The 51,092-nt window shown below is 38.2% G+C and overlaps 2 protein-coding genes across 2 annotated transcripts; both read right to left on the bottom strand.

The window, feature by feature from the left end:
• Positions 1-900: 900 nt before the first annotated feature.
• On the bottom strand, positions 901-16,487 carry LOC112542913 (vomeronasal type-2 receptor 26-like). The gene is made up of 6 exons (XM_088144047.1): positions 16,393-16,487; positions 13,461-13,584; positions 6,383-6,778; positions 3,545-3,772; positions 2,812-2,938; positions 901-1,790 (listed from the first exon to the last, which is right to left on the bottom strand). Exons 1-6 carry the CDS (start codon positions 16,485-16,487, stop codon positions 901-903), a joined length of 1,860 nt encoding a protein of 619 aa, XP_088000173.1.
• A 7,299-nt stretch (positions 16,488-23,786) lies between these two features.
• Positions 23,787-36,620, bottom strand: LOC103048287 (vomeronasal type-2 receptor 26-like). The gene is made up of 5 exons (XM_088144093.1): positions 36,357-36,620; positions 31,348-32,202; positions 28,029-28,256; positions 25,673-25,799; positions 23,787-24,682 (listed from the first exon to the last, which is right to left on the bottom strand). Exons 1-5 carry the CDS (start codon positions 36,492-36,494, stop codon positions 23,787-23,789), a joined length of 2,244 nt encoding a protein of 747 aa, XP_088000219.1. The 5' UTR covers positions 36,495-36,620.
• Between the last annotated feature and the right edge of the window lie 14,472 nt (positions 36,621-51,092).

Raw genomic sequence — 51,092 nt, 5'->3', positions numbered from 1 at the left:
TAGCTGAAACCGATATTCTACAGCTTTGAAGTGCTTTCATGAGGCACTTTGGGATATGAAGTCCATGTGATCTATTTTCATCAGCTGCTTCATGTCAATCCAGATTCAGAGCATTTAGGACATCTTTTTTCCAAAATTCTTCCCTCCCCCACAACTATGATGGTTTGTAGATTTATTGAAGGAGGAAAACTTAATAGGTCATTAATGCATAATGCTGGGAGATTCTAACAATGCACACATAGAACTTCTTTAGGTCAGCACAAAAGTTACTTTCTGACTTTTCAGATTTGGAGTTTGAGGCTAGAGATGGGGAAAAAAATAAAACAATACTATCTTCCTGTCCCATCCAAATTGCACAACAAAAACATTAGATACAATCCTTACCAAAACAGATCTGGATTAATGGAAATAGACTCTCAGATATCTTGCCTAAATAACAAGCTTTATTGCAGGCAGGATAAAACCATACAGGAGTGATGATTTTTACAATGCAGGACATAAAATTAAAAGCCTTATATAGGTGCATGCTTAATATTTAAGCATTTTCCGCCAACATTTCTGACTCAATAGAGATTAGAAATCACCTTGAGGAGCTTTTGAGGCACTGTATCTTTGAAGACATAGCAATATGATCTTCAAGGTGCCTTAAACAGCTCCAGTCCTTAAAATATTGAAAAAAAATTGAATACATCAGGCAGCATATATTCCAAAACACATATTATTCACCAGAGATAACAAATTAAGTTCATTAAAATGTGAGAAGCATTTTGATTTGCCTTGAAGAGATACTTTGTACCATGATAACAGGGTGATGGATTTGAGGAAATTTCTCATTCCCTTTCACCCCACTTCCATTTCCACTGGCATTTGTATTTGCTACTATGATTAATGATTTCAACACTACTTCTTCATGAGCAAATGCTTGCTGTTCAGTTCAGGTCTGAACAGGATGATAAAACATTTGGGGGCAAAGATACAACCCAGTAAGCCAGCACTGGAGGATAAGATGGAGAAGATCTCCACAGCCACCATGTATTTTCCTTTGGTACTCAAGTAGCTGGGAACAAAGGACAACCAAACACTGCAGAAGACAAACATGCTGAAGGTGATGAATTTGGCTTCATTGAAACTGTCAGGGAGTTTCCTAGCTAGAAAACCTGCAGAGAAGCTGACAATGGCCAAAAAGCCCATAAAACCCAAGGCACAGTAAAACATGGTCACCGATCCTTCATTGCATTCTAGTACAATTTCTTGAGACACTGAGTGATTATCAAGGTCTGGGTATGGTGGGAATGTCATTAGCCATGAGGCACAAATGGTGGCTTGAACAAGAGAGCAGGAAAGAACGATGGAGCTCACTGTTCTTTTCCCCACCCATCTCCTCATTTTAGACCCAGGCTTGGTGGCCATAAACGCTAGGACCACCACAATGGTTTTGGCCAACAAACAGGAAACTGCTACTGAGAAGATATTGCCAAAAGCTGGTTGTCGAAGAAGACACCCAATTTGATCGGGTTTCCCAATAAATAGTAAAGCACAAAGGAAAGAAAGTAGAAGGGAGATGAGGATAATGTAAGTGAGGTTCCTGTTGTTGGCTTTGACAATGGGAGTGTCCCTGTATTGAATGAAGATCCTAAGTACCAAAGATGTGATGAAAGCCAACAAAAGAGTACAAACAGCCAAACTCGTTCCCAGCGGTTCTTCATACGATAAGAAAGTTATAACTTTTGAAATGCAGGAATCTTTGTTGTGGTTTGGGTATTGATCTTCTGGACACAGAGAACAGTCATCTGTATTTAAAAACAACCAGCCAAAATCTGTTGATAATGTGTTACACTAATCAACACATGGCCCCTGTTTACAGAACATGGCCTTGAGGTGCTTAGTCTGAGATATGAACATGAAAATGAGATCAAAGAAACAAACCAATGAATATGAAGGGAATTTGATTTGTCCAAAGGAGATATGTTGGGACATGGGAAGTAAACTGTCAGCCTGCCAATAATCTTGGCATCATCTGGGAGGAATAAAAAATAGTCATGCTAACTTATCCCATTGTCCCACATTGTATGCAGTTATACCCAGTGGTAGGTCAATTACCAAGGGGTCTATAATATTGAAACACTGTAATGCAGAGACTAATTGGCCAGGGATGGTTGAAAAGGACTGTAGTATTAGAAAGCTTTGATGCAGATACTTACAATGAAGCTCAGATACAAGCTTATTCACTTAATATTTAGGGACCTTTGACTCGACTGCCAGTTTGCTGTAGTGCTTAAAGGTGCTTGTCTAGGAGTGGAGAGAATGTGAGTTCCAGTCCTCTCTTTAGAGATGAAAAAAATAATTGGGTGACTTTGGGCCAATCACGCTTTCTCAGCCCCAGAAAGAAAGTACTTGCAAACTACATCCCAAGATGTTGCCAAAAAATGTATGCACCTGTCCATGTCATCAGCAGGAGTAAAGATTGACTAGAATGTCATTGTTCTTATGAACATATTCTATGCTGGTCAGGGAATAATCCAGGACTTGAAACCTCAACAGGCAACTCAAAGCCTTCACCTGTTTTATGTCTCATTCTCTCCTTGGATGTAGTTTATCAAGACTTTTTCTTGCATCTCCCCTGTCCTTATATCTGAATGTAGTGTATCCTTAACTCATGCAGCTTATGTATTGTAAATAATTTCACAAGAGAATTGCATGCCTGCCCAGACATCTGTTCACATGCTGATTCACTCCCATTGCCTTTTTTCTTTTTTCTTTAAGAAAGCAAAAAACAAACAAAAAAAAACTTCTGTACATGGTATCTCTTACCCTCTTCAATTGAAATCTTCCCTTCTGGACATGGAAGGCAATCATAACAACAAAATGGCTTCCCTTCCTTCTTGGTCTTCCTATATCCTTTCCGGCAATGATCATTACACAAAGAAATAGGGTGTGCCTAATCCAAAAAGAATAAGAATAATACTTTAGCATTCAGATGGATGGATAGATAGATTGATAGATAGATAGAATTGTGATTTACTTCATGCTGGAGAATCAGCATTTCAGAGTGCATAAATGACAAATGCTGACAACACTGACTAGTTTAATAATTAATAATCAAAGAGTACTTAGTTGGTAATTGACTGTTGGAATCTCCAATATTCTTGGAATATTGTTATGTGTGTGATAAATATGTTGGTCAAATGCTAAATATTTGCAGCTTTTGTCCTGAACAAATGTCTCTCAATGTAGCTAACAATGTATGAAAAGTACTATGCAGCCCCTTCATAACAAATCTACCACAAGGAAATAAAAAAGTCTAGTTTCCTGTCAAGGATTCACTGCTTAATATTACTTTCAAACCTGATAATTATCAAGCAGTGGGTGAGAGATCACACTAAGTCATATCCAAGACTATATGTTTCTTACAAGAGGAAACACATGCAACAGAAAGTTGAGTGCCACTCAATAATTAAGCTAACAAACTACTTACAAAAGTTGGGGATTTTATTTTGTTTTAAACTTGCTGAAATGATTTAAGGCAGAAGTCCATGTCTCTAACCTGATTAAAGCTTTCTGGCCATGTGATGAAATCCAGATGAATATTGAAGGTATTCTCTGGAGGAGCAAAAGGGTCTATCTTTCCTACTTTCACCTTAGAAAATGACAGGTTTGGAAAAGTGATCCAGTTTATAATATCAAATCCTCCAATAAATTCTCCATGGCTATCAAAGGAAATCTTTTCACCCACACTATTGTTGAAGGAGATACTTCTCAGAAAAGGGCGAAGCTAAATTGAGGACAGACAGAAAGAGAGAAATCATAAAGGGAGGGTAAATTTATTGTATTTCTGGTAAGACTTAATTTGTTATGGAAGAACTGATATGATTGCTCCATCCTATTTTATCACTAGTTGCTTTAACAGTAACCGCACGACAATGCACATTTCAGCTGGAATGAGTGGTGATATTTCAAACGTGAGAGAATGAGAACATGCATTTTTGCCTGGGTATGAAGTGAATCTCCTCATTGCTCATTCAATGAGTCTTTTCTTCCATGGATGGATTTTCAGTCCTTGTTCAGGAAGTCTGTGTGCTTCTTCTGGTCTTTCTACCGAGGAAATGTTGTCACCTGCTGGTCCTTCTTTTCTTTGCTCACATATTTTAGAAGTGTGCTTGTGAGGAATACCTTGAAATGTGAATCACTGAATGTAGGAATCCTGAAAAACCATCCATAGACATATGTTAATGGCAGTGCTATCCAGTCTAATGTAATGAGAGCATTGGACCCTGATCTTGAATGTTTTTGGTAAGGATACTCATTGACCAGAGGGCACTGGACCTCCTGTTTCCTACCTGGTGGCATATGGGATATCTCTTTCAGCTTGGATTGTTCTTCAGTCTTTGTTCAGGTTTTGTGTCTGTTCCGTGGAGGCATGGTTTGTTCATGCAATGTATGTGGCATTTGTTTTATATATGTGTAGAGAATTTTATTTGTTCATTTGTTTATTTATTAATTTTTCAAATTTATATGGCTGCCCATCTCACAAAAGGTGACTCTGGGCAGCGTACAGCAATGAATTAAAAGAATAGATAAATAAAAACAATCATTATTAAAAATATAAAACAGTCATTATATCTTGTTCCTAGAAAGCATTTGGCAGATTATGGATTGGCAGGTCTGGGACAGGACAGTGAACAACATGTGGGCAATGCAGTGGGACTTTGTGCTGGGCAGGGTATATGCAAGGAATTGTTCTACTCTTCAGCAGGTCCCTGAGAAATGTCTGAATGGGAGGAACAAAGATTATTGGATGTTTCTTGATTCAGAGAAAAGATGTAATGAAATTAGTAGGCCTGAATGAGACATGCAGATAAAAGGTTGAATTTTCATTTCTGAATGTGAAAAGAGAAGGATATGATGAAAGTAAGGGAAGAATGAGAAAAAATGAAGTGATCAGTAATTAGTTAACTGATCTGGGATAAAGACTAAGACTAAACTATTAAGTATTATCGTGTATTGACAGACTCTGTACACAGAATGATTGCAGCTGCATGGAAGGCAAGACAATGCAATAAGGAGTATGGATGTGAAATGTAATAGACCAAGAAACTAGATCAAGTCAATGAATACATGTAACTGAGAAGAATGGGTTCTAAAGAGGAACAAAACATTCAGGACATTAGGATAGAGATAACAGTTAAATGCAAGTGGAATGGGTTATTTAAAAAAAGATACATGGTAGGGTTAAGAATGAATGAGTGCTGAATAAATGTGGATTAAATACAAAAGAGAGGGACAAGTGACAAACAAGTCCTTTGAAATGGTTTGTCACCTACAAAGAATGAATGAGGAGGGAATGAAAGAGAAGCAGAAGGAAGAGTGAATGGCATCAGTAGAAGGGAAAGACTGAGAAAATCATACTCAGATGGACTTGATCAGGTCCACAAAAAAAGTGAGGGGAGAGATTTCAAAGAGCAAATGGCTGTGTAGGGAGAGAGGGATGGATGTAATGGAAGTGACAATGGTTGCCAATAATTTATTGGGTATAGAAAAATATGGAGAGGTATACTTAAAGATCTAAGTGTAAACCAGGCTTGGCTATATCTGCCTTTCTTTAAAATGATTTGGTTTACTAGTGCCTATTTCTGTTTTTATATTTTCATAACAGTGCTTTCCCAGAGAAGGAACAGCATGATGGATATGGGCAAGACTATATGTATGTACCAACATACTTCTGTTTGGATGTATGTGTATGTATGTAATTGTTTATGATGTCTGTTAGGATTGTACTGTCAATACTGAGTGTCTTTTGCAGACAGAATATAAAGAAAAGGACAAGATAGATTTCCTTGGGGAGAATTTTTCAAGATTTAAGTGAAAATTTGCAAATTTAAATACTATAATTTTTCCTGAAGTTCTCTGCTCTAGACATTACCTGCCATGATTTTAGTTCCTGAAACCTCTGTTTCCCCAAATCCATCCAATTTCTTTGCTTGGATTTAGAAGAATGAATTGACTGCAAAGCATGTGCTACAGCATAGACAGCATTGTACATATTGTAGCTGTGGCCAGTCATTCTAATTTCAAAAATAGAAGTAGGAAGAGTCTCTAATTTCTCTTCTCCAGTACAGATGTTCTCAGGCCTTTTAATTTTTTTTTTAGAGTTGGGAAATGAGCAATCAAACACTTGCTCCCAAAAGTCTCTGATAAATCCATCATGTGGTTCTGAGGTTTGATTTCTGCTTTGAAGAAATTCTTGAAATCCAAACACCTCCTTTGAGTTAGCTGAAATGGATATAGCACCATGAATGAAATGCATATCCCAGATTCTATGAAAAGATACTGATGCAAAATCCATCTGTACTGGCATAACCCAGATTTTTTCCCTCAATCTTACATCTTCTACTTCTGAAAAACGGAGAAGTGTTCTTAAAATTATCATGGTCCGAAGTTCACCAAACACAATTATCACATTGGCTGTGCTTTTCATAACAACTTTGTATATTTCAAGTCCTTTATCCATCACTTCCATAAAATCACTGTAAAAGGCTACATTTGGGAACCATTCCAAAAAATCAAGGCAGATTCCATGTTCAGAAAACAAGGGGAGAACATCCTGTAGAAACCTTTCTCCTGCTTCATCTTTCACAGAAAGAACTCCAATCCATGTCCACTTCAAATGTAGCAGTAACTGGAGGATTCCTTTGTGTTGCAAGGCCTCATTGGGGAACATCTGTTGTAAAAAAACATCTTGGATTTCTTTATTCATTACTGGAGCAGAGCCATATGTGAGCTAGAAAATTTGGGGAAAAAAAACAGAACAAAACAAAATATGTTAGTGTGTCCCTCTCTTGGTTTGAAGAAAAGTATATTTTCCAAATTTTACTGCTGCTTTCTAAACATCAACCAAACTCAAACCCAGGTTTCAATTCCAATTTTTTGTAGTATTTATGTGTTAAACTAGAGATAGGACCTGTACATCCATTAGCCAATTAGCAGCTGTTCCGGATGTACTGATGACCTCTGACAGATAAACTTTTGATTTTCTTTCTTCATTCTATTTTTCATTTCTGCTTGGTATGTTAGTTCCAAGTTATTTTTCCTCTTCGGTGAGTCTTTCTCCATGTTTCACCCTCAAACACATTGTGAACTTTCCTCTGTTCAGGAACACATGAACCTTTAGAATTAATTTTTTTTAAAAAAAATGCCTAATCTGTGTGAGAAAAGTGAATCTTTGGGTGAAAAAGACAAGTTTTTAGAGACCTGAGATGAATGGGATCGCCTTAATAAGATTGAAACATAAAGGCATGTGGAAACATCCTTGAAGCTGATGTGAACCAGGCCAGTTGTAAACTCCTTATCACAAACATCCCCATAGCAACCTGGGCATCTGCCCTGAGGGAGGATGCCTTCTTTCTGGCATTTGGCACCTTGAACTAATGTGTGTCTTCTTCTCTGTGACACTATTGTTTTACTAGCAGTTAACAGATAACAGAGGGGCAGAGAGTAACTTGAGAACTATTGCCTATTTAGGTATGCCTGGATCATCATATGAATATGTATGCGTATACGTTCTTTTTCCCTTCCCCTTCTTGTAGAACTGTATAAATATCAGAGCATCCATTTTGCCTGTAGGGGGAGTGCCTCTCACTAACTTCTGGTGGGGTCCCCCTCCAGTACGTAGTGCTCAATAAACACTGCAGTGAAAGCTTGATTATTCTGCATTTGTGCCCTGCGTTTTGATCCCACAGAAACTGGTGTCAGTAGTGGGATTCACAGTTTTTGAGCTGCAACCGGAGATGACAGCAGGGCGCCCTTCAGGGTGAGTGTTATTGTGAGCCTGATTCCATGTCCCTTTCCCGCTGCCAGATAAGGGCACCGTTTAGGTGTGTGTGTAAGGCAACTGTCTTTGTCTAAAAGTCTATTTTGGCTAGGGAGGTTTGTCCGGAAATTTGGGCCATGCCAAATCCTTAGCTGCCCCTGGCTTCCTGCGAGCTTAATTGCGATGACCAGGAGTGTCCAGAAAGCAAGGGAGAATTTGGTCTTGGCAGAGTGAATGTGTTCCTTTTGTGTCGAGCAGAGGCTGACCCCAAGACTCTGCTCAGACTCCCTTTCCCTATTGTTTCTCTTTGAATGAAGTTGCTTTAAGCTGCTGATAGGTAAGGAGGGAAGTGTTAACAGTGTCCAGGCAGGCTGTGAGAGGTTTTTGAGTGAAAGTGTTAAGGATCACATAAAAGCTGATCCTCCCCGGTTGTAACAGCCCATACACGTGAATCAAAGGACCAGAATAATCAACGCAGGAAGGGAAAAGCCGGCAAAAGAGGAACCTCCACATCCCGAATGCGGGCAGAGATTGAAAATTAAAGATAAGTAAATTTAAAGTTTAAAAAGGGTCTCTGGGAGGAAAGGGAAGAAAAAAAAAGAAAAAGAAAAAAATGGGTAATTTGCATACTAAGCATGCTTTGAAGGAAGCTCCACAAGGAGCTCCCATTAGATTTATGCAGCAAAAGTTTGGTTTAGAAGAAATTAAATATATGTAACAATGGCATAATGGTACTAAGAGTTACAGCTGTGCTCAGTGGCCACTTTGGGAAGTTGGGAGAAAAACAGACTTTTTGAGTCTCCCACCCAAAGACAAAGAAAAACAATTAAAGCTATTTGCTATTTGGAATACAGAAATTGTTAGGTGAAAAGCAGAAAGCAGAGCCAGCAGCTGGAAAAATAACTTTCAAAAGCTGCAGTCAGACACACAAGCAGATGGAGAGGAAAAAGTTAACAGGGAAAACAAAGAAGCTGCTAGCAAACCATCAACACAGAGATGGAAAGATTTCAATCTTTAGCACAACTTTATCCCCACTTGTCAAAATTAATTGAGGAGAGAGAGTTAACTTTACTACAATGGGAAGACCCTCTCCTGGAAAACATGCTAACAGCCCCTCCTCTTAATCAACAAAGGGAAACTTTGCAAGACAGGCAATTTGCTCAACCAGCAGTTGAAGCAAGGGTAGGGGAAAGAGCTGCTACAGCCCCCTTTCCCCACTTGGACCAGCAGATTCCACCATTAGCAGCCCCGTGGCAAGTCACACTAGATCTCACACTCAATTATATCCTATGAAATTGTATACCAAGTGGCACAAGGGAAGTCACAGAAGTACACGTTCCTTGGAATCCCTGAGAATCCAACTCGCCAACAGAAGCTCCAAAACTTGATAATGGAGCAGAGAATTTTCAGCAATCATTTGCAAATGCACATTCCTTTGCTGTTGCTATTGCAGTTATTTATCCAACAGTAATGGATTGGACTAAAATCACTGATGTAAAACAAAAAAAACTGATGAAAATCCTGGTGATTTTTATGAGAGACTGATAGATGACTTTAAGAAATATGGGGGAACTCAGGACCCTGAAACAGAAATGCTGAATGCTGTTTGTCAGCACTTTGTTAATCAGCTAGACCATGGCTAGGAAACAGATTTTAAGAATCCATCTCTGAGGATGGGAAAGTGGATCTCTCAATGAGATCAGGGATGAAGCCACCCATCGCTGTTGTCGGCAAATACTTCTGGAGAAAAAGGAAAAGCATAAAGTCAGAATAGCTGCCTTGCAATTACATACGGGTCAAGGGCCCACCAGAAATCCTCAAGATAAATATGTCTATGACAGGAGAAGAGGATCTGGATGGAGAGGAAGCATGAGGCAAGAAAAAGGAAGTTTTCAGAATAACAGAAGGAATTCAGGATGTTTCCTTCCACACAAGGCTACTGGCGAAAGGAGTGTCCCCAGAATCAAGCTCCTGCGGGACTCACTGCTACTGCTCCCGCTGAGGATTAATTTGATTAGGAGTCCCCTGGGAGGGCCACCGTGGCTCCTCTGAGAGTCACAACCACTGGTCAGGGGGAAGTGAATATTAAATTGGGGTCTCAGAATATTAATGCATTGGTGGATACTGGAGCAGACTTGTCAGTGATAAGAGCCCAGGATGCTAAGGGAATACTCCAGCCCACAAAAAGAGGAGTTGTAGTCACAGGAATTTCTGGCATTCCTGTTAAATATGTTTGGTCAGAGCCAACTTTATTTTCACTGGGCCCATTGACTGCTGAACATGCTTTTCTTATTGGCACTGATGGGTCCCCAAACCTATTGGGAAGGGACCTCTTGTGTAAATGGAAGTGCCAGGTTGCTTTTCATCCTAATGGTAAATTGGAATTGTTAATTCCAGAGGAGGATGACGTTAATGTACAAGAGATTCATGAAGCAGTGTTTCAGCTTTTATCTGCTAAAGTTGTCACACCGCCCCTGCCTTCATATCTACTAGCAGCGCAAAGGGGGGTGTGGGCAACTGCAGAAGGGAATTGTGGTTTAATAAAATGGGCCAGTCCGTTTAAATTGGAGCTCCTTCCAGGGAAATCTGGGCCATGTCTGCCCCAGTATCCACTAAAGCCAGAAGCAGAGCAGGGCATAGCGCCTGTGATTGATTCGTTGCTCAGGCAACAGGTACTTAACGAGACCTCCAGCTCATGTAATGTGCCGATATTTCCTGTAAAGAAAACAGGAAGTGATCCCCCCAAGTTTTAACTCAGCAACATGGGGACTCAAAAAGACCAGTAGCTTATTTGTCTTACAAGTTGGATCCAGTAGCCCAAGCATATTCACCTTGTCTACGATTCATGAGGTACAGGCCCTTTTAAACCATGGGCATCTGCTACCTATTTCAGCATCCCACCTCACATCATATGACATGCAACTTTTGCAGAATCCAAGTGTAACACTTTCTAAAGCTCGTCTCCAGAATCCAGCAGACTTTGAAATTTACTGTGATGGTACTAATTTCATCACAGAGAGGGGAGAGCGCAAGGCAGGCTATGCAGTCACCACAGAACATTCTGTTATAGAAGCCGACAGCATTGACAGTAGCAGAACTAGTAGCCTTACATCAAGCCTTGTCTTATGTAAGGACACAATCAGCTAACATCTATATTGATTCAAGATATGCATGGGGAATAACTCAAGATTATGGTCAACTGTGGAAAAATGGGGGATTCCTGACAAGCAGTGGGACAGAGATTAAATATGGCCTGTTAATTCGTGCTATTTTAGATCTCATCCAGAACCCGAAAGCTTTAGCAATAGTCAAGGTTAAAGCACATTCAGGAGTTAAAGGCAATGAGTTGGCTGATGGGGCAGCAAAGCAAGCCACTCTCAAACCACAGCCAGAGCAGAAATTTTTGCAATTGTTATCCTGCACTGTACCTGCAGATGCAGCTTGGGTGCAGGAATATGCCACTAAGAGAAAAAGAAATGGAAACAGAACCAAGCAGCAAAGGAGGAAGAAGGAGTCTGGAAATTAAAAGGGAAAGTAATAATTCCCAGGATGCCAGTTAAGCACATTTTAAAGTTGCTACATGATCAAGGTCATGAAGGAGCAGACGCGTTCGCTCAGAGATTTAAGCAACATTGGGGAAGTGAAGGGATTAATGCAGAAGCACAGAAGATAGTTGGCAAATGTGTAGTTTGCCTGGCCCATTCTAAGGGGAGAGGACTGAGGCCACGTCCTTCCCAACTGCCTAAAGGGCAGTATCCTTTCCAAATGATACAGATTGACTTTGCTGACATGCCTCCATGTAAACAGAAGAAGCACCTATTGATTGTAATATGCACCTTCAGTAACTATGTAGAAACAATTGGTTGGGGATGGGTAGATGTACTCCCCATGGCACTGTTGGCCATCAGAAGTTCACCCCTAAAGGAACTGGAACTGTTTCCCTATGAAATTGTATATGGGCGACCAATGCCTCTGGGCCTTGGCTTGATCCCCATTCCAGAAGGTGTTCACCCTAACCTATGGTCAAATTACTTACATGCTATACAATCTTTTCAACAGGAGCAGCGCCAAACCCAAGAGCGAGTCAGACAACATCGTAATCAGAGCGGGCTACCTGAAACTGAACCATTTGATCAGTTGCAAGCAGGAGACTGGGTGTATTAAAAGTGCATCAAAGGAAAGACTGTTTCTCTCCAAGGTGGAAAGGCCCATACCAAGTGCTGTTAGTAGCCCACAGCAGTGCAAAGTCTGACCTCGTGGGTTCACTTAAGTCATCTCAGGTGCGCTCCAGTTCCAGCCCCATAAGCAAGCAATACCAAGGACTATGTTCAAAGCTCCCGGGAAACAAACAGATTAAAAGAAGAAAGAAGAAGGGTGAAGTTTTGACTACGAAACCCCGAAGAGCTCTGAAGATAAATTTTAAAATGGACTCTTGTTGCTAGTTTAATATTAATACTTGGGCTCCTGCAGTCATTTAAATTGTTTACTGTTTACTGTGTTTCTCTTTCTTTACTTTCTGCCTCACAGCAAAACTATGGCTCTGTTTACTTTTATGTTTATTATAGCCTATCTGCAAATGCCAGCATATAAGATCCAATACCCACTGGAATTGGTTGCCTACTATCAATTCCTATCTGACTTTGGTTCATTCAATAATCCCACCTGGTGAACCCTTCTGTGCTCTCGAGGGAACCAACTGGGATTCTGTGTTTAAAACATGTTTTGTAGGAGTACCTGACCTGTTTCTAAATGTGCTCCATACCATTGCTGCATCACTCCCTACATATAACCCACTTACCCTTGATTACATAGGGAAAACCCTCCTGTACTATCAGTCCACAACCACCAAACACCAGTGGACCAACCAAGCATTATACAGGGTAAAAACCAAGGGCAATTTGCCAGGGACCAACTCTGTGTGAGTAGTTGGTGGTGAAGACAAAAAAGACATGCCTTTCCCTACCAGCTCTTGAAAAATGCTCAGGGGTAATACACCTCAACTCTGTAAGAGTTTCTTGCTACTTATCAAAGGGCTGGTATCTATTGTGTGGAAACTATGCCTTTTCATACTTCCCAGCACAATCCTTGGGAGGCGCCTGCACAGTTGGGCATTTAACTTCATTTTATGTAGTACCACTTGTTCAAAATTACACTCATCATAAGCCCAGGCGATCGCACAGATATCAGATAGAGGGCCCCCTACTTGACAGTACCTGTGATGACCACATAGGGCTGTTGAATACCAAAAATGTTTACGGGCTTGCTGTATCCATAATTGGAACACCAGGTCTAGCAACCTGTGCTTACCTGGATCTCAGAAAATTGGCCTGTTTAGTTATAAAAAGCATCCACAAGTCTTCAAGTGCTATAGCTCTCCTAAATGAAGAGCAAGAACAATTAAGAACAGCAATCTTACAAAATAGATTGGCCATTGACTTTGTGCTATTCAAAATGGCCTATTGGTGCAAGGAATTTCCAGGTATGTGGTGCTTTAACCTGACAGACAATTCCTTGCGTGTGACAGCCACTGTGCAAAATTTAAAGGATCTGGCAAAACATATCACTGAACAAGCCCCCAGTAATCTGTAGAATTGGATCACCTCTTGGTTGCCTGGAACTGGGTGGCTGAGAAATTTACCATTAGGATGCCTACCTCTTCTGGCCCTAGTAATCCTATTACTGTGTACTGGACAATGTTTAATGGGTTTTTCACAATTGCCTCCAGAAGAGTGTAAGGCTCAATCCAGTTCTCCACTCTGACCTGGAATTTGACCTTTCTGAAGGTCAAAAAGGGGGAGAGGACTGTGAGAAAAGTGAATCTTTGAGTGAAAAAGACAAGTTTTTAGAGACCTCAGATGAATGGGATCGCCTTAATAAGATTGAAACATAAAGGCATGTGGAAACATCCTTGAAGCTGATGTGAATCAGGCCAGATGCCCATAGCAACCTGGGCATCTGCCCTGAGGGAGGATGCCTTCTTCCTGGCATTTGGCACCTTGAACTAATTTGTGTCTTCTTCTCTGTGACACTATTGTTTTACTAGCAGTTAACAGATAACAGAGGGGCAGAGAGTAACTTGAGAACTATTGCCTATTTAGATATGCCTGGATCATCATATGAATATGTATGCATATACGTTCTTTTTCCCTTCCCCTTCTTGTAGAACTGTATAAATATCAGAACATCCATTTTGCTTGTAAGGGAGTACCTCCCACTAACTTCTGGTGGGGTCCCCCTCCAGTACGTACTGCTCAATAAACACTGCAGTGAAGCCTTGATTATTCTGCATTTGTGTCCTGCGTTTTGATCCCACATCTGTTTTAGGAATACTAGCCATTGTTTCTCTGGATTAAGATCAACCAGCCATGTTCAAAGCCACTAGAACTGTCTAAGTCCATTTTAGCCATTGTAGCAACTTTCATTACTTGCCATCACTGTCCTGACCAAGATTCTTCTTTTCAAAATACTCTCTGGTGTTATTAAGTCATCCTAGGTATGACTTACCCAGATCTGCTGCCTCTCCCTTCTCCTATCAACACTATATCATAGAAGAATCTATGCTGTCTTCTATTCACAGCTCCTCACCAGGAAGCAAAACACAAGAGGTTAAGGCAGAGCTTGTGTGAGTGTGCTACAGTACGCACATTTTGTGCAGGAGGCTTCAACTTCACATTTGAGCAAAATAAGGGTGACCCAGACAGCAATCAACTGTTACCTTGACATTTTACATGTGTTCTTAATTGATCTTTTGGTAGAGGAACACTATTGGTATTTTCCACTGGCACTTTATCTAAGTTCTGGACCAAACCATACTCTCCAACATGGACTCTTTCATCACCAGACAGACTCTTTCTTATGTTAGGAAACCTTCAGCTTTGGAGATTAATAGCTACAACTTGAAGTGGAAGAACAGCTAACGGATATTATATAAGCTACTGACTGACTCAGAAATGGGTTCATTACATCAAGCATGCAAAATATGCCATAAGAGGGCAAGAAAACCTTTTGTGGTCCCTTCAACTCCTATGATAAGCTAAGATTAAGGATTTGGATACCCTTTTTGCAGAACATGTATTGGGAGAGTAAGGATGAAAAATGAGCACCTTCAGGGTTGCAAATGACTAAGGCCATTTTACTCCAAAGAACCCCTGAACCACCTTTCCCAAATGGGGCCTCTCTGGCACACACAGGCAGACACAGCCATTGATCCAGTGTGTGTTCTTTACCTATGATTTACATTAATGAAATAACTTGGGGAAAATAACAGGTAGTATCCATTTCTGCAAATGCACATTTCTACCAGGAGGCAGGTAGATTCAGGCAGATACTGCCTGGAGCAGTTTCTGCAGAAGCTTTAAGAGCCTGGAAAAAGATGCAGCTGTTTCAATATTCATAAATAGGCACTTTTGTCCTTTATATTATACATTGTGAACCACCTCTTTTAATGGATTCAACAAACCCCTAAAGTCTATCCTCGTATTGAAATATTTCCCTTGGTACTTGAATGAACCTTTTCCTATCTCCAAAACACAGTTCTTCCAATGAATTCCAACAGAATATCACATAAATGAGAGATGCTTCTATGAACCTGGGAATACCTGTGGAATTTTGTAGATAGACAGCATGTTCAACATGTGGAGACAGATGTCAGGTCCTCCAATTGCTGCTATAGGAATGTTCCCCAAGTCACACTTGTAGTTTGGGATGATTGTACTGTTCATGAAAAGAAGTTTCATTGAGGCAAGGAAGGTCCAGCTTGGACTGAAATTACTGTTATAGATGTTGAACCCGAGGGTGAGGTTGGGCAAAAGTTGGAGATTTTCACTGATCTGCTTTACTGCAAACACCAGGGCCAGAACATATTGGTAACTCTGAAATACAACCCTGTCATGAAAATTAAATTCTTTGTTCAAGAGTGTAATACATGTTACATTTTAGTTCTACATTGTGTTATTACATCAAGTGTATTAGAAAATATTATTCAGCTGTCATTGAAAAATAAAATGGAAAAATAAATTTGGCCAACATGACATTGGATTTCTCTGTACTCCTGAAAAACACTGGCTGTCATTTGGAAACTATATTTTATTTAGGATACAGATGGCTTCATGTTCCCCAAGCCAACTTCAAGCAGTGATTGTCATCCAAGGCATAGGAGCTATTTTGGTACCCTTGAACTTAGTGCAAAAACTGATTTCTGACTATGGATGTTCAGATTTCAGTGAGAACTAAACCCAAGTAACAAAATATTGAGCCATATAAAGCCACTCCTGTAAGTCTTGCTTAGGAACAATATATCAGAATTATTTGAAATAGATCTTGGCTTTATTCATTCATGGATTGTTGTGGCATTAGCACATCTCTTAGAATGTTCAGCTTTGGGAACAAGTCACACTGCAAGTCAAATAGCCATAGAAATTGAATAACAAAATCCATGACTAAAATAGAGATTAACTATTCCGTTAATGAAGATGAAGATATATGTGAATACAATGTATTCTAGCACTTCAAAATAAATTGACCTTTGTGTCACACAAATCAATGTTGGTGAAGAAATCTTATGAGGGAAGAAATGAAGAACTTACATCACTTCATCTTGAAGTTCATCAGAAGGGTGACAGTCAAAGAGAATTGGATTGGAAAATGTATAGACCTGAGAAATAATGCTGGCAATGGTCATATCTCCAGGCTGAGAGTATTTGTGAAGAATAGGAAGAGTATCAGCAACATTGCAATTAACATCAGGAACTTTGCACACTGCTTGAGGAATTGATCGTAGTATCAACACAAGAAATAATACTAGCTTGCATAAATTTTTTGCCCGGTGTGCCAGTTGGACATTCTGCATTGGCATTTGGCTGCTTTGGAGCAGCACAGCTGGACATGATTTGTTCAACTGTTTTAAAAGCAGAAATCAACAGTTTGATAAATCAATAATCAAAACGACAAGTTCTTTGCCTGTTTGCCTTCTCTCCTTATCATTAAAAAAATTGGTCCGTAGTTTTGCAACACCTTGCCTAAAGCCACTAGAAATTTACCCTAGAATGCAGGCAACAGAGTTGGATGAGGAATAATTGAGGAAATAATCCTACAGCCAGAATGTGAGCATCCCTGGATACAATGTCCTGGTGAAATCATTCGGCTCTATTAAGGCTTCTTGTCCATTTAACAGTGATCCAGCTGGCAAAGAACTTGGATTGTCATGGGGAAAGGTAATTGCATCTTACTACATTGGTATGTGGGTCCTGTGCGATTTGGAGCAGGTGCATGGGTAATCCTAGCTAATTTCATAATTGTAGAGGAGATAACCATATGCCCAACTTTCTCAAAATTTTCAACTAATAAAATATTCAATATAGTTGTCATTAAAGCTTCTCAGATCAAGAATCAATGATTCACATCAAGCTAATATAAAAACAATTTCTTAAAAAAAGTTAGACACAAATAAGAGAACCATTTGAGTCATGTTGATTTTTGTAAAAGAGATATTGAAAAGTTTTAATTTCTGACATGTTAAAGATAGGTTTTACTAAATTAACTAAAATGTCTTTATTTAACCCTATTAACATAACAAATGACCCTGGGAAAATGTTAAGAATAAAACTACACTAAAACCTAAATGGAAAGGACTTTTTAGGAACAGGGATTGTCTATTCCTTAACAAATCTTAGTTAAATGCAAATTTAAATTGTTTGTGTTTAGCCGTTTTTATGGCCACATAAATTACATTAACAGGCATCATTCTAACAAAAAAGTTTAAATGACAAATCCTTTATTTGATGGATGGTGGACCACTGGTGTTGGAGTTGAATTTTTTTTTTTTTTTTGAAGTCCATTGTATCTGAAATCTATTCAACCATTAATTCCTCACGTGCAGGCTTTATTGTATTCATGTCTAAAAGAAGAATTTATTTGCAACTTGCTTAAGTAATTTGAATGCAGTGAGAATGAGTTACTTAAGAAATACTTATTTTAAATGATGACAGAATGGTCAGGAATGAATAATTATGAATAGAACACCAAAGTGATTGACCAGAATGGAAGAAGGTCATTGACATGATTTAGCTATACAGAGAATGAAACAGGACCAAATTGCTAAACAAATATGTTAGGGAAGAGTAAATGGATCAAGAAGAAAGGAAAGTTGGAGCTAATGAGGTTCTCAAAATGAGAGAGGAAAGAAGTTTGAAGAAGAAAAAGTAATGTATGAAACTGTATGGATGTGGTAGAAGCAATGTCTATGTTGGAAAGGTATACAAAGAAATAGTGAATGGTATCACTGTGAACTCTTTTCTCTTACACTATTTCCATGAAAGATACCCTTGCTTATAGTTCTCTTGTTTTCTGATCAGTTGTAAAACTTTTTTTAAAAAAAATTGTATCTTCAACCACTGTGTATTCCTGTTCAAACTGTTTTGGAGCAACTTACTATATAATATTTGTGTAATGTTGTGGCTTTTGCTCTTGGCATAGAAGAGCACTGCACCTAGAAACCACTGCAACTTTCTAGCCTTGGAATAATCAAGCAATTATTTGGGACCTCTATAGTTTGTTGGTTTGCTTGTTAGGTGATTTTTACCACCTGAGGAGTATGTTGAAAATGCAGAAAATGTGATTTTGACTTAAGTACACAGATAACTGTCATAGCTGAACATCATCCACAAGCTTTTGCAAAGCATCTATTAACCAAGGTTGTGTTTGCTAAGGTGCAAATCAGAACAGCCATTACTGGCCAAAAATATATACTTTAATAACATGTCTGGTATTTTGTAACTATCAGTTTTCTGCATCTCTGTAAGAAGTCATCTCCAAGGTTGGAATCCGGAGACTTTAAAATGGAGCCATTCACATTCTTTGCTGAAGTAAGGCACTATTTCCAGATATGCAATTGAATCGATCAGGTACAGGATGAACTTCAAAGATAATTTTCAGCCTCTCCAAGAGCCCACCAGGGAGAAAGAACAAGCCAATAACATAAGTGGATCATTGTTTTAGAACCAAGAGCTACCTGTGTTGTTGTTGTTGTTTAGTCGTTAAGTCGTGTCCGACTCTTCGTGACCCCATGAACCATATTGCGCCAGGCCTTCCTGTCCTTCACTGCCTCCCTGAGTTTGCTCAGTTTCATGCTCATTGCTTCAGTGATGCTATCTAACCATCTCATCCTCTGCCGTCCTCTTCTCCTTTTGCCTTCAATCTTTCCCAGCATCAGGGTCTTCTCCAAAGAGATCTCTCTTCGCATTAGGTGGCCAAAATATCTGATCTTGAGCTTCATTATCGATCCTTCCAATGAGCAATCAGGGTTGATTTCCTTTAAGATTGACTGGTTTGACCTCCTAGCAGTCCAGGGGACTCTCAAGAGTCTTCTCCAGCACCACAGTTCAAAGGCATCAATTCTTCGGCGCTCAGCCTTCTTTATGGTCCAGCTCTCACAGCCATACATTACTACTGGAAAAACCATAGCTTTGACTATGCGGATCTTTGTCGGCAAGGTGACGTCTCTGCTTTTTAATATGCTATCTAGGCTTGCCATAGCTTTCCTCCCAAGGAGCAAGCGTCTTTTAATTTCATGGCTGCAGTCTCCATCTGCGGTGATCTTGGAGCCCAAATAAATGAAGTCTGTTACTGCTTCCATTTCTACCCCTTCTATTTGTCCGGAATTGATGGGTCCAGATGCCATGATCTTAGTTTTTTTAATGTTGAGTTTCAAGCCAGCTTTTGCACTCTCCTCTTTCACCCTCATCAAGAGGCTCTTTAGTTCTTCTTCACTTTCTGCCATTAGGGTGGTATCATCCGCATATCTGAGGTTGTTGATGATTCTCCCTGCAATCTTAATTCCGGCTTGTGATTCTTCCAGCCTGGCATTTCTCATGATGTACTCTGCATATAGGTTAAATAAGCAGGGTGACAGTATACAGCCTTGTCGTACACCTTTCCCTATTTTGAACCAATCGGTTGTTCCATGACCGGTTCTAACTGTTGCTTCTTGGCCCGCATACAGATTTCTCAGGAGACAGGTAAGGTGGTCTGGTATTCCCATCTCTTTAAGAATTTGCCACAGTTTGTTGTGATCCACACAATCAAAGGCTTTTGCATAGTCAATGAAGCAGAAGTAGATATTTTTCTGGAACTCTCGTGCTTTCTCCATGATCCAGCGAATGTTGGCGATTTGATCTCTAGTTCCTCTGCCTCTTCGAAACCCAGCTTGTACATCCGGTAGTTCTCGGTTCATGTATTGCTGAAGCCTAGGTTGTAGGATTTTGAGCATAACCTTGCTAGCATGTGAAATGAGTGCAATTGTGCGATAGTTTGAGCATTCTTTGGCGTTGCCCTTCTTTGGAATTGGAACGTAAACTGACCTTTTCCAATCCCGTGGCCACTGTTGCGTTTTCCAAACTTGCTGGCATATTGAGTGCAGCACTTTAACACCATCATCTTTTAGTATTTTAAATAACTCAGCTGGAATACTGTCATCTCCACTAGCTTTGTTGTTAGCAATGCTTCCTAAGGCCCACTTGACTTCACTCTCTAGGATGTCTGGCTCAAGGTCAGTGATCACACCAGCGTGGACATCAGGGACATTAAGATCTTTCTTGTATAGTTCTTCTGTGTATTCTTGCCACCTCTTCTTAATCTCTTCTGCTTCTGTTAGGTCCCTGCCTTTTTGTCCTTTATCATGCCCATCTTTGCACTAAACGTTCCTTTCATATCTCCAATTTTCTTGTAGAGATCTCTAGTCTTCCCCATTCTATTGTTTTCCTCAATTTCTTTGCATTGTTCATTTAAGAAGGCCTTCTTATCTCTCCTGGCTATTCTCTGGAAATCTGCATTCAGTTGCTTATATCTTTCCCTTTCACCCTTGCTTTTCGCATTCATCCTTTCCACAGCTATTTGTAAAGCCTCATCAGACAGCCATTTTGCTTTCTTGCATTTCTTTTTCTTTGGGATGGTTTTAGTTGCTGCCTCCTGTACAATGTTACGGACCTCCGTCCATAGTTCTTCAGGCACTCTGTCTACCAAATCTAATCCTCTAAATCTATTCATCACCTTCACTGTGTACTCACAAGGAATATGATCTAAGTCATACCTGAGTGGTCTAGTGGTTTTCCCTACATTCTTCAATTTAAGCCTAAATTTTGCAGTAAGAAGCTCATGATCTGAGCCACAGTCAGCTCCTGGTCTTGTTTTTGCTGTCTGTATAGAGCTTCTCCATCTTTGGCTGCAAAGTATATAATCAATCTGGTTTCGGTATTGACCATCTGGTGATGTCCATGTGTAGAGTCGTCTCTTGTGTTGTTGGAAAAGAGTGTTTGCTATGACTAGCTTGTTCTCTTGACAGAACTCTATTAGCCTTTGCCCTGCTTCATTTTGTACTCCAAGGCCAAATTTGCCTGTTATTCCGATTACTCCTTGACTTCGTACTTTAGCATTCCAATCCCCTATGATGAAAAGGACATCTTTTTTTGGTGCCAGTTCTAGAAGGTGTTGTAGGTCTTCATAGAAGTGGTCAACTTCAGCTTCTTCAGCATCAGTGGTTGGGGCATAGACTTGGATGACTGTGATATTGAATGGTTTGCCTTGGATACGCACTGAGATCATTCTGTCGTTTTTGAGGTTGTACCCCATTACTGCCTTTCCCACTCTCTTATTGACTATGAGTGCAACTCCATTTCTTCTAAGGGTTTCTTGCCCACAGTAGTAGATATAATGGTCACCCGAATTAAATTCACCCATTCCCGTCCATTTCAGTTCGCTGATTCCCAAGATGTCGACGTTCAATCTTGTCATCTCATGTTTGACCACATCCAGCTTGCCTTGGTTCATAGATCTTACATTCCAGGTACCTATACAATATTGTTCTTTACAGCATCGGACCTTCTTTTCGCTTCCAGATACATCCACAGCTGAACGTCCTTTCGGCTTTGGCCCAGCCGCTTCACTCTTTCTGGAGCTACTTGGAATTGCCCTCCGCTCTTCCCCAGTAGCATATTGGACACCTTCCGACCTGAGGGGCTCATCTTCCGGCATCATATCTTTTAGCCTTTTAACATTGTCCATGGGGTTTTCTTGGCAAGGATACTGGAGTGGGTTGCCATTTCCTTCTCCAGTGGACCACATTTTGTCAGAACTCTCTGTCATGACCTGTCCGTCTTGGGTGGCCCTGCATGGTATAGCTCATGGCTTCACTGAGTTACGCAAGCCCCTTCGCCACGACAAGGCAGTGATCCATGAAGGGGGCTACCTGTGTACTGTATGTTAAAAAAACTTCTTACACTCTTTGAGCTGGTAAGGATGCTACTCAAAGATATTGATAAAATTTCCATACATTTTGGACGAGAGTCCTCCAATTATGGAATCTAAATAAAAGGTGATGTGAAACTCTCTCTCCCCTAGGCATTAGCTCATTCAGTGCTGAAATGACAATGCAGGGGAAAAATAAAATTTATGAAGGTAGGGCTGTAAAGATTCACTCATTTATAATTTAAAGGTCAAACTCTAACAGATGGGAAGAGCTACCATAATTGGAATGAGAAGAAGAATGAAAGGGAATATTGTCCATTATTTACAAAGTCCTATCAACTCAAACTGTCCAACTCACCTTCATTGAACTTTTTAACCTATCCAATTGAATCCTTTGGAAATGTTACCCCACATTGAAACAAGTGGGGAAAATGGCACCCAAAGAGTCTACTGGGGGCTACAATTGCATGTCAGAGCCTTCTCTATCTACAGAGTAGCAGGAATGACTAAATATTGATATATTGGTCCCATATCTTGGCTACAGTGAACTTTCAGTTTTTCCAGCATCTGATCTTTTGGGAGCTGGGGCTTTCCTGAAATCCAGATTCATAGCACTTAGGACATCTTTTTTCCAAAATTCTTCCCACTCTCACAGCTATGATGATTGGTTGATTTATTGAAGGAGGAAAACTTAGTAGGTCATTAATGTATAATGAGGAGAGATTCTAATGATGCACGCATAGGACTTATTTAGGTCAGCACAAGAATTAAATTCTGATTTCTCAGATTTGGATTTTGAGGCTGGAAATGGGGAAAAATAAAACAATACTATCTTCCTGTCTCATCCAAATGGCACAACAAAAACATTAGATACAATCCTTACCAAAACAGATCTGGATTAATGGAAATAGACTCACAGATATCTTGGCTAAACAAGTAGTTTTATTGCAGGCAGAATAACACCATACAGGAGTGATGATTTTTACAATGTAGGACATAAAATTAAAAGCCTTATATAGGTGCATGCTTAACATATAAGGTTTTTCCTCCAACATTTCTGACTCAATAGAGATTAGAAATAATTTTAGGGGCTTTTGAGGCACTGGATCTATGAAGTTACAATAGTACTATCTTCAAGCTGCCTTAAAAGGCTCAATTCCTTAAAATATTGGGGGGGGGAATTGAATATGCTGGGCAGTATATATTAGAAAAATTACATTATTCAGCAGAGATAACAAATATAATAGAATTCATCAAAATCATCAAGCATTTTGATTTGCCTTGATGAGGTACTTTGTGCCATTTATTTATTTAGCTATCAAATTTGTCACCACCCATCTCATTAAAAAGTGACTCTAGGCAGTTTACAGAGAAGATAAAATCAATTAAAATACACTTTAGCAGTGTTAAATAGATAATAAATTCCAAGAATTGATGGAATTGATGAGTAGCTCAGGCAGTGTCATCAGGGCACTGATTGATTAGAGTTCTTATTACCCCATGCAAACTGACAGAGCCAAATCTTTAGTCCTTTCCAGAAAGCCAGGAGGGTAGGGGCCCACCACACCTCTGTGGGGAGAATATTCCAAAGGTTGGGGGCAACAGTAGTGAAAGCTCTGCCATGATGACAGAGTGATCAATTTGAGGAGGTATTTCATGATATCTCATTTCCTCACAGCCCACTTCCTTTTCCACTGGCATTTGCATTTGCTATTGGTAGCAACGATTAACTGTTTCAATATTACTTCCTCATAAGCAAATGTTTGCTGTTAAGTTCAGGTCTGAACAGGATGATAAAACATTTGGGGGCAAAGATACAACCCAATAAGCCAGCACTGGAGGATAAGATGGAGAAGATCTCCACAGCCACCATGTATTTTCCTTTGGTACTCAAATAGCTGGGAACAAAGGACAACCAAACACTGCAGAAGACAAACATGCTGAAGGTGATGAATTTGGCTTCATTGAAACTGTCAGGGAGTTTCCTAGCTAAAAAAGCAGCAGAGAAGCTGACAATGGCCAAGAAGCCCATAGAGCCCAAGGCACAGTAAAACATGGTCACCGATCCTTCATTGCATTCTAGTACAATTTCTTGAGACACTGAGTACTTTTCAAGGTCTGGGTATGGTGGGAACGTCATCAGCCATGAGGCACAAATGGTGGCTTGAACAAGAGAGCAGGAAAGAACGATGGAGCTCACCATTCTTTTCCCCACCCATCTCCTCATTTTAGACCCAGGCTTGGTGGCCATAAACGCTAGGACCACCACAATGGTTTTGGCCAACAAACAGGAAACTGCCACTGAGAAGATATTGCTAAAAGCTGGTTGTCGAAGAAGACACACAATTTGATTGGGTCTCCCAATAAATAGTAAAGCACAAAGGAAAGAAAGTAGAAGGGAGATGAGGATAATGTAGGTGAGGTTCCTGTTGTTGGCTTTGACAATGGGAGTGTCCCTGTGTTGAATGAAGATCCTGAGCACCAAAGATGTGATGAAAGCCAACAAAAGAGTACAAACAGCCAAACTTGTTCCCAGTGGTTCTTCATACGATAAGAAAGTTATAACTTTTGGAATGCAGGAATCTTTGTTGTGGTTTGAGTATTGATCTTCTGGACACAGAGAACAGTCATCTGTATCTAAAAACAACCAGCCAAAATCTGATGATAATGTGTTACACTAATCAACACATGGCCCCTATTTACAGAACATGGCCTTGAGGTGCTTCGTCTGAGATATGAACATAAAAACAAAGCCGAAGAAATGAGTTAATTAGCACAAAACAATTTGATTATGCCTGTAATGGATTCTGCTGGGACATGGGAAGTAAACTGTCAACCGCCAACATTCTTTTTATCATGCAGCTGGAATAGATATAGCCATGCCAACTTATCCCATTATCCTAAATTTTGTGCTGGTACTGTAAATGTATATCAGTTAGCCAGGGATGGTTGAACAGGCTGTACTATTAAAAAGCTATGGTGCAAATATCTTACAATGAAGCTCAAGTGCAATCTTATTTGCTTAATACTAAATGGCATTTCACCTGACAACCAGTTTGTGTAGTGGTTGAAGGTCATACGATAAGAAATTTACAGCTTTTGGAATGCAGGAATCTTTCCTGTGGTTTGGAGATTAATCTTTGGGACATTGAGAACAGTCATCTGCATCTAAAGACAACCACCTCAAATCTGTTACACTCATCAACACATGGCCCTATACACAGAACACGACCATGAAGTGCTCAGCCAGAGATATGAAGATGATGTTGCCAGTAAAACTCCATGGATCAGTCCAGGTAGTCATATGGTGTTGAATTTTAATTGAAGAAGCATAACACTAACAACAACAAATGGCATATATATGAAGACATCATTCTGGCCAAAGGAGAATCCATCCTCTCCTTGGACATATTTCCATGAAGACTTTTTTCCTGCAGCTCCCCTGTGGTTTCACTGGAATGTAGTGTATCATTATCAACTCATGCAGCTTTTGTATTATGAATACTTTCACAAGTGAGAGAATTGCATGCCTGCCTACACATCTGTTCACATGCTGATTCACTCCCATTACCTTTCTTTCTTTCTTTCTTTTCTTTTAAAAACCCCTCTGGATGTGGTATCTCTTACCTATTTCATTTGAAATCTTCCCTTCTGGACATGGAAGGCAATCATAACAACAAAATGGCTTCCCTTCCTTCTTGGTCTTCCTATATCCTCTCTGGCAACGATCATTACACAAAGAAAGGGGATGTGCCTATTCCAAAAACAAGGATAATACTTTTAGCACTTGGATGGATGGATGGATGGATGGATGGATGGATGGATGGATGATAGATAGATAGATAGATAGATAGATAGATAGATAGATAGATAGATGATAGATAGATAGATAGATATAGAATTGAAATTTACATTGTGCTAAATAATAATAAGAGTAGCTTAATGACCAAAGCTGACAGCACTTAGTGCCTTCATATTCAAAGAGTACTTGGTTGGCAATAGATTGTTATAATCTCTACTATTCATGGAATCTATTATGTTTATGAAAAAGATTTTGCTCTAATGTTAAATATTTGCAACCTATGTATCCCAATGTAGCTTACAATCAATTGTAAGAACCACTCCGCCTCTCCACAATAAATCCACCACAAACAAAATAAAGAATGAAGTTTCCTCTGAATGGTTCCTACAAGTGGATCATTGCAATATTCAATATTCAGAGGGGAAGATGCCATAAAATAATTTCATCTAAGTGAAAAGGAACAACACAGTTGTATACACTATAGTACATAGTTATGTAGACATCAAGAACTGGCCATCATGGCTTGGAGAAAAAAGGAGTTATAGCAGCAGCCTAGCATTACTGGATTATATCAGATTGTAAAAACAAGGACATACAATTGTATTTTTCATTTCAGATTGATGCCTGATCCATAGCTGATGGAATTCAGTGGATCAAATGAGAACTTATTTTTGATAAGTTTGATAGTTTGCAGATCATATCAAGTTATTTTGCATTTAATTATAAACAAGTGGGTGCAGGCATTCTTACAGATATATGTCTCCCCCATAAGCACCAGGTTTGGTTCAGAGATCAAAATAATATTAATTGATTGAATGATTAGGAGTGAAATGTCTCAGGTAGAGTCCAATCCAATCCAAAAAGAGAATAATCGATCTAGTGAACACAGCTGAAAGATTACTGAAATACAATCACTAACAAGCCTTCCAGGCATCATAAACTAGCCACAACTCTCCAAACATAGACTCGTCATTTCTTTACAGCAAACACATTTCAGACAAATTTGGCAATCTTCCTGGAAAGGTCTATAGACTGGTCTGCTAATGGAAAGAGTTTGTTGTCCTCTACAGAATGACACAACTGGTTCTTTAAAAGAATGGTTATTGAATCAGAATCCTAATAGTCATATGAGCATCATAACAATACCTATGAAACTCCCTCTAATGACCTGTCCAACAATGGACATAGGCAATCCTGAAGTTGAATGTTACTAAACCTCCCTTCCCAAAGCACAGATAGTAAAAGAAACTTACACTTATGAATACCCTCTTCGGTAGAGTGAAAAAAATGTTGTTGCAATTATTAGGCACAGAGTAACATCTACTCAGAGGTCACTGTTATATTTCTGTGCAGCTTTGCTCCTGCCCTTCTGAAAATCTAAATCGGGACTCATGATTAATCTCTAGGGTTGTTTTCTCAAAACTGAGAATTATCAAGCATTGATCTTAGAAGCTACAGTAAGCCATATTGAAGGCTAACCATTCTTGCAACAAGAAACATATGTTTCCAGAAAAATTGAGTGTAATTCAGAGATGAGCTAAGAAATTACCTTTAAATAAGTTTAGCTTTATTTTAATATTCCTTAACTGAATCAAGACAGAAACCCAAATACTGTATCTAACTTGATTAAAACTCATTAAGTTTAAAACTCACTAAAACTCTAGAAATCAAACCTGACTGCTCATTGGAAGGATTGATAATGAAGCTCAAGCTCAGATACTTTGGTCACCTAATGTGAAGAGAGGACTCTTTGGAAAAGACCCTGATGCTGGGAAAGATTGAAGGCAAAAGGAGAAGGGGACGGCAGAGGATGAGATGGCTAAATAGCATCACTGAAGCAATGAGCATGAAACTGAGCAAACTCAGGGAGGCAGTGAAGGACAGGAAGGCCTGGCATGATATGGTTCATGGGGTCACGAAGAATCGGACATGACTTAACAACTGAACAACAACAACAAAACTCTAGGATTGTTTTCCCAAGTCCAAGAATGATCAAGCATTGGACTGAGAGGCAACCATAACCTGCACACAAGGCTATACCATTCTTGTAAAAGGAAACAATTGTATCAAGAGTTGAGTGTAACTTGAGAGGATGAAGCTAAGAAACTACCTGTGACTAAGTTTTTTTCTCTTTTTTTATGTGAGTTACAGTAACTGAATTAAGAAGCACATGCATGTAACCTGATTAAAACCTTCTGGCCAAGTGATGGGACCCAGCTGAATATTGAAGGCCTCGTCTGGAGGAGCAAAGGGATCTATCATTCCCACTTTCACCTTAAGAAATGACTGGTTTGGAAAAGTGATCCAGTTTGTAATATCAAATCCTCCAATAAATTCTCCATTTTTGTCAAAGGAGATCTTTTCACCCACACTATTGTTGAAGGAGACATGTCTCAGAAAAGAGTGCAGCTAAATTGAGGAAAGACAGAGAGAAAGAAATCATAAAGTGAGAGGGAAAACATTCTATTTCTGTTAGATTCAATTTGATATGGATTAACTTATAAAATTGTTCCATTCTAACTTATCAGTAGTTGGTTGATTAGAGGACCACAGAATAATTTACATTTAAGTTAGAAGGTGTTGTATTTATTCAGACACCAGAGGCTGACAGCATAATTTGTGCCTGAGTGGGAAATGAATCTCCTGATTGCTTTTTCAAGAGTCTTCCTTCATGGATGGGTTTTCAGTTCTTTTCCAAGAAGTTCTGGTCTTCCTACCTGGGGAATACTATCACTTGGTGGTCCTTCCTCCCCTTTGTCCATGTGCTTCAAAATATTGCTTGTGAGGAATATGTTGGAATGTGAGTAATGGATTGCAGAAATCGTTGGAAACCATCAGTGGAAGGATGTTAATGTTTGTGCTGCTCAGTCTAATGGAATGGGAGCACTGCAGTGTGATATTGAATGTTGTTTGTAAGGACACTCATTGAGCTGGGGACAGGATTGTATGTATGTCGTAGTTGGTGGAAGACTTTTTCTCTTGGCATGGTTCTTCAGTCCATGTCTAGGAGATGGGTGTGTGCTTTGTGAAAGCCAGCTTTGTTCATGGAGTGGTTGCTCCATCTCTTTCATGTAAGGGTGAAGACTGCATGTATCTCCGATGACTGTTAAAATGTCATCACTGTTCCCCAAAACAAAAGCTAGCAAGAATGAATCGAAAAGCTGCTGGGGAATTATTCTGTAAGATGTACCTGGAAATAATTTGGCAGATTAATGTTTGAAAGGTCTGGAAGAGGACAATGAATAACATATGGGAAATACTGTGTGTCTTTCTGCCAGGTCAGGCATATTCAGACCATCTTTCTGCTCTTCAGCAGATCAATGAGAAATGTCTGAATGGGAAGAAGAAAGATTATTGCATTTTTTTTTAATTTAGAGAAAAGATATCATGGTTAGTAGGCTTAAATTATGAAATCTGACCTACAAAGGTGAGGTTGGATTTTCATTTTGAAATGTGATAAAGGAAAGACATAATGGAGTAAGGTATATATGGGAATCAATGAAATCCTTAGTGTGTGTTTGTTTCTGTGTTTATTTAATCAAAAAAGACCTTTGGTGACTTACATAGACTAGGTCCAAATTAGAACATCTAAGCTAAAAACAAAGCCACTGAAACAGTGCAAAAGCAAAAAGTGTTCAAGATAAAAGTAAATAAAGGCAGAGATGGCAACATTCATATCACATCAAACAAGAGTTTCTGTAATACCAGCAAAGAGGGAGGTGGCCTGACCTCCATGGGGAGGCTGTTCCACAACATCAGCCCTGCTTTAGAAAAGCATCATTGCCTTGTTGTTGCCCCAAGAAACCTATTGAAAGGGTGGGATTGGCGACAGTATCTACCTCAGTTTGTCAAGCCAATACTCACAACAATCAACAGTTATTGGAAATGTGGAGTTACAGTTATTGCTGCCCAAAGGGGCACACCAGTTATTGAAAGCCAATGTTCACATACTTTTGCCAAACACAAATATAGAGCTTTGGATTTTACCCCCAATAAATCAATGAACAGCTATAATGTTTTTGACTCATTGGTTGAATTGGGTTCTCTTTATCTAGTTTTAGGTCTTGTGTGGAGAAGAGATCACATTTTAGGTCATATGCATGCAGAAATATTGAAAATCCAAAAGGGTCCACAAACTTTTAAACATCTCTGCAGGTCTTTACCACCCCCTTAAATTGGACCCAGAAACCAATATCTGGCCTAATATCCCCTTAAGCCTAGAGGAAAGTGGGCTGCTGCGATTTGGACGAACTGTTCTCAAGTACTCTTTAAGAGCAACCCCAAGTCAAGTGTCTTGTGATAATCTAACCAGATGGTGATAAGATCCACCCAGAGTTGTGTTTTAAGATGGGTGGTCACACCATTTTTTAAAATAATAATAAAGTTCCTGTAAGCAGGTCCTCCACTCCCAGGTAAGGCTGCAACTGGCACTTTAGTTGAAACTGGGCCCCAATAGCCATAGCGTCAACTTGCTGATCCCAAAAGAACTCCAGAAGGACCCCCAAATCATGAACCTTCTCCTTGATGGGAAGTGCCTGCCCATCAAGGAGTAACTACTTTGATGGCAACAGAGGACCCTGAACTGCAAACAGAAAGTGATGGAACTAATGGAAAAGTGTCTGTGCATGTTCTTCAGCAAGAACCAATTCTTTAACATTGACCGCTAAAAAGATTGCATGATGCAATAAGGAATATGAATGTCAACTTTAATAGAGCAAGGAACAACAATGAATACAGACTATGTATAAGAATGCATACTAAAGAGGATCCAAAAATGGGTATATTAAGAGAAACAAAAAGGTCAGTTGAATGCAAGGGGGAATGGGTGTTTAAAAAAAAAGATGCATAGTAGGGTTAAGAATGAATGAGTGTGTGTGTGTGTGTGTGTGTGTGTGCGCTAGATAAATGTGGATTAAATACAGACTAGTATTTGAACTAGTAGAAATGAAATGCTTCAAAATGGTTTATCATCTGTAAAAAATAAATGAGGACTGAATTAAAGAAGAGGAGGAGGAGGAGTAAATGGGTGGAGTGGAAGGGAAAATCTGAGAAAATCATAATTGGATGGACTTGATCAGGTTCACAAAAAAGGATCAGGAAGGCATTTCAAAGAGTAAAAGGCAGTATATGAAAAGATGGACGGATGTGGCGGAAGCAAGGATGTTTACCAAAGATAACTCTTTGTAATAATATAATATTTATCAAAATAAAAATATTAAAAAAAAAAAAAAATCGTTTGGTTTACTAATTCCTATTTGTTCTATGCATTTGCATAAGGGTATGTCCCAGAGGTAGAATAGCATGATGGATATGTGTCTCTATGTAATTGTATACTGTGTTACTACTGGGTGTCTCTTGCAGATGAAATACATCAAAATGGACCAGGAAGATGCTCCAATACCCATTTCCTAAAAGACAGTTTTTCAAGTTTTAAGTCAGAATTTGCAATATACTGTAGATATAGTATTTTCTTCCTGAAATTCTCTGTTCTAGATTTTACCTGCCATGATTGTAGATCCTGAAACTTCTGCTTCCCCAAAGCCATCCAATTTCTTCGCTTGGATGTAGAGGAATGCACTGCCTGCAAAGCATGCGCCACAGCATAGACAGCATTGTACACATTATAGCTGTGGCCACTCATGCTAATTTCAAAAGTAGAAGTAGGAAGAGTCTCCAGTTTCTCCTCTCCAGTACAGATGTTATCAGTTCTTTTATTCTTTATAGAGTTTGGAAATGAGCAATCAAACACTTGCTCCCAAAAATCTCTCATGAAGCCATCGTTTTGTTCTGTGGTTGGATTTCTGCTTTGAAGAAATTCCTGGAATCCAAATACCTCCTTTGAGTTAATGGAGAGAGATAAAGCACCATGGAGCAAACTTATATCCCACAATCTATGAAAAGATACTGATGCAAAATCCATTTGTGCTGGCATAATCCAAATTTTGGTACTCACTGGTATATCTTCCACTTCTGAAAAACGGAGAATCGTTGTAAAAATTGTCATAGTCTGAATCTCACCATACACAATTATCACATTGGCTGTGCTTTTCATGAAAACTTTGTATATTTCAAGTTCTTTATCTATAATATCCATAAAGTCACTGTAAAAAGCTATGCTTGGGAACCATTCCATAAAATCAAGGCAGATTCCGTGTTCAGAAAACTTGGGGAGAACATCCTGTAGAAACCTTTCTCCTGCTTCATCTTTCACAGAAAGAACTCCAATCCACTTCCACCTAAAATGCAGCAGTAACTGAAGGATTCCTTGGTGTTGCAGGGACTCGTTTGGGAACATCTGTTGTAAAAATATACCTTGGGTTTCTTTATTCATTACTGGAGCAGAGCCGTATGTGAGCTAGAGAAAAGTAAGAAGACAAATGTTTCTTTGTATGTCTGTTCCTTGATTTCAACCATGATGCATTTTCCAGATTCTATTGCTTCTTCCTAAACATCAGGTGAGCTCCAACCTGGGTTGCAATTTCTGACTGTCGTATCTAGGTTTAGGAAAAGGGATTACAGAACATAGTAGCAATCTTTCCATCACTTTCTGTTAGAGAAATGGGCAGCTGGTCAGACTCTACTGATGACATCTGACAGGTAATCTTTTGGTGTTTTTTCTTCCAACTGTCCTTTGGCACAATCTCAGTGATATCTTTGTTGACATCTGAGCTCCACCACCCTGTTTTGTTTTTGTTTTAATGAGTCTTCCTTTGGGTCTCACCCTCAAATATTTTGGGGATTTTCTACTGCTCAGGAACAGATAAGCCTTTGACATTACAAAAACGGTCTCATCTGTTTTTGAAACACTAGCCACGCTTTCTGGTTTTAAGATCAACCAGCCATATTCAATGCCACTAGAACAAAGTCCATTCTAGCCATTGTAGCAATAGCAACTACTAGCTACCATGTTGATGACCAAGCTTCTCCTTCTCAGAATTCTGTCTGAGAATATTCACATGCCATTCTGGGTGTTTGAAGAGTTCCCCTATGCTGCTAATTCTGTATCCACTGCCTATGAACACCTGGAACTATATTTTATGAGAATCCAAACATTTGTTTTTCCTTTGCAGCTTCTGATCAGTCAAGCTGAGCACAGAGAGTTAATACAGACTTGTTTTGGTATCTGCATGGATACATGGGCTCATAAAAAGGCAGTGAGCTGCTGTGAGGACTTCTGGAAGACAACATGGCAGACTGAAGACATGTCTGTGCTTCGCAGAAATGACATTGAAGCATTAACTCGGGATTTGCCCTCTGAGCAAGCTGAGTTTCCTCAGATCAAAAGGGAACCTGGAGATCGCCCATTTGATTCCATGAAATAGTGGCTGCTGTTGTAATACATAAAGAAGATCAAGATCCGATTTTACCGAAGAACTACTATCTAATATCACTGTTAAATAATGATTATAAAATATTTACAGCAATTTTAGTAGAAAGAATGAAAGCCATTTTGAAGACCTTTATACATGAAGACCAATGTGGATTTTATCAAAAAGACAATTAAGAGATAATATAAGAAATGTTGCTAATATAATAGAGCATTTAGAACAGCATAGTGATAAATAAGCACCATTGATTTTTCTTGATGCTGAAAAAGCCTTTGACAATTTGAAGTGGACATTTATATCTAAAGCCTTGGAAAGAATGGATTTTGGATATAATTTGATTAAATGGATAAACTTCATCCATTTATTCATCATAGCCAGCACAAATAATAGTTAATGATGAATTATCAAAACCATGTTATATTCAAAAAGGTATGAGACAAGGATGCCCACTTTAACCACACTTATTTAATCTGGTGTTGCACATGCTTACCAGAGATGTAAAACAAGATGACAGAATTATTGGATTAAAAGTGAAAAAGGAGACCTACAAATTAAGGGCATTTGAAGATGACCTTATTTTTATATTGGAAAATTTTCTGGAAGGAATAGATATAATATTTTTTTTAAAAAAAGGTGGTGAGCTTGTTAGATTTAAAGTGAATAAAGAAAAAAAACACAGATGGAGGGCCAAAAGAAAAAAAAAATACAGATGTATAAACCTGGTTTTCAAATTGAAAAAAAGGTAAAATATTTAGGTATAACTATGACTAATGTGAACTGTATGTTGTATCAGAATAATTATGTTAACTATGGAATGAAATTAAAAAAGACCTGTTAAATTGGGGAAATTTGAAATTATCATTGCTTGATAGAATATCAGTGATTTTAAATAAATGTATTACCCAGATAGATTTTTTTTGTTGTTTCAAACTATACCTATATCGAAAAATGATCTACCTTTTAAACAATGGCAAAAAGATTTATCAAGGTTTATATGGCAAGGGAAAAAAAATTAAGATTTTACAGGATGCAAAAAGAAGGAAGAGGAGGAGGAGGAGGAATTGTAGAAGTAGTAGTAATAGTAGTAGTAGTAGTAGTAGTAGTATGGGCACCTAACCTTAAACAGTATTCTGCTACATGCTGTTTAGTATGGATGAAGGAATGGGTTTTGTTAAGAAATTAGAGAATGTTGGAGCTAGAAGATCATAATTTGAGATTTGGGTGGCATGGTCTTTTATGGTATGATAAAGGGAAACTAAAATGTAGATGTTAAGAATCATTACTTGAAAAATGCATTATTAAGAATATGGAATAAATATAACCCTAGACTTTGCTCAAATATATCATTGTTGGCATCCTCTCAAGAAGCTTTCAACAGAAGATAAACAGCAGGTTAAGAATGATGGCTAACATATGAGGATTTATTAATACAAGATAAGAAAAAATTAAGATGAAGACAAGGGAACAATTAGCAACAAAAGGACATTCTTTTCAATTATTTTCTTATAATTAGAAAAAGAGAGGCATAATACGAATAAAAGGCAATTGGAATTGAGAAGAACACAACTGAATTTGAAATAGAATTATGTACAAATGATCATGTAATAGCTAAAATGTACAAATTGTTACTAAGATTTGAAACAGAGGAAGAATAGGTTAAAGACTAGTGAAATGGGCTGCAAATTGGATATGGATATACTGTATGGGGTATGTATAGATATGTAAAAGAAAATGTGGGGAACTGGTGTTAAATTTACTTTGTGTTATAATTTAAGACAAAACTTTTATAAAATGATGTACCAATGGTATATGACACTGGCTAAGTTGTCTAAAATGCATAAAGGAATATCAAATGAGTGTTGGAAGTGTGAAAAGGAAGAGAGGAATTTTTATCATGCATGGTGGACTTTTGAAAAAGAAAAAAAAAAAAAGGAGGTACAAATTCATGCAATGATGAAAATCATATTACAGACTAATATTATGATGAAAGCAGAATTATTTTCACAGGGTTTTATGGACAGGGAATTAGAAAAAATGTGGGGAATGAATATTGTATATATAACTGTGGCAAGATTATTGTATGCAAAAAGTTGGAAAAGCAATGAAATGCATACAGTGGAAGACTGGATTATAAAATTAACTGAACATGCAGAAATGGTGAAGTGTGGTCAAAGAAAAAAAATTTTTTAAGTCCAGGAGCCTTATATGGACTTTTTGCTGAAAGAAGAAAAAATGAATTGAAGATTATGGGTTTTAGAGATTAAAAATAAGACAAAGAGGTTGGAGAGAAGATAAAAGATGACAATTACTTGATAGAAAGAATGGTGGAAGGCACAATTGTATGTTGTTTTTTCTAATTTCTTTCTTGTTTATCTCTTATTTTCTATCTTTGTTCTTGTTTGTTTTGCATATTTTATTACATTAAATTTTTCTAATAAATAAATAAATAAGCCAGTGAGCTGCTGCAAAAAAGAACAGACTCATCATGAGGATGCTTCAGAATCATACCATTCATTGTGAATATGACTATGTTACAGGGCACGTATTTAACTCAGGGGACTTTAACATTATATGTGGGCTAAATGCAATGAAGGTAACCCAAATAACAATCAATTGGACAATTGTTATTCTGACATTTTACTGATGTTCTAAATAGGACCTTTGTTGGAGGAATGCTTCTTCTGACAATCTAAATTCTTGGATAAGTCATTCTCTGTAAAACAGGTGTTGGGGGATGAAGGAGGAAAATGAGCACCTTTAGCCTTGCAAATACTAAGGACATTTCAACCGATAGAACTTCAAAACCACCTTCCCCAAATAGTACCTCCTCCTGTCACACACAGGCAGATATGGTGGCCATCATATAATTTACATCATATGCTATACATATATCAATGAAACCTGGGAGAAAATAACAGTATCCATTTCTGAAAAGGAATGATAGTCTTTATTTTGTTTCAGAAATATGAAGCCATTTATAGATACTGTAGAAATGCTTCAAAACTCGTGCTTCAGAATGGAAGGATTTCTAAAGCCCTAATGCCTATCAGCATATTCAAAGATTTCCCATGATCCTTTACTTCACCTTTCCCATTTCCTAAGTGCACAAGGGCTTCCAAAGAATCATGACAGAGTCTCATGTGAACTGAGAAATAGTTATATTCTATGAACCTTGGATTACCTGTGGAGTTTTGTAGATGCACAAAATGCTTGCTATGTGGAGGCAGATGTCAGGTCCCCCAATTGCTGCTACAGGAATGTTCCCAAAGCCACATTTGTAGTTTGGGATGAATGCACTGTGCATGAAGAGAAGCTCCATTGAGGCTAGGAAAGTCCTGCTTGGACTGAAATTGCTATTATAGATGTTGAACCCAAAAGTGAGGTTGGGTAAGATCTGGAGGCTTTCACTGATCTGCTTTACAGCAAACACCAGGGCTAGAACATACTGGTAACTCTGAAATATAACCCTGTCATGCAAATTAAACCCTTTGTTAAATAGTATTAACATGTGCTACATTTCACATTATTTAATAAAGTGTGTTAAAATACATTATTTGATTAACATGATTGGAAGAGGAAAATAAAATTGACAGACATGACTTTGGACTTGATTTGGCTTTAGTTTGGAAGCTCCCACTGACTTTGAACACAAACCAATTGACATCACCCAACTAAACTTCAAAGCTGTGGTCCCCCCCCCCCCCCAATACTAAAGGGGCTATATTTGGGCAACACTGAAGTCAATACAAAATGTGAGCTATGGCTGTAGGATCTGCAGATTTCAGGTAGAATTACATTCTGGACACACATGAAGCTACTCTAAAGCCTCTTGCTAAGAAATGACAACTTACACCATATCAGTTCATGGGTCCTGTGGGATTAGAAACAAGTTCATGGATAATCATACTTAATTTATAATTATAGAGGGGAACTATATATCTAGTCCCCCCTCCCCCTTCCACTAAAAAAAAAGTGCAATGAAACAGTCAGTCAAACTTGTCATGTCAGGAACCAGTGGTTCAAATTAAAAATGAAATACATTCCTTTTAAAAACTTGTGCACAAAAACAGAGAGAACTACTATGGGCCATCTTAGTTATTCTGATCAGTTCTATTGAGAATTTTTTGTTTCTCTCATGCTAAGGAATACCAGATAGACGTTTCTTACTGAACTAAAAAGTCTTTATTTGAATTCATTAACACAATTAATAACCTAAAACCCATGATCCATAAAAAATGTATTTTAAAGATCTACACATGGTTATGATTGTGGGAAATAAAAATAATAATAATAAAATCAGCGAACTTGACTTTTATTTACTCTGCATTCCAGAAAAAAACCAATGTCTTTGGCTTGGAATCTACACTTTCTTTGGGTTTAGATGAATTCATGTCCCCAAATCAACTTCAAAACAGTTATTTCCATCAAACTATAGCAGCTATTTTCGTAGCTTGAAGTCACTGAAAAAAGGGACTTCTGGTTATAGGACCTTTAGATTTCAATGAGAATTACAAGCAGGTGACCTACACTAGAACCATATGAACATTCCAGTATCTCTTGCTCAGGAACAATGGATTAGAATAGTTAGGCATAGTTGTTGACCTCATTTCTTCATTAATTATTATAACATTAGCATATCACTTAGAAAACTGACATTTGATGACAATAATAAAAAAAAATCACACTGTGAGTTGGGCAGCCAGAAAATTGAATAAGTAACTAACTGAGTAACTGACCAAATAAGAAAAGAAGATCTTCTTTTAATATCCTCTTACTGAAGATGAAGGCATATGTGAATATAATATATTCGGATAGTTTGAACTAAATCACCCTGTGTGCATGTGAATGACTGTTGGGGTAGAATTCATTTCACAGAACGAATGATAAACTTACATCACTTCATCTTGAAGTTCATCAGAAGGGTGACAATCAAAGAGAATTGGATTGGAAAACGTGTAGACTTGAGAGATAATGCCAGCAATGGTGATATCTCCATGCTGAGAGTACTTGTGAAGAATAGGGAGAGGCTCAATAATATTGCAGTTAACACCGGGAAGCCTGCACACTGCTTGAGGCATTGATACTAATAATGACACTATGATTGCCACCACCTTGCATGAAATTCTTCTGCTGTGTGCCAGTTTTCTCTTCTGCATTGGCATTCAGATGTCTTTGCCTAGCACAGTCTGATATCACTCAACGCTGTGATAGAATCTTGTCTGATTTATTTGCCTTTTATGAACATCTGGCAGAAATTGGTTTATGAAAGCAAATAGAAATTGGTTATGGAAGAACACCAACAAGCAGGGTGGAACAGAGTTTTATAAAAGACATAATCCTATATCTATAGTCTGAACATGCTCCAATACAAAGTTCTGACCCGCTTGGCTGAAGACAAAATGTCTTCTTCATCAGTGGTGAAACTGACAAAGCATTCAGTACCTTCAGACTCAGCTTTGAGTGTTAAGGTGAAGAATAGCATCAGCTTGACCCCAGGGATCAAGATATACTGGGAATCATAGGTAATTTGATAATTATAAAGAAGTTAATCATATATCTGAAGATTTTTGTCTCTTTAGCTAAGGAAATTAGTAACATGTCTTGAAAAGCAGCTTCTCAGGTTCACTTTAGAAAGGAAGAGAATGGTCTATAACAAGGGGGGGAAGGGACTTTAAAAATATAAATATTTAGACAAAAACACAGAGATAGAAAAATGGAGAAGTAGAATGTGTGATCTTTGATACAGTAAGACGCAATTAGTGCAAGTTCAAATAATGTGATATTCAATTTAGTGCAAATTGTAAATTGATACTAGGCCACATTTAATGGTACCCAAAATTCAATTAATGCAAAGGTAACGCATGTACAATTGAGACTAGCACATGAGCAATTGCAATTGGGTTTTTAGACGCTGTTAATCTTCATGTGTGCAAAATGAAAAAAAGGAAGATTCTGTCAGACGAAAACAGTCCAAGTTTAAAAAAGAGGGTCACTATTATGTTAGGGCAAACATTTGATGTAATTGAATGACACGAACGTGGTCATAGCAATGCTGAAACAGGACAAGATGTTGGAATACCTGAATCTATGTTATATTTTTTGTTGTTGCTTAATATTTTGCTTTCTGTAACTACTCTGTAACTTGGTTCTCCGTAATTTAAATTATAAGTATATTATTTTTATCTTTTACTGTATATTTCATAATATTTATAAAATGATGCTTACAATTTTTCATTGCCTATTTCTGTCGAGCTAGAACCAATTACTGTATTTCCATAGAAATATCACTTTGAATAGTGCAAATTCAAATAATGCAACCATTTCATGGGATTCAGTAACTGCACGAATTGAGAGAGACCTACCTGTAATCTATATAGTACTAAGACTCTTATGTCTGTAACCTTAACTGGGCAAAACAGTGTGTCATAGGGCAACAATTTTTGATAGGGTACTCAGATGGGCTAATTTACAGAATGCATCCAAAATCTGGGACCTATGACTCCTTTGGGATTGAAATTTGGGGAATTTGTGGCTGCTTCAGCACCGCTATGCTCCTGCACTGCCATGGTCAGCCCAGGTCCCGCCTTCCTCTGTCCACTGTGCCCAGTCGGCTGGTGGCAAGGCCTGACTGGTAAGAGGTGATTGGCTGCTTTGGAACCGAGGCCAAATTTGAAATCCCTTAATGGAAGTTGGCATTGAGGGAAGAATGAGGGAGTAACTTGGATGATGCTGGCAAGGTAGGGCTGGCTGGGGGTGGGTGCCAATGGTTGACGAGTGAGCCCTCTTCCTCCCTTGAAGGAAGCATTTCTTATGGTCTGTGGCTCTCTTTGTTCCACCTCCCCCCAACAAAGTGGCAGGCTGTTCCACTGGTCAGCTGAGGAGAAGGAAGAAGCTTCATCGGGGCTCTCCTGAGGATCGTGAGGGGAGGAGGAGGAGGAGGAAGCTTCATTGGGGGTCTCCTGAGGTCATGAGGGGAGGGCAAATGGTGCAGGCCTTTATTATTTGTGGAAATGGGAGGAGAAAGGGAAGAAAGAAAGGAAGGGATCCTGAATCTCTTCCCTACCTCCCTCTGGTCCCTGTGCCCAATCGCCTGGTGGCAAGGCCTAACAGGTAAGTGGCGATTGGATACTTTGGAACTGAGGCCAAATTTGAAATTTCTTAATGGCAGTTGGCATTGAGGGAAGGATGAGGGAGTAACTTGGATGATGCTGGCAAGATAGGGCTGGCTTGGGGGATGCCAGTGATTGACGAGTGAGGCCTCTTCATTCTTTGAAGGAGGGGGCCCTTGGGGACATGCCAGAAAGGGAAGTAGGGGTGCAGTATTCCCCATGGCCTGTGGCTCCCTTTGTTCCACCCCCCCCCCACAGCAAAGTGGCAGGTAGTTCTGCTGGTCAGCTGAAGAGGAGGAGGAGGAGGAAGAGGAGGAGGAGGAGCAACAGCAGCTTCTCAGGGACTCTGCTGAGGGTCATGAGGGGAGGGCAAATGGCACAAGCCTATATATATATATATATATATATATATATATATATATGGCAATAATTATGTGAGCATACAGTAATTGTAAAAAAAAACAAAAATTTAATTTTGGATTAAATCTGAGAGGAGAAAGTAAAAGGAAAGAAAACTGGTGGGACATATGAAAAATAGCAGAAATTCAAGTGCATTTAAGAATAATTGATTGGGATCATATCCAAGGATTTAGAATGGACATTCACAAATACGTGGAAATGAGCAAGGACATGGGATGACGCTGGATTCCAAAGTGTCTTTTCCATCAAAAATGTTTATTTGTAATTGTACAACAGATTACAGCCTCCCTGTTTATTCCAGTGATTAAGCAGGGTGAATGTTACATATATCTCTAGAGGGATACCTCTAGAGTTTGAGATGTATTAATTAATTAATTAATTAATTAATTTTATTTATTTATTTATCTATCAGTTTTATATAGCCGCCCATCTCACAAATGTGATTCTGGGTGGGGTACAATAAACAACCAATTAAAACAAGTAAAAGAACAGTTAAAAAGAGTATAGATAATTGTTTTAGGACTCTAAATCAACAAACCTCTCTAACACCCCCTTTGCTTGGTGTGCCCACTGGATACAAAAATCCTAAATTGGCTTAAGATTAGCTTGGCCACCTCTTAAAGGGTGGTCAGCAAGAGGAGCAAAGCAAGGGTACCTCTCCCAGCCAAAAATCAGCCTATAAAACCTAATTATTTCTTATTGGAAATTTTGCAGTGGGATGTGGGGGGTCAGACAGTAATATAAAATGTTGGGGGCATGGTGAAAATAGTTACTTTTTAATACAGGTTGTAAAGAAGAAGAAGAAGAAGAAGAAGAAGAAGAAGAAGAAGAAGAAGAAGAAGAAGAAGAAGAAGAAGAAGAAGAAGAAGAAGAAGAAGAAGAAGAAGAAGAAGAAGAAGAAGAAGAAGAAGAAGAGGTGGAGGAGGAGGAGGAGGAGGAGGTGGAGGAGGAGAAGGAGAAGGAGAAGGAGAAGGAGAAGGAGAAGGAGAAGGAGAAGGAGAAGGAGAAGGAGAAGGAGAAGGAGAAGGAGAAGGAGAAGGAGAAGGAGAAGAATATATGTATTCACTAAAAGGACAGGACTTTGAATTCAATAGCATGCCCACATCTCGCAGATTTCCCCTTCCCCCTACTGCAGATGCTGCTAGGTAAAAATCTGGATTCAGTTACATTACTATGCTGGTGCAGCACCATTTTGTGGGAGTTTGGATTCTCTCCTCAGAAACTTAGGATACAATCAGAAGGCCATTAAGAGCCATTCTTTTTTTAATGTACATTCATATTTTCTTATTATCATTTTTATAGATGTCATTGGAAATGTTGTTTAAAAGGAATGGAGCAACATTGGTCCTACAGGCCACTAAAAGATGAACCTCACTGGGAAGAAGTTTGGATTATTCATCAAGAATATGGACCAGAGAAACTTTGGCAATTGTGGACCAGACAGCCTGTAATGGAGAATTAGAAATTATAAGTTCCCAGGTATCAAGTCTGTAGTAGAGTATGTGGGAAATATCAGACCCTGGTGACATTTGAGTCTTCTCAGCAAAATTAGCACATTAAAGTACTGAATTTGTGAAAAATAGCTCTAATGGATAACTTTTGTGCTATTCAGAAATTGGGTAGTGGGGTGGGGGAAGCTTATCTGTCTCTTGTGGGTTCATATCAGTTTTGTGTATTTCCATAACAAACTCATGTCCAAATCATACTGAAGATGAATGTAGTATTCATGCAGAGAACAATATTTTTGCCTTCGCCTTCGCCTTCACCTTCGCCTTCGCCTTCGCCTTCGCCTTCGCCTTCGCCTTCCCTCCCTCCCTCCCTCCCTCCCTCCCTCCCTCCCTCCCTCCCTCCCTTTTTTGAGTTCCCACTGGATTGTGGACCATTATCTTGCTATCAAGTAAACTACAGACTTCTGAAACTCTGAAACTCTGGGCAAGATGCTTGCTGAAATGTGAACAATGTGTTTTCTTCTTTGCCGTTCCCTTGTGCTTTTGATTTCAAATTGTGATTTCTCCATTGTAATTAACAGTTTGACTAGGTTTATTTCAACTACATCTCCTAACCCAAAGGGAACAATTGTACTCACTATGACAACATCAACAATCTCTTATAATTCTTGCTATTTCTCTGAAGAACATTAAACATTTCTACAAGACCAATGGCCAGTGTGACCAACAACTTCAATAAGATTCCTTATTCATGATTTAATATGACTTATAATTGTTGCAATTATTCATTTAAGCATGATAACTTCTGAGTCACTATTATGTCCCACATGAGTTGCAAGAATGGAAACACATGAAAAAACCAAAGGGATTTGAAAGAAAATACAATACCATTAATATTCCCTGGAATATTCTAACTTGGGGATCAGCTAGAAAGGATTCTGGGAGTCTGACCACCGATAATTTTAGTTCAAAGAGTTACCTACTCACTCACAGCCTGGGATTTTATATAAACTGATTGATTTAATGAAGGACAATGCTGGGACAGTAGAAATGGCTTAAAGAAGGAGCTGTTTCATTCAAGATGGTGCTGTTTGAAGTATTGGTTTTAGTGTTTTTGCCCCATGTTGTATGCAAGATCCCAAAGGCTAAATGCAGCATCAGTGAGCCTCTGCCTTTTCTTCACAAGCAATACCAACCAGGAGATCTTATCATTGTAGACATTTTATCGAAGATCTACATCTTCTGTTCCATGATGGACTTCAGTGAAGCACCCTCTAGTCATCTCTTTGACGACATTCTGTAAGTTTATTTCAAACATACATAGCAACAAATATATCTGGCAGCACCAAGTCAACTTTGCCTGATCTGGGAATCTAATCAGGATGTGGCTTGATTTGGGGAAATCTGGAATTATGTGGTACTGCGTAGGTTGGGAAACAATAAATAAATAAAAATTCTAGAAGAAAACAAAGGTAAGCAACTTATGTAAGATTGCCAAAAAACCTGCATGGATGCAATCACCAAAAGTTGAGCTCAACTTAAGGTTATATATGCTTCACATGTACAACATAATAATTTGTATTGACAGTCCTGTTGTTTGATGTTAACAAATAAAATGTTTATTCAAATAAAATGTTGCATAGTATCCATTATCTGCTAATTGACATCCTATGCCAAAAAAATACTCCTGTTCCTATTCCACTTCTTTCTTCAGAATAATTAATTAGGCAGTACATTCATCCCCCTATAGACTGAGAAGAAATCTCTCATTTTCTTCTGTCTTTCATTAACTATTCATTAGCAAAAACGCCAACATTTCTTTAGAAAACAACACATCACTAGGAAAAGTGACAGAAGAGATCCTTCACTGAAGTGTGGGGTAACAAGATGTTATTAAGCTGAGATGTCTCAAACCTGGACCGCAAAGGAATGCTAGAACCAACAATATTGTGTATCACAAACTCCAAATGTCTGGTTCTGAAATGTCAGCTATATGTCAAGAGAGAGCTGGGTTGGGTCAGATGGTCATCTTATTCAACCAAGTCTTTTAAAGAAGGTTTAGAACTTCTACTGCTAAACAGCAGTGATGAAAATCCTCCTTTTTCTCCTCCTCAATTTCTGATATTATTTCCATAATAAGATTTTTCTTCTAATAAGGTGCACATCTGAACAAATCATGACATGAATGAAGAATCTATTAGGTCCAATCTTAAAGGGATGAAACTGCTAACAGAATAGAAAGAAGAACTTCTTTATTTGCAATGTTATCTGAAATTAATTTCTTTAATCAGAAGGGAATAACATTGTATACAAACATTGCTTTTTTTCTAGTAAGGGACAGGCACTTGCTACTAACTACTAGATATAGTTGTATCTGAATGAGTTAACACCAAATAAAACTTCTGTGTTAATCCAATGGATTGCCAAGATAGGGAGGGTCTCCGTGGACCTTTCATAATTTATAGATAACCTTTCAATTAAATGAGAACCAGAATCCTATTTGCTTGAGTTAATATGTGATTTTTGAAAGAACAAAACAGTACAGGTAGGTCGCGATTAGTGTGAGTTTGAATAGTGCAATATTCTATGTAGTGCAAATTATCAGTTGATACCAGGTTGTGGTTAATGCAAGCCAAAATTCAGTTAATGCAAGGCTAGCACAAGCACAGTTGAGGCTAGTGCATGTGAAGTTGCCACTGGGGTTTTAGATACTAATTGTTCTGTTCGCAAAATGGAGAAGAGGAAGGTTCGATTCAAGGACAGCTCAAAAAAGAGGCTCATTTTGAAGAACTACAGCAGAATACAGGAGATAGCAGGGACGCATTGGATATCATTCAGCTTGTCCATTCACTTGATTTATTTATTTTAAATATTTATGAGATTTATCTATCTTTAAGTTATTTAGGAATGATATTTAGGACATTTTTGTTTTTATTTTCCTTTCTGGAATTACTCTGTGACTTTGTTAAAAATAAATTGGAGGTGTAAATATATGCTTGCTGTAATATTTCACTAACAAACGTATCAAAATTCTGTTTAAACATTGCATTGCCTATTTCCAACAAGCTGGCACCAATTACTCTTTTTTCCCATGGAAACGTCACTTCAAATTGTGCACATTCAAAGAACGTTGCTTTTTAATGAAACAGGCAGTGACAAATTCGATAGATAGATAGATAGATAGATAGATAGATAGATAGATAGATAGATAGATAGATAGATAGATAGATGTGACCATTTTGTGGGATTCATTAACCTCATTAATTGACATCTATCTCAATTTCTCAGGTACTTGGTACTTTTGCACATTTTAATCTGATGGAGAAAAAGGCTAAAATGAAACACTATGAGGAAGGAAGGGGAGACTTTGGTAAATAGTGCATGCATGGTATGGTATATATTTTTATTGATTGATTGATTGATTGATTGATTGATTGATTGAATGAATTTATAAAAATTGGAAAGAAAAGCATGCAGTTGAATGAACGTTATATTTATAACTGTATTGGCAGCTATATACCACATATGTCAGATTCCAAGATTATTTCCCTGAAGGAAAATATTGATTATAGGAATTTCTTGAGGACTGTGAGAAATTATTCTAATAACCAATACATTCTGAATTTTTTGAGTGCTGGGTTTGTAAAAACGAAAAAAACTAACCTGATGTGATATGTCCAATTCATTGTGACAACAGTTCTTCATGTTCCCGTACATTGATACAAATTCTTAATAATATCTTGAAATGAAATATGCCAAGTGTCTAATTTTGAGCTAAATATTCTGTGAAATAGTGTACTTTTCTTTTCAGGATGATCACATCAATCTATCAGCAATTTCTGGCTTTACAATTTACAATCAAGGAAATCAATGAAAATCCTGAGATCTTACCTAACCACACCTTGGGCTTCCATATCTACAATAGCTATTTTAGTGCAGATTGGACCTATCGAGCCTCATTGGAACTGTTCTCTCCTCAGGATAGATTCATCCCTAACTACAGCTGTGACATGCAGAATAGGCCAATAGCTGTCCTTGGAGGACCAACCTCTGCAGTTGGGGTCCACATGACAACCATCCTGTCCCTTTACAAGATGCCACAGGTACAATCCTTGCTTGGAACATTGGGCTTTTATTTCTTCATTTATTTCTTAAATTGATATAGTTATCCTATAAAGCTGAACACTGCTGTGAATGAACTAAGAAGATACACTTTTTAAAAGTGGGATCTCTTTGCACTGCAAAGAAACATGTAGTGTTGTGTTATGTCACTAGGACTAAAATAAATTTTGGGAGAAGTTCAGTGGTAACTTCAGGTGCTGAAGAGGACTGTGGATACATCCATATTTTTCATAACTAGATCTATCATATTCTAGATCTATTGATTATGATTGATTATGTGTTGTTGAAGTTACTGTTGAATCTTAGTGACCACATAGATACATTTTCTCCATGACAATGTGTCCCTAACGTAGTCCTTCAAGTCTTCCATTGCAATTGTGACAAAGTCCATCCACCTTGCTGCTGGTCATCCTCTTTCCCTCCATCTTTCCCAGCATTAGAGCCTTCTCCAGAGAGCTAGGTCTTTGCATAATGTGTCCAAAATAGGATAATTTGAGCCTGGTCATTTGTGCCTGAGTGATTTTTTTGATGATCCATTTGTTGGATCATTGGCTGTCCATGTTATTCTCAAGAGTTTTTTCCAACACCAAATTTCAAAAGCGTCAATTCAAAGACTAACTTTCGCTTCCATATAGTGTCACAGGGAATACCATCATTTGCACTATTCTGATCTTTATAGGTATAGACACATCCTGGCATCTGAATATCTTTTCTAAGGCCTTCAATTGCTACTCTATCAAGTGCTGGTCTGTGGCATATTTCTTGATTGCTCGTTCTTTTACTGTAAATCCTAAAAGATAGAAGCTACCTACCACTGGTTAAATATCTATACCTACATCTGAATCTATATCTTTATCTATATCACTGATATCTATATCTATATCTATCTACAAAGGAAGGTCAAGATGAGAATCAGAGCCTATGAACTACATTTGATTATTTGTATGTGTAAGGGTAAATATATTTTCTGCTTTATTAATATGATATGAAAAATATCACTTCCATGAAATGTAAACTGGGCAATTGCATGGATTGTCTGGGGCAAAACATTTACCAGATTACTTTTCATGATTCACCTTTGCCTATGGAGTAGTGCATTATTGTAGATTATCTAGTTCATAATTAAATTGAAGGTTTTGTCAACCATTTGTTTTCCAACTGAATTCCATGCGAATCATAAAAGCTTGGAAAAATGTTGAAACTTCCTGGTTCATGAGCATACCCTAAATTCTTATGTAAAGTATAGCTGGATTCAAACTTTGAAATAGGAATTGGAGCTTAATTGCTACTCTGGGGAATAAAGTCTGAAAATCAGGTCACTTCAAAAAATATGAAACTAAAAAGGAGGCATCCTTCCAACCCATTATTTCTATTTATTCAGCTCATATATGGCTATACTCCAGAGACAAATGGGAAAAAGGAAGCTGTTTTATACCAACAGATGTTCCCAAATGTCAATGATCAGTACAAAGGAATTCTCCAATTGGTTCTGTACTTTAAATGGACATGGATTGGTGCAATTTCTCCAAAGAATGAGAATGGTGAGAGATTTGTACATGATGTAGTTCCCATGTTTGCCCAGAGAGGTATTTGCTTTGACTTCATTGAAGGAATTCCAATAACAACTTATTCAAGTAGCATTTTTGACTTAATGGAAGAGGGAATTAAAATGTTTAAAGTGGTTATGACAAGCACCACTAATGCAGTAATAATCCATGGGGAAATTGATGACATGATTCTTTTGAGAACATTCCCCACTATGTCCAAATTGGAAGGAATACAGCTGTGGACAAAAGTTAAAGTTTGGGTTATGACTGCACAAATAGATTTCGTATCACTCCCCTTTATAAGAAATGAGGACATAGACTTCATCCATGGTGCTCTCTCTTTTGCAATTCACTCAAAGAAGGTGCTGGGATTCTGGGAATTTTTTCAGATGACAAAGCCTACCCTTGACAGAGATGAGATGATAGGTTTATCAAGCTCTTCTGGAAAAATGCATTTGAATGTTCATTCTCCAACTCCATGATAGATGAGGAAGATGGAGTCCTCTGCACTGAAGAGGAGAAACTGGAGACTCTTCCTACATCTGTGTTTGAAATGGACATGACTGGCCACAGCTACAGCATCTACAATGCAGTCTATGTGGTAGCACATGCTTTGCATACCATGTTCTCATCTGCATTCGCATTCAGAGCAGAAAACCACAAGGCCCAACTTTGCCTTCTGGAACAACAGTTCTGGAAGGTAAAGTCCTGAGCAAACAAAATTCAAAAGTTTTTGTCAAATTATTAATATATCCAAAAAAAAAAAATCCTCCCCCACATACCCAATTTTATTGAAAGAAGTTACTTTTGAAATTAGATTTATGTACTGCATGTTAAAATGAGCAAGATGATACAAAGTTGTAATTTGCTTTTCAGAAATCAATTAATTAATATAAGGTAATATATGTGTGCACTTACTTGGTCTACAGAATTGACATATTTTAATTTCCTACATTTTAGTTCTATGTGTAATTTTATTTAGGAATTTCTGTCCCATGTGCACACCCCCCCCCCCCCCATATTGGCCAAGATTCTTAACCATTCGGTCATTTTTATGTTCCTCAAACACATTGAAAAACATGAATACTTTTAATTCTCAATGTTATTCTGTTGTTATGTAGTCCTGTAGCTCTTTTATTATTTTGCAGATGCTATATATTTTACTGTACAGCAAGTTTAGAAGTTTAAACTTTAAACTACAGCAACTTTTACAGTTTAAAAAAATAATAATTCAACAGCATGCATTAATTTATGGTAAGTTTTGTCAAGTAGTATTACACTGATAGCCTTCTTAAAGCTTTTAAAGGATTTATTATGTCTTCTTCAAAGGAAAATTTGCATTATTGTTTTGTCCTTCCTGATAAATTTCTCTCCATTTTGTGTTTGTTTTTCATTTTAGCTCAACCACTTTGTGAGAAGAGTCTCATTCAACAACAGTGTAGGAGAAAAAGTTTCCTTCAATCAGAATGGGGAGTTAGAGATTGGATTTGATATTATGAACTGGATCACTTTTCCCAACCAGTCTTTCCTGAGAGTCAGAGTTGGAAGGATAGATCCCATGAAATCTCAAAGAGAAATATTCTCTTCTTCTGAGGAACCTATTGTGTGGCCAAGGAGGTTTAATCAGGTATGCCAAAAAGGTTAAATCCAACTATGTCCCATAATTATTCCACTAGGGAAACCATACAGAAATCAAAGAGTTCACCAATATTTACATTCAGAAACAGAACTCCCCATGGTTTCTGATTCTCCCAAAGATTATCTATCTGGGCCATAGGATTAGCTTTAGAAAACTTTTCCAACTATTGATCTGTTGGCTATGTGCTAGTGTGTTAATGTGTAAATGGCAGGTGGAGATATAAGATAAAATCAGGATATAATTTTTCTTACCTGAACTTGCAATACGATATCTCATTCTGATTAACCAAGAATAAGAATTCAAGATGTGAGTAGAAATAATTTTATTTATTTATTTATTATTAAATTTGTATGCTGCCCATCTCCCCCAATGGGTTAATGCACCATCATTAACCACTTCCCTTATTCCTCATTTAGATAACCCTACATAGTCATTTAGTCGTAATAACTACACGCATAGCAGAGACAGATGTCAAAAGAAAACAAGGGATTAAAAAATATCTGGTTGAATGCAGTCAGGTGCCAAATGATTTTTTCATAAATAGCTCAGTGAGAAATTCTAGTGTATTATTCTTTTAATCCAAAAAGCCTCAATAGGATGCTCGTCAATGTTGTTCTATATCTTCCTTTTCCCTCTTTTACTGTATATATACTCACCATACAAGCCTCTTTTGTAAATCCAATATAGGGAAATTACCCAGGTCACTCTCTTGGTTTGTTATTTGTATATCCTTTTTAATTATAAAGACATCAGTTGGTTTCTTTTGAATGTCCAGTGTAACATCTTTTTCCATGATATTCTTGTAGCCTGTCGCTTTCAAATCCACTTTCAAATCAGTCTCGATCTTGTCAGGTAGAACTTATTGCTCTTCCATAACATCTTTTAGATACTAAAGAGGCAGACGCACTTAAAATTAACTTCTGGATCCATTGTAGAAAAATGGATCCTTCAATGTGTCCAATGTTAAAATATTTTGCTTCATTCTGTAATTGTAAGTCAAGTTTGGGTGTTCTTCTCCTTCAGTTATAATATTTAGTTCCCTCTAATTCCCTCTAGTGTCCAATTTTAAAAATATTATTATTTTTTAAAAAATCAAAAGCATTTTCTCATGGGAAGGGTTCTTTATAATTAATTCCAAAATCTTCTTTCAAATTTATCTGGACCCTTAGTCCGTGTGTAACTTTCTAAAATCAAAGATTTAATCACACTTTTACTGTTCATTCCAAAACCATTTTTTTTCCTTAAACTTGTAGTTAAAACCTCTTTAGCTAAGGATTGAAGGTAACTCACCTGGTGCCATAAAACATGTCAGTCCAAGGGTTCCTAATAGCTGAAAAGCAGTGAACTAGCAATTTCCAAAAGTGAGTAGAAAAGGAAGTATGCAAATGTCCTTTTAAAGACACTGACCACAGTTTGAGCAAGATGGCTATTCCCTCATGTCCCAGAGCTCTAAACCTGCTGGAGACTTCTGTCTTGTGGTCTTCTCACTGTCTGGAGCACTTTTGGGTGGTCTTTCCTTGTCCAGAGAGGAATTAGCTCTTCATTCCACTGTGGTCATCAGCTTCGCTTTTTGTGGATCCATGTTTGGTTCACCATTACTTCCCTGGAAGTCTCACCATGCCAGCCCTGACC

The sequence above is a fragment of the Python bivittatus genome, unplaced genomic scaffold (genome assembly GCF_059951505.1).
Source record: "Python bivittatus isolate LINGU-HERP-01145 unplaced genomic scaffold, Pbiv_v1 ctg000430_np1212, whole genome shotgun sequence".
Classification (NCBI taxonomy): Eukaryota; Metazoa; Chordata; class Lepidosauria; order Squamata; family Pythonidae; genus Python; species Python bivittatus.
This window is presented reverse-complemented; position numbering and strand designations above follow the sequence as displayed.

What these genes read in the sequence shown, in the direction of transcription:
- LOC112542913 (XM_088144047.1), bottom strand. Translation starts at nt 16,487, where the DNA reads ATGACCATTGCCAGCATTATTTCTCAGGTCTATACATTTTCCAATCCA. An exon ending in GATTACTAGGGCCAGAAGAG is followed by an intron (nt 6,779 to 13,460) that starts GTAGGCATCCTA and finishes CAAATTTTCTAG; the next exon opens with CTCACATATGGCTCTGCTCC. An exon ending in GGCCAGAAAGCTTTAATCAG is followed by an intron (nt 2,939 to 3,544) that starts GTTAGAGACATG and finishes TTTTTGGATTAG; the next exon opens with GCACACCCTATTTCTTTGTG.
- LOC103048287 (XM_088144093.1), bottom strand. Translation starts at nt 36,494, where the DNA reads ATGGAGCTTCTCTTCATGCACAGTGCATTCATCCCAAACTACAAATGT. An exon ending in GCATCTACAAAACTCCACAG is followed by an intron (nt 32,203 to 36,356) that starts GTAATCCAAGGT and finishes ACTTTTCTCTAG; the next exon opens with CTCACATACGGCTCTGCTCC. An exon ending in AGGATCTACAATCATGGCAG is followed by an intron (nt 28,257 to 31,347) that starts GTAAAATCTAGA and finishes TCCTCAATTTAG; the next exon opens with CTGCACTCTTTTCTGAGACA.